This window comes from Heptranchias perlo, chromosome 26, assembly GCF_035084215.1.
Source record: "Heptranchias perlo isolate sHepPer1 chromosome 26, sHepPer1.hap1, whole genome shotgun sequence".
NCBI classification, from domain to species: Eukaryota; Metazoa; Chordata; class Chondrichthyes; order Hexanchiformes; family Hexanchidae; genus Heptranchias; species Heptranchias perlo.
In genome coordinates this window covers 35,789,027-35,853,331 of record NC_090350.1, presented here as the reverse complement: position 1 = coordinate 35,853,331, position 64,305 = coordinate 35,789,027, and the positions used below count along the sequence as shown (strand labels likewise).

Here is a 64,305-nt window from a genome sequence, read left to right as displayed (position 1 = left end):
GCTGAAGGCACGGACGCCAATGGCAGAGCAATCAAAATCGGGGTTTTGCAAGAGGCAAGAATTGGAGGAGCGCAGAGATCTTGGAGGGTTGTAGGGCTGGAGGAGGTTATAAAGATAGGGAGAGACGAGGCCATGGAGGGATTTGAAAAGAAGGATGACAATTTTAAAATAGAGATGATCTCGGACCGGATTAAAAGAAAAACTTGTAATTCTTGTATTAAAGAAATAAAACGTTTTGATTTTCTTTGGAAACTTCTACTGTGCTACCATCAGATTAAGTCAAAACAACAGAGAGCACATCTGACTGGGAGCAAGTTTGTTGTCATTAGTTGACTGATACAGGCAGAAGAGTAAGGGAAACCTGCCTTGGAAAATTCCTTCTTGTATCACTGAAGCTTGGTGATTTAACTGAACAATGATACTGGTTGTAGCCTGGTCGATCCCATCCAAGAGGACAGGTGCATTTGGTAGCAGGCCACAAGGTCAGAAGTGGGGCTGTTCACTGACTATTGCAATGTTCAGCTCCATTCGCAATTCCTCAGAATAAAGCAGTCCATGCCCGTATGCAGCAAGACCTGGACAACATCCAGGTTTGGGCTGATAAGTAGCAAGTAACATTCGCGCCAGACAAGTGCCAGGCAATGACAATCTCCAACAAGAGAGTGTCTAAGCACCTATTTTTGACATTCATTGGCATTACCTTCACCAAATCTCCCATCAACATCCTGGGGGTCACCATTGACAAAAAACACAATTGGACCTGCCATATAAATGCCATGGCTACTACAGCAGGTTAGAGGCTGGGTATTGTGAGGCGAGTGGCTCACCTCCTGACTCCCCACAGCCTCTCCACCACCTACAAGCACAATTCAGGAGTATGATGGAACACTCCACTTGCCTGGATGGGTGCAGCTGCAACAACAATCGAAGCTCAACACCATCCTGGACAAAGCAGTCCACTTGATCGACAGCCCATCCACCAACGGCGCACCGTGGCTGCAGTGTGTACTATCCACAGGATGCACTGCAGCAACTCACCAAGGCTTCTTTGACACCACCTCCCAAACCCACGACCTCTACCACCTAGAACGACAAAGACAGCAGGTGCATGGGAACACCATCCTCAACTCGAAGTCACAGACCATCCTGACTGGACACATATTGCCAAAAGGTCTTTGACCTGAAATGTTAACTGTTTCTTTCTCCACAGATGCAGCCTGACTTGCTGAGCTTCTCCAGCATTTTCTGTTTTTATCTTGTATATTGGCATTGCTTAATTTTCATTGAGTCAAAAATCCTGGAACTCCCGACCCAACAGTATTGAGGGATTACCTTCACCACATGGACTGCAGCAGTTCCAGAAGACTCTCCATCACCGTCCATAAACAAAATTGAGATAAATGGCTAGTTAATGTTTTTTTTAAAAAAAGTGGTGTTGATCAAGGGATAAATGTTGGCTAGGGCACCAGTAGAACTCCCATGCTCTTCTTGGAATAGCGCAGTGATCTTTTACGTCCATCTGACGAGGCAAACAAGCCTCAGTTTAGCATCTCATCCAAAATATGGCACCTCCGACAGTGCAGCACTGCCTTAGTACTGCACTGAAGTGTCAGACTAGATTGCGTGCTGAAATTTGGAGTTGGGCTTGAAACTACAACCTTCTGACTTGGGCGGGAGTGTTACCACTGAACCAAGGCTGACATCAAGCAGCAGAACAAGGGTGAATCAGGAAACCCAAAATCTGACTGACTTTATGGTATGTATCTGGAATAGAAATATCATGGTCATGTACAGGTGAATTCGAAATGCTATATAAATGCAAGTTCTTTCTTTCCTGCCTACTGACGTGCCATGAGCAGAGGCTGAAACAATTACAATGATGGCTATACCTTCAACCTACTAATGTGTCAAACTGCTTGTTCAGATCGCTTTATGCCTTTAAAAGGCATCGTTCCACTGAAAAAGCTTTTAAAGTGGCAGGCATCCAGTGATTCATCCAGCAAACAGACCATATTACATGGAACACAAAAGACAGTTACAAATTGAATTTCCAATATGTTGCCTCATACTTATGCATCTTCAAATTGAAGAACAACCTGCATTTGTATAGCACCTTTAATATCAAAAACCATCTCAAGGCACTTCACATAGGCATGAGACAAAAATGGACACCAAGTCAAAGGAGGAGCTATTAGGAGGGTGTCATCTTAGGAGGAGCTATTAGGAGGGTGACATCTTCATCAGAGGTGGGTTTTAAGGAGGGTCTTAATCAAGCAGAGGGAGCTGGAGAGGCTGAAAGGTTTAGGGAGGGAATTTCAGAGCATGGGGTGTGGAATGCTGAAGCATAGGTGCCAGTAGTGGGGTGAAGGGTGACAGGATGCATAAATGGCCAGTCAGAGGAACTGATTGTTCTAGGCAGGTTGTAGAGGTTACAGAGATAGGGAGCGGTAAGGCCCGGAAGGGATTTAAACACAAGGTTGAGAATTTTAAATTGGAGGCATTGGGAGACCAAGAGCCAATGTAGTTCAGCAAGACAGGGCAATAGGGGAGCAGGACTTGGTGCGGGATAGGATACAAGCAGCAGTTTTGAATGAGCTGAAGTTGATGGTGAGCACTGAAATGATCGAGTTGGATATGAGGTTGAAAGCTCAGCTTGGGGATGAATAACACTCCGAGGTTGCGAACAAACTGGTTCAATCTAGGACAGTGGCCAGGGAGGGAGATGGAATTGGTAACAAAGGTACAGAGTTGCTGTGGGAGCCGATGATGATAGCTTTGGTCTTCCCAATGTTTAACTGGAGGAAACTGCAGCTCATCCAAGACTGAATGTTGGACAAGCAGACTGACAACACAAAGGCAGTGGAGGATCAAGAGGTGGTGGAAAGGTAGAGCTGGATTCGAGAGAGTACATGTGGAATCTGACCCTATGTCTTTGGAAGACATCACCAATGCGCAGCATGCAGATGAGGAAGGTGAGGGGACCAAGGATAGATCCTTGGAGGATTCTAGAGATAATGGTGCGGAGGCAGAAAGAGGAGACATTGCTGGAGATGCTCTGACTACAATTAAATGAGTACGAGTGGAACCAAATGAGAACAGTTCCATTGAGCTGGAAAACAGAGAAGAAGCATTGGAGGATGGTGTGGCTGACCATGTCAGAGATGCAGAGGAAGGAAAATGCACCAGTCACAGGGAATGTAATTTGTGTCTTCAATTACAGCCATTTCAGTGCTGTGGCAGAAACGAAAACCTGATTGGAGACATTCAAACATTGAGTTGCGAGAAAAATGGGCAAAGATTTGGGGGCGACAAGACATTCAAGAAAGCAGCAAAGGCAGGTAAATGGATGGTCACAATCTTCGTGACAAAGTTCATAAGTGCCTTGCACTTGATGGAGGCAAGGGTGCAGTGGGCTCAGGAGAGGGGGTTCAAGGAGATGGTTGGTATTGGAGAAAAACCATTCTAGAGTACTGGGCAGTTTTGACAGAAGAGAATGAGGCCCAAAAGCATTTGATGCGGTCCAGTCAGATCGGACGACGAACAGCTAAACCAGTTGTGCCCCAGATATGCTCAAGCCCAAGGGGCGCAGACTTGAAGGAGTAAAGATGGGAGCCGTACTAGGGGGAATGACCGGATAGGACAGTAAAGCATCTGTATTCTTTTAGTGTTAAGTTAAACTTCCATATTGTAAGATGACTAATACAAGGCTGTCAATCAAATAAGGTGGCCTTGAACCAGCCAGTCAAAATAGTATTCTATAATTAAAAGATAAAGCACTTTAGTTAACATCTTTCTTACTCCAATAGTTAGGAAGATTACTACTGTTAGTTACTAAAATTATAGCCCATCTTATTGACTACACAGCGGCCCAATATAGTACAAAGCAGATAATAAATATATATATTTTTTAAACATACCAAACTTAACTCAATTTTACCCAATCATATTAACTTCCATGTTTTATATCAGGACAGTAGACTACAGGGACACTCAAAACGACAAGTCACAATGCAAGCTAAAAGATAGCAACTCACTCAGCAATTGTGTCTGTATAACCTGTGCCATTTTTTAGGTAAGGTACTGTAGAAAGAATACATAACAGCACATGGTAGTTTACAAAACAAAATGGTGCCATATTAACTCATCAGGCTTGAGTGAATTATGCCAGGTGCATTAAAGTGATTTATTTCCAAAATGTCATGATACCAAGTGTTTATATCGCACTCAAATTATTTTTACCATCTATAAAAAAGTGGTCTGTTTTTTAAATGAACATAAGTAAAATGGTCTTCACAATTAGGAGGGGGGCAGACTGTGGTCAGCTACTATTAAAGATGACAGGAGAAGACAAGAGGTGTCTGCAACCATTGCAATTTGGCCCAAATGAACTCAAACTGCTGAATGCAAACCGCTCATTTCAGGTGTAACATGAAGATATTCAAAGAGGGTTACACTCCCAACTTCTCATTTAATATTCAACATCCGCTTGATGTATCCTCAACTTTTGCTGCATTTAATTTGAAACGATATACGAACAATGGATCATCGAAGCAAAAATGTAAAATGCATGGAAAATACACTGGATTGGACAGATGGGGAATTAATTTTCAACAAACTCCATTTGCATTTGCATTAGGAATAAATATAGTTTATAAATATTTCAAACATAAACAGCAGTAGGCCCAGCCAACTATATTTTTTCTACGTCTCTTTATTCATTCAGAGATGAACTAATACACATTACCAGCAGCTCAGATATCCAAATTGCTCAAACCAGGTATTTTCTAGGGGTTGTGTTTGACTAAAAAAAAAGGAAAATAGCAAAGTCCACTTATAATATAGTAAAAATATGCCCAAAGAACAATCCGAGTGGAGCTGCTAACAACAGAAAATCGCTAATATAGTGATTCTGTCGCTGACAAAAGAAAAATAGAAAGGAGCAATTTCATTTTGGGGGACAGAGGAAGAGAAAGACTATGTAATATCAATATCAGCATATTATCTCCCTCCTCCAGTACATGAAATAGTGTTAATCTGGAAAGATTCACTGCTGTGTTTGAGGCTCTACCTGGGGCTGAGTGGCACTTTATCACCATGGGAACGTTCGGAATTGGTGTACAACCCGAGAACGGTGTTTATTAAAAAAACTACAGAAAATTACAATTAAAAAGACCCCCAACTGAAATGAAGGCCCATTTTAAAAAAAAGTAGATAGAACTGCTCCTTTACGCTTCATGTCAAATAAATCTCCAATGCATTTCTGCAGCCGAGCTTCCCAGTATTAACACACTGCTGGATCCGGGTTGGTCTGTAGACAATGCTGAAGTATGGATATTCAGGAACATTTTATCAGTAAAGTTTCCAAAGAATGTTTTTGCACAAAGCCTCCATAGTAATACCAGCAGAGGTTTCAGTGCATTTAACATGGAGCAGAAACTGGCTTGACCATAGTTCAGCGAAGGATGTTCTCTTCCTTCAAACATCCATTTCAAACATTTGATGCGTGGATAGAATTTTTGTTTTTTTAAAAAAAAAAGGGTGGTAATTTAACCCTCGAGTTCCTGCAACATGTGTGTGTGTTTTTTTTAAGTTAATGTCTGACATTAACAAGCGGATAGATCGCTCACATAGTTCGACTGCCCACAGTCCTTACTGGTTTGTCCTGGGTTAAAACAAGAATCACTATGAACAAAAGTAGTGGTCCATCCTCAAACGGGGTGCAAGTCGTCTGTTGCAGTTGCTCAGCTTCTTGTTCCTTTCCAGTTGCTCACAGGTAGTCCAATTGCAGAGCTTGATGCAATGACATCAGATCACCATGGTTCGATATTCTCCAAAACGGCATATTGTGCTGGAATTGAACAGTATACATATGAACAAATATAAGTAATAGGCGAACCCTAGTTAAACCTTGGCAAGACAATTACAGTAAACTTTATTGTAGTAAAAAGTACAAATAGAAAAGGTACATTTTTTGCTCACTATTCTGTATTTTACTATCTTTTTGCCCTTCCCTTAATTCATGTGAAAGTTGTGCATTTTGCCAATGTAAAACTGGAAATGGAACCTCTGCTTTGCATCCCTTACTGAGGCCCAGCAGATGGCGATCAACCTTCAGACATAGAGAATTACATGCAATGAAGATGCATTCATTACATTTGAATTCCTAAAATTACTCATTAGCTCCTGGTTTATAGAAGTGAGATTCAGAAGGGCTAATTGCAGACAAATTTCACAATAAATTAGATGCAACCGTACAACTTTCTCACAGCCAAAGTTTTCACATGCATTCTTTATAGGCAGTCCAAAAGAATTCAACCAACCAGACTACTCTACCAGGATTGGATTACAATGGTTGCATCAGTTTGTGTTGTAACATGAATTAAGGCAAGCTCATGAATGTTAATTAGATGCACACCACACGCTTTGAGAATTTCAGAGAAAGGATACGGTGGATTTTCATTTCAGTGATCACTGCTAGTCATGATCGTTTGGTTATAATGAAGTATTTGGCCTGACCAAAATCACCTCCACTGTGCATCTGAATGATTGTGTTCATTTACAATGATCAGCAGAGCTTGGTTTCACTGATGCGATTACAGGACTATACCTTTAATCAAAGCCCATTTCTCATGTTGAAACAATAAGACTACAATTAGTGTCAGCACTTCTAATCCACTTGTGGATGAAGGAAGCTGGCAGAGCACTTATTTTTCTTCAAGGAATTCTGCTGGAAAGGGTAATATGGCTCTGTTGTCTGGTAACCACTTTCATAGCACCCAGTGAAACCAGAACATTTCCCCAGCTTTATACAACATCATAGCCATAACCTTGACTGTTGGAGCACATTCTTGAATGCATCATCCGTTTTGGTGCATTCAACAATATGTATTTTAAGTTTAAAAAGACAACTCTAAATGTTTAGAGTACCAGCAGTTATCAGTAGGTGCCAATATTAAAGTACTCAAATCAAAAGTAGTGATCCTTCAGCATAATAATCTTGGACCTTCCCACAATCAGAACCAAAGTCCACTGTTCATATATTTTGCTACTTTGCATAGTTAGGCTAGACTATGCCTTCTGCCTTTGGGATATTGCGCACACAGATGCTTAATTGTAAACCACAAACATCGTTTTTAGCTCTTTGTGTGAAATAATTATTTTCTTTAACAAACCTTACACAGAGTAAGTGGGCCCATTTAATTATAGGCATCATGTTGATTGAAAACTCTAACAGATTCAAATTTATCTGTTGAAAGTGAAGGTGCTAGTAGCCCCAAAACAATATTCTATACAGTATATAACAAAGCAGCTTTTCAAGTGTTTGTAAGCAATGTTCTGAAATATAATTTTTGAATATGCCTCTACAGAAAACCACAGCAAGTTAGTAATCAATAGTGCACACAAAAGGCAAAAAGTTTTTGCAATCCATTCAATGCTACCTTCCAGTTTTAAAATATCCACTGCAGCAGGCACGGAATACATCGCAAATTCAGTGAAATCAACTTATATGCAACTGCTTGGGATGAGCACATGATTACATGAAAGCAGGACTGTTGTGTTTAACTTGACAACAGCTTTATTCCAAGAGGTTTCTTCTGTAGGTCTGGATTAAGACCCAAGATGCTGTTTAACACAACTGAAAGTGAAAATGTCTACAACAGGAAATTTATGCAATGATTCCTGAAGGATAGATCAGGGCAGGTTTTATTCATTCATATGTCCACTTTGCGACTGATGACTTTCTCTGAACCAGGAAGTGTACTTTTCCGCTTACTAATTTTTGTTTTATCATTCATCTCTGTCGTTTATGGGATCTTGCTGTGCGCAAATTAGTTGCTGCATATGCCTACAAAACTTCCAAAGTAACCTATTGGCTTTGAAGTGCCTTTGGGACGTCCAGAGGTCGTGAAGGGCACTATATAAATGCAAGTTTGTTCTTTTTGATTTGTTGATGGTCCAGAAAAGAAACCGATTTTTGATCCCTATTTTAAAAAAGCACTACAAGAAACACGACAACCTACCTTCTCATGTTGCAATGAATGCATCTTTGGCAATGTTGTGCCTCAGGGAACAGAATGTTTTAAAAAAAACTTTCGTTTGTGAAGCACTGTTAGCGTGTGTGCAAACTGACAGAAATTCGCCAATGAATAAAAAGCAAAGCACGCAGAGAACATAAAGGATCAGAAGAAAAACGTTTGGAAAGTGAAAAAGAAAAATGAAATGCAATGCAAGAAAAAGGTGCAGAGAAACTGAATCACAACTAGTTAGAATTATTGAGAAACTGAATAGAAGAAAACGTCACTCATAACACACAAAAGGCAAGAAAACTGGGGTGAATTGCTCCAAGGATCAAATTTCAGACTTGATTTACACAGACCAATAGGGGCATCATGTCAGCAGCAGTCAGCAACTTGCATCCAAGCATTACCGTTAAGCTCGAACTCATTGGAACTCAAGAAAGATGTGGTCGGCCGAAGGTAGGATACATATAAAGCAGATTTTGCCAGACTTCAAATGAACGGAGCAAATGAATGGCGGTGAATTTGGGACTTTCAAGCAATGTGTATTTAAAATGCACTTTTGCATATAAGTGGATTTGACTCTTAAAAACTGAACTGGTCCTGAAGAAAATAAGGAAAGCATAGTTTACCTTGGTTTGATCTATAAGGTTCAATCCTCATGCAAAAAGTTAGGAATAGTATGCAAACACCACCAAAACTTACTTTAAGACAAATCCAAAAATAAAAAATCTCAGACTTTCAACTGATTATGGCCAACATTTTGCTAAACATAACCCCAATCTATGTTCCTAGCACTTATCCCCTATTTGCATTATTACAATTATGTTTGCTACCTTTGTACCAAACCGTTGCCAAATGTGCACAATTTACTCTTTCACTGCAAAACATTCCAAGTCAAATTTACCCGTTTAGCTGCATACTCCTCATCCCGACCATCTCCAATGACTACATATGTAACTTTCTTCCCAAATCTGGACACAATACGTTCAAAACAGCTTTCTTTGCCTGAAAAACAAATAAGTCTTAGTGATTTTACAGCCCAGCGAAGATGGAGGCTTTGTTTACACAGACTTCATGAATTCTTTCCACCTGCCCTTCAAGGCAAACTGTTTAAAATACATTTTTCCTCCAACAAAATAGCTGATTTGCTGAAAACACTTACAGGAGCAATATGGAGCGTGGCAACATAGTTTAACATCTCAACCTCTAATATATAAAGTAAGGCACCATCTACCTGTCTAGTTGGGTGTTAAAAGACTCCCTGGCATCACTTGATGAGGAGCAGGGAATTTTCCAATGTCCTCGTTAACATTCCTCCTTCAAGTAACACCACCTTATTGCTGTCTGTAGGACATTGCTGGCAATGAGCGGCTACCTCGTTTACCCACCCCAGAAGTAATTCAATCTGTGAAAGTCAGATGTTTCAACAAGTATTTCTTTTCGATAATTGTTCTTCAAGTGTTCATATTAAACTTAAGGTGGTGGTTTTAAAGCTATCTCAGGAAAATGTGCCCTGCATCTGAATCTTCTATTCGGTTTTCAGTCTAAACTGGCATGTGGAACAGACTACACTGTGAAAGAAACTCCATGTCAGAATGCAACACAGGAACACAGAAGGATCGCATATTTTCAAACTTGTTTTAAACAAAGTTACTCTTAACCTCAAATTTAAATATAACAAAATGAACCTAAAAGACCTCTTCCTATTCTTAAGCATGGTAAATTTATCCAAATTTGGATGCAATCCATGTAATAAAGTTCTGAAAATGTTTTTCTAAAACAGAAAATTAATGGCCCGTGCTGGGAATAAGAATATAGCCAATTTTTCCAATCAATGCGAGCCTCAAGTACAAGTCAAATGCAGAATAATGCTTCATTTACATTACTAACATGTCTTAACTACTGCCCTCTTTGCTCTATGATTTTCATACTGAATTCATACCTGCTGAGGTGTAATTCAGTGTGAAAATCACAATAGTGTTACTAAACCTCACCACTTCAAAACCTGCCCATGGTTGTGGTCCAATGCTGGAGCAACATTGCCCCAACCACAACACTCCAGAATCCAATGTGCACCATATCAACGTGCACATTGGAGATACCCTATACCCAGTGGCACAGAGCCAATAATCAGTGCACCAGTAGATTTAATTTGCATTATCCCAGTACCATGGACTGTACACACTGGCCACTTTGGCTAGAGTACCGCAGTACACGCGGCACGTATGCGTCTGAGCTTTTGGAGGAAGGTCGTACAGCCTGAACCCATGAGAACACAACTGGCACGATGGCAGAATTGTTAAGTGACTCATTCATGCTGGCTCAGCTAGTACGAGGCATAGGAACAGGAAACCCTATTGCAATAGTGTTAAATTTCCATTTTCCATACCAGCCATCCTAGACAGTTTTGCGCATGAATTCATGCCCATTAGTGGCCATGTCAAGACTGGCCAAACTAATTCTATTCAGGTTTTTAGCAGCTGTCCAAAACTATCCAGCAGACTGGGCTAGATTCAAACTCATGGCCCAGATATGAACAGCATTCTAATTGACTGTGCTATCCAGTCCCCGCTGTTGAATTATTTGATATTAACCATCACCATGAAACTATATGCAAGTCTGAACAAAATACCATCTAAATGAACCTATACTTTCATCACCAGCAGTACCATCTTATTTAAATAAAGCTCTTCACAAAGATAGTTTGTGAATGGACTTGTTCCAATTCAATAAGAATTTTAACAAAATGACAGAAAAGGAGAAAATAAGACCTAACAGCAACTGACAAAAGCAAAAAAAACAATGTCAAAACTTATTCTAACACCATCTACAAGACCAGAATCGTCTGATAAAATCTGTAATACTTCAGAACATGATACCTGCTGTTAGGATAATCATACTATTATCTGACAGGTCAGTTGGTACAAAACAATTTATTCTAGAACATAATAAAAAAAAGTTATACAATCATGCTAGATCTTGAAAAAATAGGTTATATGAAAAACAAATACAGCAGTCACTAACTGTAGAGCAGATTACAGGACATTCTTTTCTCTCCACCCCGCACTATTGTCAGCCAAGTAGATGTACAGGTCTCTACCTCTATCTGCTGCAAAGATTTCCACGAGAACGGCTGAGTGCTACTCTCTCTCGCCCCCCGAGTGGAGAAGCGCCTGGCTTCTATTCAACATCACCCCCACGATAGCAGCGTCAAGATCTACAACTTTCCACCATACAGCACCACAAAAATGTTCGGCATATCGAGGCTACTTGGAAGCATTATCTTAATTTCTATCAGAATAAAGATATCATGAGACTACATCAATGCCACTTTATATTGAACAGGGTTACTTTGCAACAGTTAGTTTTAACAGTTGTGCGGCATTTAATTATCTAGTAGGAAATCAACCCAAGACAATAATTGAAAAATAAAACTGAAACCAAATCCCTTACCTATTTTTGTGGCACTGTAAATGTTTTCAATAGGAAAAATTTCACCTAGTCCATACAGCAATACTTTAGCCAGAGCTGGTACTAGTTGTGTTGTAGTAACCAGGATATTAACGCAATTTCTTCTGGAATAAAAAAAAGACTCTAACCAGTCTATTTAATTTTGTGAACATACATTAACCTCTTGGTTTTTTTGCGCTCCCTTTTACTTTTTTTGTGGTTATCAAGGTGAGGAAGTCGGTATTGGGGAAAGGGGCAATTTTTCACTTTGGCCAAACAACGTCAACGTCAGGCATCCTAGGTCAAGTATAACAAGACTGAAAGCAGAATAGAGCCATCCCCTGCCCCAATAATGTGACATGACCAGCCCTTAAGAACAGCGCTCTCCACTGCACAACTTGGAATTTCTCCACTTCTCACGTCAGCCATCCTTAAGCTCTCTCCAAGCAAGGTTAGTGATTAAATGTGAGCAGTTTTATACTGGGTGTGGTGGGGGGGGGTCCACTTCCTACTAGAAACTGGATTGAAAGCTTCAAATTCATTTTACGTACAACCCTACAACCAGACAGATGAGTTGAGTTTCATTTAAAATAATAGATGGACAATCGTGCGCAGCACAGGCCCGAATTGCCGATCTGCGCTTCTGGCAGGCAAGACTCCCCGAGGACGCAAAGTCACCAAATTATCCTTTTGGTTTATTCCTTAAGCGTGCTTCCACACAGAGACTATGCAAATCTGTTGGAACATAGTTTTTGTTAACAGTAAAGCGCTAGGCTTTGATCTGAACATATTCTGGTCTTCAAAGTTCAATAACTGAATTTGAATACCAGACCACTGTTCAGATGTAGAAGAAAGATAAAACAAACATTTCAACAAAATCCCAATTATTTTTTATGTACATTAATGCAGTTACCTTGACTGAATTAGCAATAGTGATTTCAATGCAGTTGCTAGCCAGGAGTCAGTCAAAACTTCCACATCAGCTCTTAACTGCTGTAAGGAATCCCTCTTGGCCGGATTGAGCAGCTCTGTTGAAATAATAAGTAACATTCATTCATTTTTTAAACTCCTTTACCAACGCTTGTTCCAGCCATTCTGAGTGGAAAAATAATTCTCAAGGTGGCTGCTCACAACTTTGTCATAAGAAGTTTACCTCCGACATTTGTACTGTATGTGTTGTACATTTCTTTTACACGTCGATATCGAAAGGCCAGCTTTCTCATCCAATCAACACCTCCCTGAACACCACCTCCCGAGGAAAGGCTCGAACCAGACACAGAGCCATGAAATCCATCGGTAGCAAAGTTGTAATTACTGAAACCAAAAAGTTAAAATATCTTAAAATTATTGTTCAAATACAAAGTGACTTTACTGGCTTATACTAGCTTGAACAAAAAACTGCTTATTTTTGCAATCAATTGATTATTGCATTTCTACAGCACTATTCCCCCACTTCTGCAAGTTTTATTTATCTTGCCTTGTTAGGTTCTTCTCCCACTCCTTGACCAAGAAGCCAACCCAGCATTTTTTCCTAGCCTCCTGCCGATGTCTCTCAGTCATCTGCACAAAAGAGCCCTGCAAATACACCTACACCCACCCTACAGTGGCACAATGGGTGGCATCAGGTGTGCGTCTTCATTGTGATCCTCAGGAAAGGGCATTATTGCACAAACCTGACAAGATTCACAAAGACTTGGCAGTAATGTTGCCAATATAATATGTGATGTGAGTTGATCAGAAATTAAATATAAGTAAAAACCATGACAAACCCTTAAACACCCTTGTGCATCCCCTTCATGCTCACGACATGTTTGCCTTACGCTTCCTACTGCACATATGTGATGCATATCCTGTGACTGTAGCACAGATAGTGGCAGGTTGAGTGAGGCTGGCTGTGAAAGAGATGCATGAGAGGGTGAGTATGAGATGGAGCCATGAGATTGTATGATGATTGGGTTGAGTGGTAGTGGCGGGACGAGTACTGGCGAGGTGAGTAAGTGCAGGTAAGATGAGGATGAGGTTTGAGTGGGTGTGAGGGGTGATGTGACAGAGTAGTGTTGGCAGTGCAGAAGGAGATGTGGGGTGGGGGCGGTGATGTGGCAGACGGAGTATAGGGGAATGAGTAAGTGTACTCACTTTGGCTGACCTACTTAGGTCATTGCAGCGCCTCCTGCACTGTATGCAGGTGGGCGATATGTTGATGGTGCAGGTGACCTCCTCTGCCACCTCGAGCCAGGCCTTCCTGGTGGCAGAGGCAGGCCGCTTCCTCCCGCCCGCCGGGGCGGGGGAAGATCTCTGTCCTCCCCCTCCTCCTCCTCCTCCTCCCCCCATCTAATGATACCTGGGGTGAGGCATCATTAAACCTAGGAGCAGCCTTCCCCCTGGGCTGCTCCATGCTGTATTTTTTCCTATTTCTTGCAGCATGTCAGTGGAGGACTGCCCCTTTAAATAGAGCTCCTCCAGCTGACAGACCTTACTGCGCATGCGCAGTTCGCCCGACGCGCAGATCAGCAGCGGGGAACCCGGAAGACCAGGTAAGTGGATCCAATTAGGCTGCGATCGCGCGCGGGGCAGACTGATTTCACCGGGAGCGTGGGCAGTAAAAAAAAAATTCCAGGATAAGGTTAATATTCAGGGAATTTTTAACTACTGTAAATCTATGGTGTGTCATTATTTCTATTCACTTATCCATTTACTGTTTATCATAAGAAAAAGCTTACCTCCAAGAGATTTAAAGTAGTTACAAGTTCTCTGAATATTAACCTTTACATGCTGCTGACTACAGTCTGTGTCTCTCTGGCCTGCCTATCTTTCTCTAATGGTTTCAGACAGAATACTCAATTTTTTTTTACAAGGTACCTAAATATGCAAACAATCTGCCAAATGTGTCCAAATCAACCATCTATACAAGGCTGGAATAACTTGTTTCAAATTGATAATCAAATACACTCCAGATGGTCAGTAATCACAGCAAATCTTTTTTTCCCTTTGCAGTGAGATTTTCTCTCCTGCTGAATCACTTTATTTCTGTTTGGCACCTTCTCCAGACAGCCCAGCTGAGACTGAACTCTGTTTTTAATGGGGCTGGAAATGAAACAAAACAGGATAGATCAAATGTCCTATTAGTTGTGTAAATGTATAACACAGCTGGTTGCATCAACATTTATGTACAAGCAAAATCAACAAACTGTACATAATTTGAAAAAAAATTAGGGAAATATAAAAAAAGTCTCAGACAGCTATCAATTCCATAGAATCACAGAAAATTACAGCACAGAAAGGAGGCCATTCGACCCATCGTGTCCGTGCCGGCCGAAAAAGAGCTATCCAGCTCTTGATCCGTAGCCCTGTAGGTTACAGCACTTCAAGTGCACATCCAAATACTTTTTAAATGAGTTGAGGGTTTCTGCCTCTACCAACCTTTCAGGCAGTGAGTTCCAGACCCCCACCACCCGCTGGGTGAAAAAATTCTCCTCAGCTCCCCTCTAATCCTTCTACCAAATTACTTTAAATCTATGCCCCCTGGTCACTGATCCCTCTGCTAAGGGAACTAGATCCTCCCTATCCATTCTATCTAGTCTCATCATAATTTTATATACCTCAATTAAATTTCCCCTCAGCCTCCAACGTTCCAAAGAAAACAACCCCAGCTTATCCAATCTTTTCTCAGAGCTGAAATTCTCCAGCCCCAGCAACATCCTCGTTAATCTCCTCTGTACTCTCTCTAGTGCAATCACATCTTTCCTGTAATGTGGTGACCAGAACTATACGCTGTACTCAAGCTGTGGCTTAACCAATGTTTTATACAGTTCTAGCATAACCTCCCTGCTCTTATATTCTATTTCTCGGCTAATAAAGGAAAGTATCCCGTATGCCTTTTTAACCACTTTATCTATCTGTCCAGCTACCTTCAGGGATCTGTGGACATGCACTCCAAGGTCCCTTTGTTCCTCTACACCTCTCAGTATCCTCCCATTTATTGTGTACTCCCTTGCCTTGTTTGCCCTCCCCAAATGCATTACCTCACACTTCTCCAGATTGAATTCCATTTGCCACTTTTCTGCCCACCTGACCAGTCCATTCATATCTTCCTAATTTCAACCACAACTTTGTGTCATAGCACATTACTGCTCGAGCAGGAACAAGCAAGTGCAAGACTTTAAACTGAAATATAAAATTAAAAATATATTACGTCAAGTCTTGTCCATTGTCATCAGCTGCAACATCCTCCACATGAACTTGATCACACTCCTGTTGAATAAGCAAAGTAAAAAGTATGAACTTGGAATTATGCTGATATCAAATTCAGGCATGGAAATCATATGGGTTTTGTGCCATTTAGTATTGACAACCCATGGAATTCTGTACTGTAGTGATCACTGGTTAGGCTTTCCTATCATGCACATTATTCTTCCCCAGTTCCTGTATTTACGTGCAGGCATAAATGAAGTTCCACATTTGCCTTCCAAGTACTGAACAGGAGTACAGAAACAGACTTAAAAAAGCCAGATTACTAAGTGACGACTGTTCAAAGTTAAATTACTAGTGTTATAATGTATAAAGATAGCCAAACCATCCTAGCCTTGCACAAGTAAAACCAAAAGATTAAAAACACAAAGGCACCTTTCCTTTGAGGCTCAGATACTAGATCAGAGATGTCCAAACTCTGCTACACAATACAGACTACCCAAGGTAAAATTTATTTGGATACAGAAATATTAAATTTAAGTTTGGTTTAATTTTTAATAGGGTTTTCAGTTGTCAACAAATTTTTTTTATTGAAACCATTTTGAAACATTGGAATATTTGGATACCTTATATAAGCAACGGGTAAATTGACTAGCAAGATATCACTGCATTAGCACCTCAGTGCAGCTGGATTAAATTTAAGCCTTAGCAAAGAACAGTTAAACATTTAAGAAATCTATTGTTTTTCTCTGCTAAGGTTCTCCCACCCTGGAGCCACACACTACACTCTGATCAATGTGACCAACATCTAGAAGATCGGTACTAAAAACAGAAAATGCTGGAGAAGCTCAGCAAGTCAGGCAGCATCTGTGGAGAAAGAAACAGAGTTAACGTTTCAGGTCGAAGACCTTTCGTCAGAACTGGAAGATGTTAAGAGTTAAAGTTTTTGAGCAAGTACAGAGCCAGGGAAAGAGGGGGAGGGAAGGAAAGAACAAAAGGGAAGGTCTCTGATAGGGTGGAGGGCACGAGTAATTAAATGACAAAAGGGGGGGATGGTGCAAGTCAAGGAAGATGCAAGATCAGTTCCTTGTGCACACTCCAGTGACTGATAGCAGTCTGGGGGTGACTCGATATTCAGTGTTCCTTTGCTTTCTGCCCCAATAATCAAGAGAACAGATTTAAAAACCAGCACAAATCCACAATCTAGCACGCTGTAGCGGAGGATATTAGTTCAAAATAGACTTGCAATCTTTTTTTGAAATAAAATTAACATTTTATTTCCTTTACGCACTTCATTCATCAAATGATTCCAAACTCTAAAGGTTAGAATTTCAAGAAGCATTTGACTTCAAAGTTTATGTGGGGAGACTTGTATATAAATCTTTTTGGCACTCTAATATTTTGCCGCTAACTGATATTCATTACCTCCAAGTCATTGAAGAATAAGTGTGTATCAGCAAGATCAAAAATCATCTCCTCCATTCGCAGCCCTAATGTTAATGCTGATGTTGGGTCCTGCAAGGTAACCATAATCAGTCAATAGAGGCACCACACACAGTATAAACCGTGTATTTAATCGAGAGACAATATCAACAAAAAAAAACAATTAAATTTGTATGTGTCATTTAGAGGTGGGGGAACAGTTGGGACACTATAATTAGCTCCTATGCCTCTGGACTTTAATGGGAGGGCTGAGGAGGGAGGGAGAGAAAGAAATGTCAAGGTTCCTGTTCACTGTCCAGTGACTCCTGCTGGAAGAGGCACATATGGGTATCATGCAAGGACAGGAATAGGCTTAGCTACAATGCCCCGTTATCAAAAAACATACTGACATTCAGTGTCTAGGCTTACATATAGAAAATAGTAATGTCCTACTGGGAAAGCTGGGACCCATCAACCACTCCCCAACACAAGTCAATGCTTCAGGAGAGAAAGGGAGACAATTAGAGAGGCATTTATTTTTAAAAAGAACATACGTGTGTAATGATAAAGCACTAACATACAGTGAAACTGGAAACTATCAGGTATATGTCATGAGACCACAGAGTTAAATACACATTGTTTGCATGTTTAGGTCCTTTGTATCAGGCATGTGAGATGCAATGCTACCAATTATAATCTGAGACTGTGTGTCTCCTGCTTACCGTCATTTTAATTTTAACAGGTTTGAAGTGCTAGGGGTCTGTCTTTACCTGGCCATGTAGAAAGTTGCCAGCTAGCGCAGTAACAAGCTAGTCTTACAGTTAACACCAGCTCAGCTGTACTGTTTAAAATTGGAGACTAAATTGAAGTGTGGTGAGTAAATTTCACAATAATTCTGTAAATTTCTATTTTGAAGATTCAGAGAAATATAATGAAAATTATGAAATAAGCAGATCTCCTGTGACCACTCATCACAGTAGGTTGGAAGATTTATAGTTTGGAGGTTTTATTATTCAGGAGCATTGTAAACACAAAGTATTATTTGGCTGCAGAAGTGCACCTGTATGTAACTTGATGTGTCCCTTTAAGAGCACAAGGTGTAATTACTGTGGCTTCCTCAGGTTAATTGGAGGCTGAGTGCCCTTAACAGGTCCTCAGATCAATTAGCAGTCTGACTAGCTCTCTTTCTAAAAAAGAAAAAAGTTTCACTCAAAGTCAATCAACGCATTTTCTGTTAATGGGGTTTCTCGCCTGCATTTTGGAAAAGATTGCTTTTCTTTTTTTTTGAAAAAGTGACAAATTTTGCTGCGTGACACCTGAAGTACAACAGACTTGTCAAAACTAATTTATTGCAAATGTGTTTTAGTGTTGATCCACCTTTAATACTTAGCTATTAAACCAGTTTTACATTTAAGCTTTTTAGTCATTTCCTACCTTTCCAAATTTTTGTGCATACGACCCGGTAAGTAGTGAATGAAAGATGATAATGGTTTCATCCAAGTCCCACACAAACACACGCTGTGAAAGAACACAGGGATAAAATATAATTTTTTTATTGTAGAATCTTTTGACTTTTTTTTAAAGCAAACTCATGAAGGATAAGTTGCCACCCCAAATCTTCTGAAACTGTGCGTGAAATAGCTATCCCAGCATGTGTTTCTTTAACTTCTTTGATTCCAAATAGCATGGTTTGATGGTACTATTTCTAACAATTTTATACCAAGACGACAAACAGCAAATCCAAGACACAGAGCAGGATGGTAGCGAGCATCCACTGTTGGCTCAGTCAACAGCACTCGTACTTCCGAGGTTGTAGATTCAAGCCCTACTCCAGGACTTGAGCACAGTTAGGTTAGGGAAAGCTACATCGTCAGAGGTGCCATCCTTCTGATGAAAGGTAAAACTTCCTGTTCTTGTGGGTCGGGTGCACATTGAAAATCCACAGCACTAGTCGAAGAGGAAAAAGGAGTACTTCATGTCATAGAATCATACAGTACAGGAGACCGCCCTTCGGCCCATTGTGCCTGAGCTGAATCTTTGAAAAAGCTATCCAATTAGTTCCACTCCCCGCTCTTTCCTCATTGCCCTGTAAATTTTTCCTTTTCAAGTATATATCCAATTCCTTTTTGGAAGTTACTATTGAATCTGCTTCCATCACCCTTTCAGTCAGTGCATTCCAGACCAGTCCAGTCCTGGCCAACATTCCTCAACAAACCCCAACAAGATCAGAAACTGTTATTTACAAGATATTGCTGTACAAAAAAATGGATATCACATTTGTCTACATAGCCAGTCATTTCACTGTGTTTGAGACACATGATGTGGTGGTATATAAATCTTTCTTTTTAAACTGTCTTGATACTGAAGACAAACTTAATACTTTTCCCTCCTATTTCTGTAAATTGTCTCCACTTGCATCTCTTCTCTTAAAAGCCAAGTCCTGCTGTATTTTCCCAGGTATCCTAATGGCCATTCTTCATGTGCAAACCTAAATAATTATGATTAGTGTGCTTGTCAATTGGCAGCAGGGGGAACGAACCGTGGTTAAATTTTCCTCCTTTCTATCCTGAAGATGCTGAGGACAATTGCAGCATCCTCATTTTAAAAAAAAACTTACTCTGCTTAGCTGTAAAACACTTACCCACATCTCCTCAGAACAGAATATTTGTTTCAAATAGTTTATGTTGCGATTAAGAATGAGCTTGCATTTAGTTTGCACCCTATATGCCCCTCTAGATGTCCCCAAGCACTTCATAGCCAATGAATTACTTTCGAAGTGCAGCCACTTGTTTAGTAGGCAAACATGGCAATGTCCCACAAACTGCAACACAAGAACCTGTTTTGCTGGTGTTAATGCAGGGATGAATGTTGACTCTTCGCCAAAAAATGATTGTGGAATTTTTTACACCCAACTGAAAGTCTTCGGTTATAACATCTCATCCAAAAAACAGTAGCTCTGACAGCGCAGCACCAAGTGCCAACCTAAGTCACGGATTAAAGTCCTGAAGTGCGACAAGAACCTGCAACCTTCTGACTCAGAATGGAGAAGGCTACTACGTGCATTCAGTACTGCTTTTCACAACACAAAATTGCTCTGTGCATTAATGGTTCAGATTTCATTAATTTGTATTTAGTTTTTGAATAGATGACATTTTGCTACAAGTTACACTGACCATGGATTTAAAATAAGCAATACTTACTTTTGCCTTGTAAGGGTTCTCAGATCAGTACAAGATGTATCATATTTCTCACCTGGATTTGTTGTTCACTATGCACTAATTTCTCTAACCTTAAAAAGAGTTCTGAGAAAAACAAACATCTTGCTCATCTCTAATGAGAGTGCGGAAAACAAGTTTCGCTCCATCAGTCAAGTTCCTTATTAATTTGAATTTTAAGCACTAACCATATTAGCCTTAAATTAGCTCCATTTCATCCACACCGCGTGAAATAGAAAATGAAAACCACTAATGCCCTGAAGTGTAGTAGTGAAACTCTACAATCACAGCTTCAAATCTGATTTGAGGATAATGTACCCATGTTACATGAATGGGGAAAAAACATTCCAAAACACCATGAAAAAGCACCTTTTAAGTTTAAGCGCACGGTAGGTCTTTTTAAACTCGAAGTATTGATGGAATATGTCACCTCTGCATTTTCTAGCAGCAGCTGCCATATTCTCAATATCTTCCTTAAATCAGGTTTTGTTCTTAAAAAAAACTATATGGTGTGTGACAGGATAGTCTGGCTGATGTTTTCCAAATTGGTGTCTCGAAAGAAATCAGGTCAATAAATTAAGATTTCGCCACTGGAAAGCATTTTGAAAACTACAGACTGTTCAGACTGGGTACGGACATCCAATTACTGATTTTTAATTAACAGTAACTCTGGGTATGCACATTTCAATTGGAAATGTCAAGCAACAGACAGCAATATCCCTAAAACAATTAGATTGCCATTACTGCCCCACCCCTCCACCACAAAAGTTTGGTCAAAACCTAAATGTACCTCCAGTTCGTTGTCAGGTGGTGGCGAGGAACAACTCTTCTTTCCTTTCCCCCTGGATTTCCCACCTGCATTTTTACGAGATTGCTCCTCAAGTTCCTTTACTATTGTGGGTGACAGATTTTGAACTGCACTAGAATCTCCTAATACGAAAGAAAATTAAGCCAGTACTTTTGAGTGTAATTTTAACACATGCAATTCCTTTTAAAAAAAATGACATTTTTACATTTGTTACTGCTGCAAAAACCCAGGTGCTGGCTTTTAAAGCTTTTCTGCTCTTTTAAACCAGATTTAGTTGATTCTCTTTTTAAAATTTATTTTTGTTACAATCATATTTTTCTTTGACAATCCTCAGTTGCCATGTGTAGATCTGTTGATCTTAAATAAAAAACTTTTTTTCAAATGCTACGAAAGCACTTCCTGCCAACAGCTTCACTTTCCACTTGTAGTACTGACTCTTTTCAACAGATCGAGCCACATAAATCCTGCTCCATTTTGTGCCGGATACTGGTTGTTTGCAGGCTCCACAGTCCATTCATCAGCTGTCTTCTAACCCAATAGAATAATGTAACTGATCATCAAGATTATGACAATGAAGAAGAAACTGAGACCATTCACCATCACAGAAAAAGTTCAGCTTTTAGTTTGGACTGAAATCAGACAATGAATATCCTGTTTTCTAGGTTTTTCTCCACTTTTGGTACATTTTTTTCATCTATTATAGGATTTACAGTAGGTAAAAACAAAAAATGATCCAAATTGTTCCTTTGGCTGCAAAACCGCCAGAGCCTCAAAATAACGTTTACCACCACCTACGAGGAGCAGCCACTCCCATGAATTAACAATACTGTGTCTAAACAAAAAGCTGTGTTACCCGATTTGGCCCTCTCCCAAGTCACTATTAGCGTTCGCAGCAAGTTGCAGTTTTCATACAAGCGCCCCTTAAGTCAAAACATACAATTTCAGAATGTACAGTGAACGCGAGTTGCCTCAGATAACCACCCAGCCTTTTATGGTAAAGTTGTTACTAGACAGTACATAGGATTCCACGACATCCATCTTCTGAACTGAAGTGACAAATTCAGCCACACAAGACACTTACCGTAATGGGCTAATTTACTAAATCAGATTTCATTACAAATAAAATTACTTGCCGAAGCAAACAATATAGGTGAGGTATTAAACAACACAATACAGTACTATAAGCCTGGAGACAGTTTGCAAGGAGTTAACCTGTCTGACAAGTTTATAATTTTTTTTAAAAAATGTAACAGACCCTGACATGGAATGCTACTTAGAAAGAAGTATGCTATCTTGCTCCTCAGCGAGAAGAGCTGGGGAATTATGGAGGTGCCAGTTTAGATTACTATATCCCTATCCATCATGGCAAGGTAGCCAAATTGTGTGCTAAAGAAGTTTAACATTAATGATTCCTTTGAAAAACAGGCATTTGCTTTGAAATTCAGCCTGTCAAATTGGATGAACAATGATACAACTTTTAAATGTAAAACCATGAAAATGACTACATTGGGAATAGATGAGAATCGTAAATATGCACTGACTGGTTCGACATGCAGCTACGTTCCCACACCAGCCGCCATTTCAAAAACTTTAGTTGCTTTTAAAGTTATGGACAGAGAGGAAAAGGGGGAGGAGGGAAACACTGAGCTCAATAGTACAATACCCAGTTTGCTATTGAACAGTCGATGAATCAAATATTCTCTTGCCGGTTTGTGAAATATTGCATATACTGGAGTGACTTCACAGGCTGGAAGATAGTGAAAAGATAGTTGTCACTGATTCCACTCTGCACGGAGTGTTTCCCCAATCTCATCCACTGCCGAAGAGGTGGGGGGGGGGGGGGGGGGGGGAGAAAGAGAGATCAGGAAAAAGATAGAACAAATACATGCAAACATAAAACAAAATTAGGGAAAAATATTGCACATGGAAGGAGATAAGATCACATAGGTCCAAGGTGCCTCTATTGAGCAAATGCACCACATATCCAAGGACCATTAAAGTCAGATTTACTGCCAATTCAAAAACCAGAGTAAATCAATGGGGGGAAAAAAACAAACCCAAAAAACCCAGGTAAATTCAGAGAAAAAAAAAAATCAGGAAAAAGTAAATTTTTATTTTGAACATTGCTAAAACTCAAAAAAACAAGCAAGGGACAGTCAGGTGACAACCCACAATTATTTACACAGTTAACCGATACCACTTTATGGGACTCAATATCAGACTCATTTAATCCTTGGATAGTTTTTTTTCCTAAATTAAAAGTAAAATTGAAGAACCTATATTTATTAATTGTGGTACTAGTCACTTGCCTGCCACTATGATGGTGGGAAATTAAAAATTGTTGGGAGATTACGCAGAGGGGGTCGGTTGCAATTTTGCTTTTAGTAAATAATTCCTTGGTGTGTGTGACCCAAGTCAGCCTTTGATTGATGACCTTTGTCTACAGGGGACTTTAAGTGTGGTAACTATATCAGTGCACTGCTGTCCTCGCTCCAAACCCAAGTAAGAATGAAAGACTGACATTTGCTTTAGGCATCCACTTAATTAGAACTTTACTTCAAAAGGAGGACACGACTACAGGGGAAGGGGAGAGGCCAGTTCCAATGTAAATGAAGTGCTCCCCTAGCCCCCGGATAGCATTTTTCTTTGGAAGGGCAAACAGTGTTAAATATTTACCGTAATTACCTAATCATCAGTCTCTGAGGCTCAACATACTCCTTCCCACATCGCAAAAAAAAGTTGCTAAAATCTTTGCAAAGCCAGTATCCCTTTAAGAGTTTTATACAGTAGCACATTATGCACAAAGCAATATCGTTGCATGACAGTACTGTAGATTTTAAAGGACCAGCTTAGAAACAGAACTGTACTAAAACACATTACCTGATTGGAAACCCTGGCCTGTTGGACTGGACACCTGTGCTTGCATTTTTTGCATCTGGAAGGTGGCAGTCGTTGAGGTGCTGCTGGCAGGCAGAGAGTTTGGAGTCACTGTGGTTCCATAATTTGAATTGGGAAAATACGGCACATATTGGTTTTGTCCAAGAGATGCGTAGGAAGAATAATCCTACATTTTAAAAAACGGATGGGGCAAAAAATAATCAATTTTTTTTCAAGACTATGCATTTAAAAAAAAAGTGGTTTCAAAATATAATGTAACAGAAAAAAAAAACACACTACCTGATTAGAACTGCTGGGAGTTGCAGCACTGGTGACAACAGTTGCTGCAGCAGTACTACCAGAATAAACACCAGTTCTTGGGAAACTTGTGCCTGTCAAAATAAATATTTAAAAAGTTAAAGCATTTTCAAAAAAATATATATAAATATATACACATGCATGTGCATATATCTGTTGTAAACCCTAAGATTTAAAAATCATAAATTGAAAGAAAAATACAGAACTGTGAAATATCTTAATTAGTAACAAGGTAAATACTGCTAATATAATTATTGCTAAACATGGATAGACATCTCACAAAATCCATACCTATTGTACATAACCCTTCATTTCATGCAAAGTGTATGCTATACTTTTACCTTGAACTGGATAGGTATAGTGTGCTGGGCTGGTTTGGTTTGAGCTAAACCCTGTACTGTAACTGAGGTATCCAGGCTGACTGGGTGATCCATCTTCTGTTTTCACACCAGGCCACAATGCACCTAAGATAAAAATAACAATTATCCATTAACGGCATTTATACATGACAAGATTACCAAAACCAAAAACAAAATATGGGAACGGAAGCGTTTGATGGAAACCAAATCTCCCTCAGATGCAATATACGTTAAGGGGGCTATTCTGCAAAACATTACGGAAATGGCTTCAGATTTCAGTCTAGTGGATCCCACAGTAACTATTTCAGTACTACCACAAGATTAATTAAAATGATTGATTTTTTTTTAAAAACACAATTCACAGTCAAGAGCAGTTGTGAAGATCTGAAATTCAGAAGAGTCCAAACGTGCAAAATTTTGAACAGCCATCACCCTTTATTACTCCTTCAGGAAAGTACTATTAGGGAAGTAGTGAACAAGGATAAACTGGGTAATTGGTGCATTAGCATAGAATCCTTTCACTTTTGGGGCCTGGGCTTAAATCCAGTCCAGTCTGAAGGGATGCAAGTTTCTTCTCTCTCTCTCTCTCTCTCTCTCTGCCAACAGTATAGACTGAAACCAAATGACTGAACAGTCTCAACCCAGCTCCTAACTGGTGTGGTTTCCCAGCAAAAATAAAACTGTTCCTAAGTTGGCATTCTCTGTCAGGCAAGCCACAAGAATAACTGGTGTGGGAAATTGGAAAAAAAAACACACTGGTGTTAATAGTAGGTTGTAAAGTTCACTGTTGGGCACAAACATGATGGGCCAAATGGCCTCCTTCTGTACTGTAAACTTATTTAGAGGGAGGTTTGTTCTCCATCTGGGCATCCTGCATCTAACTTACGAGAGGTTGACCCAGAAATCACTCACCCAGATGAATGCAAAAATGTTTTAAAATAGTGGACTACCACATATCTCACCATGATCAATCATCTGCTTCATCTAAATAATCATCCGACTAGAGTGCCTGATTTTTAATGAAAAACATCCCCAAACAGTGCATAGAAACTAATCAACTGTTCATTTAATCCAAACAAATTCTAGCATTGCTAAGACGCAAGCTACAACTCTATGCAAAAATCCCAAATGTTCACTCATCTAAAAAGGATCTTTAACCTTTTAAACTTGGTTTCATATGAGGCCAATATTCACAGCATCGTAGAATGATACAGCACAGGAGGAGGCCTTTCGGTCCATCGTGCCTGTGCCGGCTCTTCGAGAGAAAGCTGTCCAATTAGTCACACTCCCCTGTCCTTTCCCCACAGCCCTGCAAATTTTTCCCCTTCAGTATTTATCCAATTCCCTTTTAAAAGTTATTATTGAATCTGCTTCCACCACCCTTTCAGGCAGTGCATTCCAGATCACAACAACTCGCTGCGTAAAAACAATTCTCATCTCGCCTCTGGTTCTCTTGCCAATTACCTCAAATCTGTGACCTCTGGTTGCTGACCCTTATGCTACTGGAAACAATTAATCCTTATTTACTCTAACAAAACTCATCATGATTTGAACATCTGTTAAACTCTAAGGAGACAAACCACTTTCAAGGAAAGCAAATGAACCAAGTGTCTTAGAAAATGCTTTGATCCATTTCATGTACATAAAGAGGGATGCAAGATCAGCTTACCAAAGGGAGGTAGTCCATAAGGCTGACTTGGTTGAGGATATGCAGTGTAAGAAGCTGGCTGTTGCACTGCTGGATATCGTGTCTGTCCCGTATAAGAAGCTTGTACTATTGGTGGAGAAAAAAGGTGTGGATATGGCCTAAAAAAATTTAAAAACTGATTAGTCTGAAGTAAATTTAAAAGGTTCTAAAACTGTACTTATTAAAAAAAAACTCAAATTATTTGATTTCCATAACAAATTGATGAGCTGCAATAATTGCTGGTTAAACAGTGCAGAGAGAACACTGGATCATTTCCACTGACTTGATAACTAATCCTTTTAAAAAAAAAGAGCAATTGGACTAATATGAACTTGTTTCTTCATTGTTGAGAAATAAAGTATATGAAATGGTTCACAAGTACAGTGTTTACACAATGTGTTGCGCAAAATACTATAACCAATGCCAGCATAAGGTATTTTAATAAAATGCTTTGGTATTAAAATCCTCCCTTCGGTACTTAAGGGTTCAACTAATTTGCAAGGACTTGTAATGTGATGAACATGAACCATCAAAAAAAAATCCCCCCCAATAATGTACTGTAGATGTAGAAAGTACACAATCTATATGCTTTCAGAATTCTAACAAACAAGTTATTGGGAAAGTCCATAGAAAATGTAAGAGGACACAATTAAAGCCATAGGAGCAAAACCCCCAACCCCCAAAATGCAATAAAATAGGTACGCAAACGGGTACGGTAGCATAGTGGTTACGTTACTGGGACTAGTAATCCAGAGGCCTGGACTAATATTCCAGAGTCATGAGTTCAAATTCTGCCACGGCAGCTGGGGAATTTAAATTTAATTAATTAAATAAAAATCTGAAATTTAAAAAAATCATCAGTAATGTGTGGCCATGAAGCCTATCTGGTTCACTAATGTCCTTTAGGGAAGGAAACCTGCCGTCCTTACCCGGTCTGGCCTATATGTGACTCCAGACCCACAACAATGTAGTTGATTCTTAATCACCCTCTGAAATGGCCTAGCAAGCCACTCAGTTGTTCAAGATGGCAGCTCACCACCACCTTCTCAAGGGTAATTAGGGACGGGCAATAAATGCTGGACCTGCCAGCACGCCCACATTCCATGAACGAATAAAAAAAAGTACACACGTAAAGGAGGCAAAACCAAGTGACATACAAAATACTGTTTGTGTAATTCATTTTAAAATAAAATCATTTTGTAAATATATTAGTCGTAAAAATGAAAGTGACGAGAATATTCAGTTTTATAAAGTTCAATTAATTATTTTTCCACTCATGGAGAAACTTGACCAGCCATTAAGGTACTGCTTTGTGGGAAAGATGCTGCCTAATTTCCTGTTCTCTACTGTGGCAAATCTACTGAGGCAAATCTACTGAACCAATACTCAATCACTACTGAATCCTTGCAGATGGACCTGGGGCTCTTTTTAAAAAATGAACTGTATGATTATAGAGTCTGCCCACTCCTCACTTTCAGGCACTTTAGGCTTAATCAATGTATACCTCTGGGCAAATTGTTCACTACTGGATAGGGTTCATGTACCAGGGGACATGAAAGTTATAAATAAAAAGGCAAATCAGATTTTAAAAATTCATCCAAAGAGCAATAGACTTATGGAATAAGTTACCAGGGAAGGTCACTGAGAGACAGAATAAATGGATTCAAGAGACAGGGATTGAGGGATAAGGCAAGAAGGTGGGTAGGATGGTTTGATCTATGAAAAACACAGGCTTGTTGTGTCTAATGGCCTTCTCTTTTTCCTAAAAATTCTTATATGCTCTAAGCGCCCATGGCCTAAAAGTATTAGATGGTCAAATTGAGAAACCCTTACTAACTTCAAGCCAACGCCACTCATTTAAGTTGAAACTTACTTTGTAGGAAACATTAGCGAGTTATCTTGATTTGGCACCCGTGGACTATAACCCGTGCAGGCTATAACTGCAAAAAGAAACATGGCAGGAAATATTCATTTCAATTATCTGGCATCAACATTAGAAAGATGAAATGTCATTGCTACATTATCCTACTTTGCCCGAAGTAAAGTTGTTAATCTACAAAGTATTTGCTTTTGTCAGGCAAGACCACCAGGATTTATCAAACCTTTTAAGTACAGCATGAAATTCATTCAATTGTAGGTACTTCATCTCAAACATGAATAGAAGGTACTTCAATTGTAGGTACTTCATCTCAAACATGAACAGAAATTGATAGCCAAGTTCCGCACCCATGAGGGCGGCCTCAACCGGAATCTTGGGTTCATGTCACGCTACACGTAACCCCACCAGCGAACAAATGTTCTCTGTTTTTAATATAACGGGTCATTTGCTGTCTTCCTTCCGGATGTGTCTATGTCTCTGCCTCTCTCTTTTTTTGGGGGGGGTTTGTATATTCGGTGGCCTTGTAGGTGACACCTCTCTGTCTGCTCACTGTGATTGCCTTGGCAACGGGCAGTAATCACCAGGCATTGTTCTGTGATTTATAAATGCGTAGGATTCGAAGATTTCATTTCCACAACATTCACCTGAGGAAGGAGGAAGCCTCCGAAAGCTTGTGAAATTTAAAATAAATTTGTTGGACTATAACTTGGTGTTGTAAAATTGTTTACAATTGTTAACCCCAGTCCATCACCGGCATCTCCACATCATGAATAGAAGCAGCTGTGAACGGTCAAAAGCTGTCCCTTTCTTTTAAGCAACAAAAAAACTTTTTTTTTTGAAGTGACTGAACTACCGAATCACGTTGTCCAATTTTTCTGTGATTATTACGATGCCGCACATCCATATCACGCCATAACAAATTCCCCGTTGATACAAGTTTGTTCATAAATGCTTGGAACCCTGATGTTTTTTGGGCCCAAGGCGGAGCAATTTATGCACAAGGCTGCCATTTCACTGGCATTGTGGCGAGGAAGGCTTGTACTTAGCTTGGATTAAATTTAAACATCTTAGATATATACTTGAAAAGAAGAAATTTGCAGGGTTATGGGGAAAGAACAGGGAAGTGGGACTAATTGGATAGCTCTTTCAAAGAGCGGGCACAGGCATAATAGGCCGAATAGCCTCCTTCTGTGCTGTAAGATTCTATGAATTAATATTTTTAATATAAGCCATCTGAAAATGGTGCACAAAAACCATAATAAAATTTTTTTTTTAAATCACCCCTCAGCCCTCTGTTCCAATGGAAAAAGCCCCAATTTTTCCATAACCATTCAAGTGAATCGACACACAACCTCTCCATGACTCCAATATCCCTCCTATAATGGAGAACCCAGAACTGCATGCAATGTCTTCTACAAATTCACCATTGCTCTCTATATTTTGTATTCAATGTCTGGAATTCCATTTCGTTTTTTTAATCCACATTCTGACTAAGATCACCTATGTGTCTGCACCAATATTTCTGTGTTTGTCCTCTCTTCAGCATCTGTTTCGGGTGTAATTCCCTTCAGTGTTGCTCTTCCCAAAATGTAGTACTTCACATTCCTCTGCACTGAATAGCATCTGCCACCTATCTGCCCATCTGTCTGTTTCCTCCTGCATTCTTCTTCAGTTTGCCAAGTCTCCAAATTTGGTATTATCAGCAAATTCCAATTAAAATATTTTAAAATGTTATCTTCAAACCACGTTTTTTTTTAAACCTCTTCAAATCTCCGTTGGTGGGTATTTATTAGATACACAAATGACCTTTCCAGGTAACCTGTTCTAAACAGTCCAATTCGATCTTTGCTCTCTGCCTTTCGTCTTTACCCCATATGGTCAGTTCCTTTAAAAGCTCCAGCTTGACAGCTAAGATAAGTTGGTTCTATCATTCAGTAACCATGATCATCCCTCCCCATCAGAGATATTGCTGTTCCTAATGCCCTTGCAATGAGATATTACAGCAAATCAATAATTATGAAAATCAATTTCCTGGCCACTGCTAATAGTCTTAGATTATGTGTTATTATTGCAAGTGCCATCCACAGTAATCTATCTTGTTTACAAGTTACATTTAGAAAAAAGAAAAAATACATTTAGTAAGAATTAAATTCTGAACTCTAGATATATTGCCAATTAACATTTTCCCACATGTAGACATTTTTCAACAAGACAACGTCTGTTTATTGTGTGGCTAAAACAAGCTGTTTTAGAGTACGTCAGGGACAATGCTATAAGCAGATTAACACATTCCTTGTTTTCACAATTTTCGTCGTCATATAGTTTTTGCTGATTTTGTAATAGGCTGTTTAAACTTATATTTAGCTGCTGTCTGCCATTCCTTAGACTGTATAGCAACAGCTTTGTTGTGTAACCTTGAAAGAGACCAATTGAAAGTGCAGCAGGGTGTTATAACTACTTGCAAAGCCCTCTAATCCTTAGACCTAATTTGAACAGCAAGTGAGCAAGAAGTCTCGTGTATGTCAAGACTTATCAGGGCAATGATTAAATCAGTGGAAGGAAAAGGCTGGAAATTAATTCCTATGACCTCGTTGTCAAGGCTAGAACACATTGAACAATTTGTCCAGCAAGTTGTTTAGATGGACTAAATGGTAGATTATTTTTTTTTTTTCTGAATGTTCCATTGCTTGGGAGGAACCCCAGCTCTGGTTATATGTAAATGGTTTGTGCCTGCAGTAGTATTCGACAAAACACTGAGGATGTCAAAATGCATGGCATGCTGCCCCTCGAGGTTTCCAGAGTGGAATGTAACCCACCATGACCTCAGCCCAGAGCTGATGAAATACCCTCTCCTCCTTGTCTCACTCCTGATCCAGGCCCCATTATCATCCTGCTGGTGGTTCCCAATGGGATCATTTGTAAAGCCCAAAGTATGGAACTCGTTCTCTCTCCTCGGGTATGACCCAAATTGACAGGCACCCACACCAGCAAAGTGACAGGACTCGAACAACAGTGAAGGAAGAGAAACTCTGGAGCAAGCTCCCTCCAAAGAGCTCCTTTCCTCCTTCAGTTGTGATCCATGTCCCTAGGGACAGACTTAAATACAAGGCAAGGCACATTACAGGAGGTGACACTTGGCCAGCTGTGATATCTCCTGTGAAACTTATCTAATGATGGCCATGTCTCTCACCACCAGCTATTGTGCTGCCTCTCTTGGGCTTTACAGCCATCAGTCAAGGTCAGGTTCCAACTACCTTTCTAGCTCCTACCAAAATGTCTCTCTAGCTATATATGATTTTCCCTAAAGGTTTTCCTATGTAACTCCATGCTACCTTGGTGTCCACTTCCATGCATCTACTGGCTGCCGTTCTAGAGCTTCCCTACACTTCAGTCTCCCAGTTGCCACTCCAACTCCTTTTCATCTCCTGCCCTCCATTAAGTGACACTTTTCCCTCCCTCATAAGAACATAAGAAATAGGAGCAGGCCCCATTCAGCAAGATCATGGCTGATCTTCTACCTCAATGCCATTTTCCTGCACTATCCCCTTGAAGCCTTTAATATCTAGAAATCTATCGAACTCTGTCTTGAATGTACTCAATGACTGAGCCTCCACAGCCCTCTGGGGTAGAGAATTCCAAAGATTCACCACCCTCTGAGTGAAGAAATTTCTCCTCATCTCAGTCCTAAATGGCCTACCCCTTATTCAGAGACCGTGACCCCTGGTGCTAGACTCCCCAGCCAGGGGAAACATCCTCCCTGTATCTACCCGATCGAGCCCATCTCCTACTTTAGACAAAAATGATGGAAACGCACAGCACGTCAGTCAGCATCTAAAGAGAAAAGACAGGTTATTGATGTTTCAAGCATGTAAAATACCACAACCTGTCTTTTCACAAATGCTGCCAGACGTGTTATATATTTCCAGAATTTCTATTTTATTTCAGAATTCCAGCATTTGCAGTATTTTTCTTTTTTCCCCTACCTTCCTTTTCTCTCTAGGATTCCCAAATGCACCGTGACCATCCAACCCCTCGGCCACCTCTCCTCTCCCCTCCCATTCCCTATCGATCCCCAACAATCTGGTTTTCATCCTATCCCCAGACTGAGGTCACCCTGTTCAAACTCACTAATGATATCCTGTGTAACTACAACTGCGGTGAGTTAGCCCCTCATGCTTGCTGCGGCCTTCTATATAAAATCGACCGTGCTATCCTCTTCCATTGCCTTTCCTCCATGGCCCATTCCATAGTCTTTCCTCCATGGCTCATTCCATAGCACCATCTTCACATGGTTCCATTCCTACCAGCACATTTCCTGTAATGGCTTCTCTTCCAGGGCTCACACAGTCACCAGTGTGCCCCAAGCTTCCATCTGCAACCCCTTATTACTCACCTATATGCTGCTACTCAATGGCATTATCTACAGACATAGGATCAGTTTCCACATGTATGCCAACAATACCCAGCTTCACCTCCATCACCACCCTTAATTCCACACTACTGTGTCCAACTGCTTGTCCTAAATCAAGTCATGGATGAGCTAGAATTTGGCAAGACTGAAACCATCCTGTGCAGCTCTCAACAGGAAGTTTGCACAATAGCAACCCCCCACCCCACTCCCCGCCATCCCCCTCGTCCCTTTAGATGAGTCTGAAGAAAAGCAATCTTAGTATCCTGTTTGATCCTGAACCAAGCTTTGAAACCTACAACCAGTCCATTACCAATACCATCCTGTCGCTATCACTACCTCATCACCATTGACGCTAAAACCCATGCTTTTGTCACCTGAAAACTTGACTCCTCACCAGCCTCCTGCTTCTATCGTACATAACTCCAACTCATCCAGAATTCCACCACCTGCATCCTATCCTGCACTAATTCCTCCTCACCTATCACCCTTATCTTCACCAACCACCACTAGCTTCCCATCTCCTGACAAAATTTCAAAATCTGTTGGCAAATTCTTCTACAACCTGACTCCATCCTACTTCGACAATCTGCACCAGCCCTACGTCCCAACTTGAACTCTCCACTCTGATCTACCGTATATAACACCCACCCCCACACCTTTGGTGACAGAATTTTCATCCAGCTTATCCTGCATTCTACAATTCTCTTACCCAAACCCCACAACCTTCCCCATTTTCAAAAACCTCCTTAAAACTTACCTCTTCAACCAAACATTCACCCATCTCCCTCCAACTATTCTCCCTACTCCTGCTTCATCCATTCCAATTTCTGAAGCACCTTGGTGTGTCCTTGCTCTACAAAGTCAAGTTGTTGCTGTCGTTTGTGTAACCGTAAGCTGATGGGCTTGTGTTAGGCAGGATACCTGCAAGATGTGCATATGACCAAGTACTTATAAAATCCTAAAGGGATGGGATCAAAGGTTATAGAGCAGGGACAAAGGTTACACAGCACCTTCTAAAGAAATTCCACTTTAATCAATGGACAGGAAAATTGGTCTCCCTTTATATAATTTAAAGATTAAAGTGCAATTCATGCAGGATGTCTCCTTTTTAAATTATACTTGGATTGGAATTTCTACACAGAAGAAATTAACAGATTCCTCCAATGGTTTTAAAAAATATTCAATGACTCATTGAGCTACAGACACCAGCGATGTCCCAGGTTCAATCTAACTAGTGTATTCAAAGTTAGTTGAATGGAGCCAGTGTAGTATTAAGTCAGTTATTCAGCTTTCCTGGGTTTAAGGTGGGGAGGAGGGGGGGTTGCGGAAAAAGGAGTTTCCCAGCAAGGGTTCAGACTCCTGACCAGCATCCACAAACCCCTGTTACACATGCGACTGCTAGCCAGGATCAAGATCAAATCCAGCTCTGAAGCCCCTATATTTGAATACGCATGGTCAAGACTCGCACATTAATATGGCACCCGGGCAAAGTACCACAGGTAACTGTGCACAGAGTTATACCCCAGCAAGGTGTCAGCGCATTTGGGAATGGATTGGGGGGGGGGGGGACGATAAGAAAATACACTCCCCATTGAAATGGCTTTGGAAATAGCCAGTCTTGATTTCAAGGATCCACTAAAGATTGAGATTAATTATCTCTTCTAGGACTAATCCACAACCAGAGTTTTAACTTCTCTTGCAAACTACACATTTTTAAATAAAGTATCTACAATGCAGTTACATGCACTGATAAGTTCTTACCTGATCCTGGATATGCATCAACAGATCTGTTCCCTGTTGGAGTTTCAGATTCACTGCTTTGAACCACTTCATTTTTAACTACATAAGGAACAAATATTAATAAAGGCACAGATTACTCATCTTGTCACATAATAGCCATTGTTCTCAAAGATATACTCCACATAGTGGGAAGACAATAATGGACTGCATACAAAAGAAGGCAGGCAGGAAAAGGTTCAACACAAATACGAGGAAAAGTTGAAATCCAGCAGAATGGGAGAGCTATAAAAGGCAACAAAGTAAAAAGGGGAATATGAAATAAAACTTGCAAGGGATAACAAAGTTAAGAGGAAAAGTTTTTATAAGTATATTAAAGAGAGTGGTAATGAGGAAAGTTGGCCCATTGATGGTCAATGAGGAAATGGAAGACTTGTTGAATGAATACTTTGAATCAGTTTTCACAATCCAAATTTACACAAAGAATGAACACTTGGCCGGCTCCCAACAACTATTAAACAGTATTCTAGCACCAATCCATGACACGGAACAGAAAATGGGAAAACGGGACGAGAAATGTTGGGAGATATTAGCCAGCATGAGGCCCAAATCAGAGGGGCTCAATATATGAAAAAATTAAGCTGTGAATTTATAATTTGCAGACTTTGTAAAAATTAATGTGTGGTTCAGCCATACAGACCAGAAGAGCCAAGTTCAATTATTGGTATGAGCCGTGAAAACTGGTTGGAGCCAGAGTAGCACTCGGTGCACTCAATGCTTGGGTTACAAGATACAGGGGATGGGAAAAAAGGTATCAGTCAGAGTTCCCACTCCCAGTGACCACTATCAGAACTGGATGGATGGATACTGGGCTTCACAGCAATGCCTCCAGCAGTCAAATACGCGCCCAACACTCAGTAGCCATGAGTTCAACTCACCTTCTGCTTCACTCAGCACAGTTAAATTACTAGCCAGACTGCTGGTCTCAGACTTTTGCGTATCATTTCTGTTAGTTTGACTCTGCAGTCTGATTAAGTTCTGCAGTTCCCCAGTCCTGGGGAAATGGGAAAGAAAGAGAATTTAAAAAAAAATTAAACCCTCTTATGGACTTTCATTATTCAACCCTAACACTTCAAATAACAGTGTGTATGTGAGGTTTAGTTGAAGAACCTGCTCCCTGTCAACTTTTTCTTCTTATAAAGAACAATTTTTGGTCTGTTCTATCTGATCTTCTCCCCTAGCATTCATGTGCGTCTTTAAATCAGAAGCAGGGTAATCTAGCTGACAGAATTCAATCAACCTCTCCTAGACTAGTTTTCACTAGGCAGGGTCGCATGGATGTGTGTGAAATTTTACCATTTTTGTTTAAATGAAATCTAGGTGAAAATTGGAATAAAATAAAATGAATATTGGCATTTCATCTGGAATGTGTAATGCTAAAAAAAAGCTCTGCAGTTTGCTGATGGTGGGCTGGGAAAAGGAAAGATAATTCCTGTAAGTCAATACAGGTCTTGAAACCATTAGGACAGAGGTTTGTTTGATTTTTCATGAGCCACCTGCCCACAACATTTCTATTTTAATATGCTTACACTAAAAAAGGTCTTTTCTTTCATTAAAAAGTTGTTTGGCAGATTTTGCCCATTTTGGCTGCATCGCACTGTCATCATGCACATCACTCCACAGATCCTCACTACATTTGCGTAAGTTAAGTCTGCCCAAGACTGGCTTCTTAAAAAAAGACACACGCACAAATTAATACTGTATCAATATTGGAGACTAGCAGTTTATGCAACCAAAACCACTTGGATCACTCGAGTTTTGCATATACCACAATTGTATGAAAAAGGTCTTTGTTAAACCTCCTCTTCTCAATGCCTAACAGCACACAAGGCAACTCATTTCTTCCACTACTTTATATCCACCTGATGGTGCTGTAGGTCGTTTCTGTGACAAAGTCCCTTTATTTATGTGGACAGGTCGTTTGCATGATTCACAGCTCCCTACCAGGATGAGAAAGGGATGGGAGGTCACCACTCCACGCCCATCGGACGCAAGTACCCCGCTGGTTATCAACCCAGCATTCAGAGTCCGGAACTCTGGTTTCTGCTCATCGTGACTGTCTGGAGTGGGGCTTAAACCCATAACCTTCTGACTCAGAGGTGGGAATTTTACCACTGAGCCAAGGCTCACTCCTTTGGTAAACCTAGCACAAAAAAAACTGGCAGTTATTTTAAATCTGACTTCCACGTACACCTGAATAAAGATTGCTGTTTGTGGATTCATTCAGCAGCTTTCAATTACTGGCGCTCACTTGAGAAGGGTGAAGGCAAACTTGCTGGCTGCAATTTTTCTTCCAGCAGCATTATGATAAATCAAGCACACATGCATTCAAGATTTCAAATACACAAATGCCGACAAACCTTAAACCTTGCTCATCTGTGGTATTCAAATCATGGCGTGATTTCTTCACCTGCAAAAGAAAACATCTTAACCCAACTACTTAAAAAAAAAACAGGTATTCAAGATTTAAATGAAGTATCTAAGGAACCTTAAAAGGGGGAGATATTTCACATTACAGCTCACTCATTCATGTAACTAATACATCTCACCATATATCTCTGTCGCATACAATTGGAGTATGGTTAGAAACATTCACAAGTCTTGAGCAAGGAGCGAGCGAGCGCGACAGACCGAGAGAGGAAGCGACAGACAGGGGGAAAACTAAAATTTCATGAAACTGCCTGCTCAATAGTAGCGTGCACGATTGGACCATGGTTAAATAAAATGCAAATTGTCTTACTGCAATCCTAGGTTTGACAAATCACAGTAAAAATCCAGTCAAATAAAGGCTTTAGTCAGAATTAAGCAAGAAGTGACACTTACAGGTCGCTCCTGTGAGTCCTGTTGATCTTCCATTGAAGTTGGTCTGTGATTCTCACCCCTTTGCAGATACAGGACAGCGATGCTTGTTCGTCTTCAAAAGCTATAATGTCTGTCAAAAAGTTTTTACAGCCTTATATACTCATCACAAAAGGTCATCTGATATGAAATATTCCCAAACTGCTCATTTATTATTTCAAACTTAGTGGCATGTGAGGTCTTATCTACAGCAAAGCCCATCATTAACTGTACAGAGTAAAAATACTGAAGTGCGGCTTTATGGTTAAGCCTGGACAGATCAATTAGCTGGATATAAAGCATGACATGTTCCATAACCAAGCACACCATGTGAAATAATCAGGACATCAGACACGTGTAACTGCTATTTGAGGAATGCACTTAATTTTTTTCCCCCAGATAGATTCATAGAATCATACAGCACAGGAGGCCATTCGGCCCATCGTGCCTGTGCTGGCTCTTTCAAAGAGCTATCCAATTTTGTTCCACACCCCATCTTTTTCCCCATAACCCTGCAAATTAGTCCTTAAGTACATGTTCAATAGCCTTTTGAAAGTTCCTCTGGAATTTTCTTCCACCACCCTTTCAGGTAGTGAAAAAAATTCTTCTAATTTCCCCTCTTGTTCTTTTGCAATTATTTTAAATCTACGGCCTCTGGTTACCAACCCACTTACCAAAAGAAACAGTTTCTCCCCATCTACTCTTGAAAATTGAGGATTTTTCGAATATCTCTATTAGGTCTCCTTAACCTTCTCTGCTCTAAGGAAAACAATCCCAGATTTTCTAATTGATCTGTCAAAATGGCATGGGTTGCTCCAGTGTCATCAATAAAGGGGTCACATTTATACCTACACCCCCCCCCCACCTTTTAAGGGGTTTAAACTTTTTTAAAAATCCCAACTTCTCCAATCTCTCTTCATTCCTGGTACCATTCTAGTAAACCTCCTCTGCATCCTCTCCAAGGTCTTGACATCCTTCTTAAAGTGTGGTGCCCAGAATTACACACAATACTCCAACTAAAGCCTAACCAGTGATTTGTTATGGTTTAGCATGACTTCCTTCTTTTTGTATTCAAGCCCCTATTTACAAAGCCAAGTATCCCATACGCTTTTTTAACCACCATATCAACTTGCCCTGCCACTTTCAAAGATTTGTGGCTATGTACCCCCAGGTACCTCTGCTCTTGCATCTCCCCCAAAATAGTACCATTTGGATTATACTGCCTCTCCATGTTGTCCCTTCCCAAGTGCATCACTTCACATTTATCCACATTAAAATGCATCTGCCATCTATCTGCCCATTTCACCAGGCTACGCAAATCCTACTGAAGTCTGTTACTATCCTCCTCGCAATTTACTACGTTGCCAATTTTTGTATCATCCGCAAACTTCGAAATTGTACGCCTTATCATATGTTCACATGATTTGTCACTGTTCACCTGATCAATAAGCAATCTGATTATCATCCCAATAATTAAAAAAGCGATAGGAAAACTACTCCTCTGAATACATGTGAGCTGCGAATAAGGTGGACAAAAGACACCTAAAAAAGCGAATCTGCATTTTCAGGATTAAAAAAACATTCAAAGCAGGAATTTTTCTCAAAAAGCAAAATCATCAACTTCCACCATCATTACTAGACAAAACTTCTTTTACAAAGCAGTTTGATTAACATTATGCAGCATTAAGCCTCTGGCGACTACATAGTGTGACTGACTACTGTACGTCCTTTTATAGAATTCAAAATACCCAACTTGTCCTCTGTCACAGCTACAAAACTGATCCATACAATTAAAAGTCTTGCACCTTGCATCATGCCTTCATTGAGCAAAAAAAAAAATCATATTTAAAAATAACCATCTGCTGGAATGAGGTTTGCTCCCCAGTCAGTGAGGAGGGTCACCGTTGATGCTAAGTTTTGACACTGCAGCTGCAATCAATCAGACCCAGACCATGGCGAATGACCACCTCCCTGGTCAAGGAGACACTGCGAAAAACTTTCCTGGTGCAATGCTACATCAACAACTTCAGCAAGAACTATAAATCTACCCTGGGAACCGAGATTGGACATGCAGAAGTTTTATTTTTCTCAGTGGGTGATTGTTCCGTGGAACGGTATTGCAGAGGCGGTAGTCAGGATTGGCTACTTGCAGTCCTTTAAAAAGATGTTAAGAAACATTTATGGAAAACTACAAGATCATGGAAGAAGAATGGTAAGATTTGGATAATAATCAATGGGATGGAGCCTCCTGGACATGTCTGATCACTTTTCAGAAGTCAAAGAGGAGTTTTTGACAGAGGTTTCCTGAGTGCACTATGGGTTTCTGCTTTTTTTGCCTTTCCTAGGACGTGGGGGGTTGCAAGTGCAAGGAAGAGTGGGTATATGGGGATGAGTCCAATAAGATCTGGGGCAAGCATGTTTGCTGCTGATGGCCTTTTATCATCCCCGAGTACACAAGTGGGGATAAACACAGAGAAAAGAGGAAAAAAATCATGTAAATAAATGAGATTAGAAGGTTTTGAGGATGAGGGAAGAACAAAAAAAAAATTGCATTGCAGGCAAATACAGTACTGCAAATCCACAGTGGAAGATGGGACAAAAACATATAAATTGGTTAATTTCAAACCTCTACGCAGCGATTCCCCAAACACTGACACACCCAGAGAACCTTCATCCTAACTTCTGGAAAACAATGCCAACTATCCAAATGAAAAAAGTATCATAATTGCAGAAATTTTTTTTAAATTATTTTTGTTGATGTATTCTAATATGCTAAAAAAAACATTTACAGGAAACGTCAGAAATCTGTTGACAGAAATCTGACGACATCATGGGGCCCTGGAATTCCCCTTGCAGGCCTCTGTTTGAAAACCTATGATGTAAATAATAGAAGAGTTACTTGTACCTTAAGGAAGTTTTGTCGAAGCAGTAAGCAACAGTATTGCATATATTAAATATGGAGGCCCTCTATTGTTCAGAATGCAAAGTATAATATTTTACCCTTGTGCCATACATTATATCGCTTCATTCTATTTCTTATATTACAGTGACGGTCAAGTTTAGTCTGCTGCAGGACCACAACAAGCGTAAGAACCCGCATTCCAGGTCATTGACTACCCACGAGCAATGCCATGGGAGATCTATTAGTACAGTAAAAATTTGTCTACCAAGAATCTGTAAAGCAAAGAATTACAATTGGCTCAAATAACTATCTATTGAGTTATCCATGCAGACAGGTTAAGTGACTGTTGATTGCCAAGCTGCAGAAAAAGATTGAATAAAAAGATCTAATTTTATACAGTCTTACATTGAGTCTACAGCGCAGAAACAGGCCATTTGGCCCAACTGGTCTACGCCGGCATTTATGCTCCGCACAAGACCCCTAGTTCATCTATCCCTAGTCATTCCATGAATATTTAGAGCCAATTTGGATGAGATTTTTTCATGTCACTGGGTGGCACTGATGTTTACCTTGGTGCTGTAGGGAAATGTTACAGGTGGTTTTGATGCTGAGCTTGGACATTGCTGCCAAAGTTAATAAAGCTCAGGGCAAGGTGAATGATCACCTATTCAAAATGCTGGTCATTGGAGACTGGTAGGTGGGAAAAACCTCCATATCGTGCTACACTGACGACAAACAAGGACTACATATCCACCATGGTGGGGTTGGTGGGAAGGAAACTTTTATAATTAGGTAAATAAATTAGCTATACACACTGTAACCAAATAATACAAACAGGGGTGAAAATATCAAAACGGTTTCCCCACCACTGATCAGTACCCTGTTGTAAAGCCACGTTTATGGAGGCCAGAAGCTTTATTAGTTGCGATGCCCTCTACAGCTAAATAGTCTGCTGACTCCTACTGTTTAGGCTCACAAAAAATGTCCACTTTGATGAAGTAACAGATGGCCGAGAATGCCCACAGAACATGAATTGCGTTCTTCAGGACGGCAGAGAAGAATGAAATAGGATAAGGAAGAAAAACAAGATGTCAGTCCCACACCACAAAGGGGGGAGGTGGGGGGCGGAGAAAAGAGAGGTGTCCGACTAAACAAACTAATAATTTGATTTATCGTTGTACCTTCTAAAAGTTATTTTGTTAGATTTTTCCCCCAAAACCAAAAGGAGAGTTACTAGTTTGTCATCAAGATAACTACCAAATGCAAGTTTGAGCTCTCAAGTTGAGCAGCAGATACCAGGAGCTCCTCAGAAATGGCATGGGGAGCAAAGCAACTCAAAATGTGAATCGCTGCAATCCTCCTGTCAAGACAATGGGCACACACCAAACCCCATATTAGAAATGATCATTCCAAGCAAACTGCACTATTGTCTCACTGGCCCATATTGTTTAGGATTCATTACTCAGCAGGGCTCATGGTAGGGTGAACGCAAACCCTCTCAAAATAGTGACATACAAATGAATTATGAACTGATTCATCATGACAGTTTTCAAATTCATTAAAAACACTTTTACGACAGTAATTACATTTGTTACTTGAGTTAACATAAAACATTTTGCATGTTTCACACACACATTTACTTCTCTGTACACAGATGCTGCTTTTCAAGGTTTGACTGTTGACTCACCATTTACAAAGATCTGGCCTTGCCACATTTAATGCTGCCAAGAAAATCAGCAATACACCAAAAGAGCAGTAAGATTAGCACATTTTGGCGACCTAGCTTTATATAATCAAAAATGTAGGAGTAGATACCGCCGTACACACACACACACACACACACACACACACAGTAAACTGGTGATTTGCCTGCAAGTGGCTAACTGCAAAAACCTGGCAACTGGCAGTATCCAGGCACTCAAGGACTTAACGGAATTGCGTTAAAGTTACTATAGGGATCGTCTTCTGCTTTGTTGGCAGAAAAGCCGAGTATAAACAGATTCATCACGATTATTTTCAAAAAGATCTATGGAAGGAGCACTGAACATTAATACTTTTTACAATTCTAGAATACTTAAATTAATTTAGAACGTTCAGTGTACATTAGAAACTTTTGCTTCTCTGTATACAGCAAAATGCCATTAAAAGCTCTACATTATCAACTGGTTTGTAACTGCTTGATTGTTTACCTCTGTTTGGCTTCAACCTGTTTAAGTACAGAGAGAAACCCAGAAATACTCAGGAATATGCCAGAAGTAGCTACATCCCAACTTTTTTGAATGCAAATACAGCTCCCCTGACAATTTGGTGAATTTCTCTCATGAATACCTGAGGCAGTGAACTAAGAAGGTCTGAATTTTGATCTCTGGTTTATGCAGAATTAACTGGAGATCATTCTGGACAGCAGTAGGGTCACTACAACTGGCCTCAACACCACTAGGCTCAGGTGAGCTAAACTCAGCTAGACTTTGTACTGTGATCAATATTCAGCTGCAAGTATGGAAAGGAGTGGGTTTAGCCGTGATATTTCTAGTGGCTGACTGGACTGCTTACAGTTACTGTCTGGATGTAAATAATTTGTCACTTTGTCAAAGTACAGGAGAACCACCGATGACTGTGGAAATGCACTTCAGCAAGCATCTTAGAGGGAGAAGAGGCAGAAACAGCATCTTTTCAGCCATAGAAAGAACAAACACATACCAATACAGAATTAGAATTCCTAACATAAGGCACTATCTAATGCCTTCACTGTGCTTTTTTCCTTCCATACAGGATATTGCAAGCCCACCACCATTTCAGTGCCAGGAACTGTTTTAGGAAACCACACAATTTCTAAACTATTTTCAAAAGTAAAGTAAACCCACCTCATAAACCTTTACGAGCAGCCACTACATGTAGACTATAAATCAAAGAACACAAGTAACCTGCAGTCTGTGATCACAAAAATTACCTGGGCATTATGGATCCAAAGAAAACAGCAAAATGCCAAATCAATCAATCATAGTACTTCCAACATTAATATTTAAATACTTCAGACCACAAGATATTGGAACAGAATCAATTTCACAACCACAGATCCAGAAATAAAACTCGGACTGATATTTTCATCCCTAGCCCAGCGATACCGAGGCTAACTGAAGCACCACATTAGCCACCCCAGCTGAGGTCAGGTAGCTCAGCATACATAGAACATCAAATCATGCAGATAGTTATGGTTCAATACCACAACAGACAGTGCATTTATCTATTAAGATGCTGAGGACAGGAGTGCTTTATTTTTTTCCTAAACTGTCCACTCCTTAAAATGCATGCCTCCTTAATATTTTTCTAATAAAAAAATCTGAGCTGTAATTTGTTTTTTGTTTTGTTTATTCTGATTAACATACATCAGACTGTCACTAAATGTGCACTGGTAAATCGTGCCAAAAAATATCAGCAAAATGTTGGAAGTTCTTAAAAAAAATCTTAAGAATCAATTATGAACAAATTAGAATGCCTGTGAAGACCAGTTTTTACATAATTAACTAGTTATATCAAAACTGTTGGACCTCTGACAGGCAGCTTGAATTATGATTTCAATAAGTGATTTTATTTTGCAATAACCACCAATCTCAATGTATATTCTAAATCATATAAATGAGCAGTACGTTAGGAAAGCCTGCTTTGAGCGAAGTTACCTCAAACGCCTTAATATAACAAGTTCATTATGGTGACCCCCAGGATGTTGATGGAGGATTCGGTGATGGTAAGGCCGTTGAATGTCAAGGGGAGGTGGTTAGATCTCCCTTGTTGGAGATGGTCATTGCCTGGCGTGAATGTTACTTGCCATTTATCAGTCCAAGCCTGAATGTTGTCCAGGTCTTGCTGCACGCGGACAAGTACTGTTTCATTATCTGAGGGATTGCGAATGGAACTGAACACTCCGCAATCATCAGCAAACATCCCCACTTCTGACCTTATGATGGAGGGAAGGTCGTTGATGAAGCAGCTGAAGATGGTTGGGCATAGGACACTGCCCTGAGGAACTCCTGCGGTGATGTCTTGGGGCTGAGATGATTGGCCTCCAACAACCACAACCATCTTCCTTTGTGCTAGGTATGACTCCAGCCAATAAAGAGTTTTCCCCCGATTCCCAATTACTTCAATTTTACTAGGGCTCCTTGATGCCACATTCAGTCAAATGCTGGCTTGATGTCAAGGGCAGTCACTCTCACCTCACCTCTGGAATTCAGCTCTTTTGTCCATGTTTGGACCAAGTCTGTAATGAGGTCTGGAGTCAATTGGTCCTGGCGGAACCCTCAGTGAGCAGGTTATTGGTGAATAAGTGCCGCTTGATAGCTCTGTCAACGACACCTTCCATCAATTTGCTGATTGAGTGTAGACTGATGAGGCAGTAATTGGCCAGATTGGATTTATCCTGCTTTTTGCGGACAGGACATATCTGGGCAATTTTCCACTCTGTCGGGTAGATACCAGTGTTGTAGCTGCACTGAAATAGCTTTGCTGGAGGCGTGGCTAGTGCTGGAGCACAAGTCTGCAGCACTACAGCTGGGATGTTGTCGGGGCCCATAGCCTTTGCTGTATCCAGTGCACTCAGCCATTTCTAGATATCACATGGAGTGAATCGAATTGGCTGAAGACTGGCTTCTGTGATGGTGGGGATATCAGGTGGAGGCCAAGATGGATCATCCACTTTTAGTGCGAATTCACCCTAAGGGACCATTGTCAAATCCTTCTATGATTCAGGATTCCCAGTTGATGTCGAGGATGATAGCATTCCCAAGGTAGCAAATAATGTGTCAGAACTAGTGGACAAAGCTGTTAAAGCACAAGTAAGTCAGTGTCAGCAGATCTGTGCAGACTTTGACTGAAGACATGCCAGTTACGGATGACTGTCAACTAGAAAATTAGAAAAATAACCTTGTGGGATACCATCAAGAGAAGCAAAGCAACATCTGAGGCAATAAGTATAAATTGAACTGTAAAAATAAATGTGTGCCAGTTTACTGTGCAGATTGTGCTTGTATGTTTCAAGCACAAAAAATTAATGAGGGAGCAGGTGAAGCTGTAAAGTTGACAACTGTTGTGAAACTTCCAACTCCATTCGCTAACAGACAAATGGGTCGACACCGACTAGTGACCACAAGTGTGAGAGAACCATTGCTAGGACATTCTTAGAATCATTGAAATTTACGGCACAGAAGGAGGCCATTCGGCCCATCGTGCCTGTGCCAGCCGAAGAACAGCCATCAAGCCTAATCCCACTTTCCAACTCTTGGTCTGTAGCCTTGTAGGTTACGGCACTTCAAGTGCATATCCAAGTACTTTTTAAAATGGTGATGAGGGTTTCTGCCTCTACCACCCTTTCAGGCAGTGATTACCAGACCCCCACCCCCCAACCACCCCCGGGTGAAAAAATTTCTCAACTCCCCTCTAATCCTTCTACCAATCATTTCAAATCTATGCCCCCTGGTTTTTGACCTCTCTGCTAAGGGAAACAGGTCCTTCCTATCCACTATCCAGGCCCCTCATAATTTTAAACACCTCAATTAAATCTCCCTCAGCCTCCTCTGTTCCAAAGAAAACCACCCCAGCCTATCCAATCTTTCTTCATAGCTAAAATTCACCAGTCCTGGCAACATTCTCGTAAATCTCCTCTGCACCCTCTCTAGTGCAATTACATCCTTCCTGTAATGTGGTGACCAGAACTGTACGCAGTACTCTAGCTGTGGCCGAACTGGTGTTTTATACAGTTCTAGCATAACCTCCCTGCTCTTATATTCTATGCCTCAGCTAATAAAGGAAAGTATCCCGGATGGTTTCTTAATCACCTTATCTACCTGTCCTGCTACCTTCAGGGATCTGTGGACATGCACTCCATGGTCCCTTTGTTCCTCTTCACCTCTCAGTATCCTCCCATTTATTGTGTACTCCCTTGCCTTGTTTGCCCTCCCCAAAGGCATCACCTCACACTTCTCTGGATTGAATTCCATTTGCCACTTTTCTGCCCACCTGACCAGTATATTGATATCTTCCTGCAGTCTAAAGCTTTCTTCCTCACTATCAACCACACTGTCAACTTTTGACACATCTGCAAACTTCTTAATCATGCCCCCTACATTTAAGTCCAAATCATTGGCATATACTACAAAAAGCAATGGACCTAGTACAGAGATCTGCGGAACCACACTGGAAACAGCCTTCCTGTCACAAAAACACCCGTCGACCATTACCCTTTGCTTCCTGCTACTGAGCCAATTCTGGATCCAACTTGCCATTTTCCCTTGGACCCCATAGGCTTTTACTTCTCACCAGCCTGCCATGTGGAACCTTATCAAAAGCCTTGCTAAAATCCATGTAGACTACATCAAACGCGCTACCCTCATCTGCCCTCCGTGTTACCTCCTCAAAAATTCACTCAGGTTAGTCAGGCACGACCTTCCCTTAATAAACCCATGCTGACTATCCTTATTAATCCGTACCTTTCTAAAGCTAAAATAATAATACGTTAGTAATCAAAAAGAGTTTAAAATATTTTTATTCTACCTTGGTTTTTGTATTGATTCTTCCATGTCATTAAGCTACTGTACATGTACAATCAAATTCCAGACACAAAACAGACTTGGCAAAAATTGTTTTGCTTGATTAGGATGTCTAAGCTCCACCACAAAAAATAGTAATTTCCAAACCATTATATCATCGACCAGTTAATTCATACAGCAATTTAAATAAAACATAGGAACATGCTGAGTTAGCTGATCTCAATCAAGGTAGTAGGGGTACAATTGGCTACAGGTCCCCGAGCTCGGGGCATAGGAAAAAGGACCATAGTTCCTGCCACTGATTGCTATCCAGAAACTCCTTCTGGAAATGAACGTAATCAACCGGTGAAATATTAAAATGTTATGCAAGGAATCAGTCTCAAAAAATGTTACTGGCTTTCTTCATTAAAAGCTATGAATCTTCAGCTCTCCCTCATGCCCACCCAGTATGCTGTTCCACATTTTGTTAATGGGAGATCCACTCTCTTCCTTTTCCCCCACACCCATACTGAGGACAGAGCCATTTAGCCCACTAGCTTTACTACCAGTGCTTGAATTTACACAGTTAGGCATACAAAACAGTGTCAATCAGCAGTAATAAATGCATAGGGCAAGATCCTATTTTTTTTTCCAGTTTATTAATATATAGTAACATGACAGTAAATCTCAGGGCAGGAAAACAATGGAGACTAATTCTGTATGACTAAGCAATATTATCACAAGTGGGAATAGTATAACAGAACTACTGCATCTTATTTATTTCTATATAAACTTACATAAGCTAAGAATGACAGTACAAGAGTAAAATACCACACAACACAGAGAATCAAGCACTTCTGACTGGGTTGCAAAGTGAAGAAATTCCATTGTATTATCCTGATGAAATCTCTCAGTTCCAACCACCAAAGAGCACGCTACACTGCAGTATACCAGGATCAGAAGTTTTGGTGACCCAAGATTTTCAACCATTCAACAGACCCAGGTACCTTATAAACAATCAAAGACACCATGTATTAAACTTCAAAGCACCACTTATCAGAGAGGTCTATTTGACATACCTCAAGTAAAGTTTGAAAGTTAAGTGATCATCTATAAAGGCTTAATACTAATATATTATCCTATAGGTCGAAGTGTAGAATAGCCTTTACTGGAAATCTTTCTAAAACCAGTTAACAAGAAGGTAAGTAGATAAGTGAAAATATTTGTCTTTGACATGCTAAGTTGCAGCTTTGCAATTCTCTTTTCCACTTATTAAAAAACCAATACCGCAGATTATCTGGTAGTTCAAATTAGTGTGGTGTTGGAAAACTGCCACAATTACCTTCATATGTCACTGTACTTTCAAAAACAATTCATTTGTGAAGCACTTTACTATATTTTCATGTAATGAGGAGCTGTAAAACTAAGTACTATTTATAAAAACAAGTAGTTAAAGGGCTCCTCTACAGCCCAGAAGCCCATTCAATTAATGGATAAACTGTTCCACTTCAGTGATGGCAGCCAAGTCAGATTTTCACACAACGGATAGGCTGCTTCCAAGCACAGATAGAAAGATTTTTTTTTAAATCAATAAATAATGTCAATGGACTCTCTGATGGTTTATCCCAAGAGTAACTAAGCCACACAGACTAGGAGGGTTTTAGGTACAATCCTATGTGCATGTTAAATCAGTTAATCATCATACTGGGCAGCAGTAGTGATGCTAAAATCAACCTCAGTGCCCCAAGTTGGAGGAAGGGGCCAGAAAATAAAATAAATCTACTCGATTGTTAACCAGCAACCCAAATTGAAAGTGCACGTGTGTGGGCAGTGGATGTGGACACGACCTGGCTTGGCTGTGATGCGTCCCGTGGTCAAATCGCACCTCTACATTTACTAACAAGACTCACACGTGAACAATGGCCACTTGGGCAAGCTCCTGGAAGACACAGCACCCATGGAACTATACCCAACAAGGACTCGTGCCTTCGTGAGAGGAAAAACTGGTGAGTTTACAAAGATCACTCTGGAAAATGACCAACTAAAATCAGTCAACTTGTGGCAGACCTCAACCTAACTAAAATAATTGTAAACAATTTTACAACACCAAGTTATAGTCCAACAATTTTATTTTTAATTCCACAAGCTTTCGGAGGCTTCCTCCTTCCTCAGGTGGTGTGGAAATGACATTTTCGAATCCTTCGCATTTTAAAATCACAGAACAATGCCTGGTGATTACTGCCTGTTGCCAAGCCATATACAAATGGGGGTTTGTATATTCGGTGGCCTTTTTAGGTGACACCTTTCTGTCTGCTCACTGTGATTGCCTTGGCAACGGGCAGTAATCACCAGGCATTGTTCTGTGATTTTAAAATGCGAAGGATTCGAAAATGTCATTTCCACACCACCTGAGGAAGGAGGAAGCCTCCGAAAGCTTGTGGAATTAAAAATAAAATTGTTGGACTATAACTTGGTGTTGTAAAATTGTTTACAATTGTCAACCCCAGTCCATCACCGGCATCTCCACATCATAACTAAAATAAGGTAGAGAAAGCCTGAATCAATAGGAAACCAAATGCTAAAATGTATTTTTGTAAATTAGTTTATTTGTTGAACAACTGACAAAATGTTTTGGCTGAGAAACTGTAAATTGAGAAAGCAAGGTTTATTCATCATGATCACAAGATATTTATGGATGGGGAAAGCCAGTCAGCCCATTTGATTCCTCCATCCTGAGAGATCCTAACACCTCAACCGCACGCCATTGTAGAGTCCAACTGTTTCTTAAATAATTCCAGGGTTTTTGCCGCCACTACTCTATCTGGAAATTAATTCCATATGTTGATCTTTGTGTGAAGAATTTCCTGATATCGGTCCTAAAAGTACCCTTCTCTAGTTTGAACCCACCTCGTCTAGTTGTACTCCTACAGCTTAACATAAAGCAATATCCTAGGGCAACTTTTCCTATACCCTTAACAATCTCATATACTTTTGTAAGATCACCTCTCAGACACCTCCATTCCAGACTGAAAAGCCCAAGTTTCTCCAGTCGTTTCTCGTAACTCAGACCCCCAACACTGGCGGTCTGAGTTACGAGAAAGGGGGTGGGGGGGTTGCGTTAGGACACCTCTGGATTTGATGTCTTTCCATAATGGGGCTCCCAAAACTGCAGACAGCGCTCTAACTGTGGTCCATCCAATGTTTTGGACAAATTTAATTATTTCCTTACTTTTGTGCTGTAAGCCCCTATTTATAAAACTCAAAATGTTGCTGGCCTTTTTATGGTTTTATGTCTTTTCATGGAGTGTTACAATCCTAAAAATGCATATTTCACACTTATCTCTATTAAAGTGCATTTTCCATCTGTTTGCCCATTCTGCTAACCTGTATGTTCCTGAAACCTTTTGCAGGTTTCCTCACTGTTTGCCAAGCTTACTTTTGTGTCACCAGCAAATTTCAAGATTATGTTCCCTAGGCCCAAGTCTTCAACATATACCTAGAATAAACATCCAGCACTGATCCTTGAAGTATACCACTTCAAAATGCTTCTCCAATCAAGCCTCCTGTGAGACAGCTGATCAAAAACCTTCCAAAAATCCATATACACATCTTCTGCATTTTAGAATCATAGTATCATAGAATGGTTACAGTACAGTAGGCCACCATTCGGCCTGTCAAGCCCATGCCGGCTCTCTGGAAGAGCAATCCAGCTAGTCCCGTTCCCCTGCCCTTTCCCCGTAGCCCTGCAAATTTTTTCCCCCTTCAAGTACTTATCCAATTCCCTTTTGAAAGCCACGATTGAATCTGCCTCCACCACCCTTTCAGGCAGTGCATTCCAGATCATAACCACTCGCTGCGTAAAATAGTTTTTCCTCATGTCATCTTTGGTTCTTTTGCCAATCACCTTAAATCTGTGATCTCTGGTTCTCGACCCTTCCACCAATGGGAACAGTTTCTCTCTATCTACTCTGTCTAGACCCATGATTTTCTTTATCACTTTTTCAAAAGAAAGAAGTCTCAAATTTGTCAAACACGAATTGCCTTTAAAAAAATATTGGCCATGCTTGATCAACCTACGAATTACTAAATGCTCACTTATTTTATCCAAATTATGGATTCTAAGTTTGTCCACAATTCATGATAGACTAACCAGTCTACAGTTACCTGGTTTCTCCTTCTCTCCCTCCTTGAACAAAGGTGCTACATTGGCTACACTCCAGTCCTACGGCACAATCTGCACGCTGAAGGAGGAGGAAGAATTGTGGCCGGAGACACTACAATCTCGTTATGACTTCTTTCAACAGTCTAGGGTACACTGACGTCAGGGATTGCTGACTTATCCTCCTTGAGTTCTGCTAATTTTTTCAGAACCAATTCCTTTTCTGAGTATTATCTATGAGAAATTGTTTTGTATTCTCTAGTGCACCTATATTCTCACTTTTTGTTAAAACAGATGCAAAACATGTATTCAGTTTAGTTTTAATCTATTCATCCATGGAACTCTATTCTTTGATGTACCCTCTTTTAGTCTTGTAGGAATTTATTTTGTACTCATATGAAGATTTCCCACTGCTAATCTGTTGGCTAACTTTTCTGCCCAGTTAACGAGTCAAATCCCTTCTTATCGGGCTGAATTTTGCCTTTTTCTCCAGTCCGGCATCCTTACCTTGGAGTCTTCAATATAGTTTTCTGTTTTTACACTGAACGTAACTATATTGTGTTTCCCAAATGTTCTCCTGCTCAGCAGTTGTTTGCCTCACCTCATTCAAGAAATACTTTTCTCCTTGTTGGACTAAATCTGTAAGGGATCACTGATCTACAAAGCAAATCTGTATGCATCCTAAAAAGCATTCTGCACTTTAATCACATGCATTACCTTTAATTCCACTCTATCTTGGGATAGTTAAAATCACCCAATATTATTGTCCTGTCGTTCTTGCATAGCTCTTCGAACTGTCTGCGGATCTCGACCTCTATCTCATCTTCGCTGTTTGATGACCTGTAATGCACAACAGTTATACCATTTCCCTTCCTATTTCTTAATTCTGTCCACATGGATTCTATCTTAACACAACCCTGTCTGAGATCCTCACGTTCTAGTGCAGTGATAGAATCAGCACAGGAGGCCATTCGGCCCATCATGCTTCCACCCACCCCCGTTTTCGCTTGTGCGATAACCAGTGTAGCAAATACACATATAATCAACAAAACTTTTATATAAATGGGTAAAATCAGCCCTGGATGGGCTGAACAAAAAGGGCTGCTGAATTACACCTCATGGTTGTAACAAAAGTACAAAAAACAATAGGAACTTGCATAACTTGGCGCCAGATAGGCTGAAGACCGTCATAATCTGGCTACGTTAAAGACATTGGGGAAAAAAGGACTGTCAATTTCAATCGTGTGGTGTTAAAGAGATATTTTCCCCAAATTAAAGAATAAAGTCACATTGCGCCTTTTATCCCTACACCAGGAATATTAACCTCCCACCAATTTTTTCAATACTACTTTATCGATAGTTATCCTATTTAATTGCTCCACCTCCAAAACTCTCATTCCCACTACCACATTCTGTGAAAACTGAAACAAAGTACTTAATATCTCTGCCATCCCTTCATGCTCCATAAGATTTAATTTCTAATTAGCCTTACCCTTTCTTCAGGTATTCTTTTACTTTTTATTTAAGTCTTTATAAAATCCTAATAGAGAACTTGTCACCTTTTAACTTTCTTAATGTTCTACTGATTAGGAACTTGAATGAAATTCACTACGAATGCTTAGACACTGCCAAACTTAGGTAACCAGTCAACCACATCCAAGAATACGTTCACCTCTCTACGGATGCCACCAGCATTAAAAAAGGCAATGCCAGGCTGTGAGTCCAATGCGAGGCCACAAGGATTTAGCCACCTTCTGCCACTAGCATGTATAATTGCACTGTCACAGCTTCATTGCCAAGATCTTCAGCAAGATTCTACCACTATTTAAAAGCATGAACCTGGTTATAGCCATGATTCTGCTGTTTGCCTCCCAAGAAGCACATAAGAACTAGGAGGAGGCCATACAGCCCGTCGAGCCTGCTATGCCTTTCAATAAGATCATGGCTGATCTTCGACCTCAACTCCACTTTCCTGCCCGATCCCCATATCCCTTGATTCCCCTAGAGTCCAAAAGTCTATATCTCAGCCTTGAACATATTCAACGACTCAGCATCCACGGCCCTCCGGGGTAGAGAATTCCAAAGATTCCCAACCCACAGTGAAGAAATTCCTTCTCAACTCAGTCTTAAATGCCCGACCCCTTATCCTGAGACTATGCCCCCCAGTTCGAGACTCTCCAGCCAGGGGAAACAACCTGTCAGCATCTACCCTGTCAAGCCCTCTCGGAATCTTGTATGCTTCAATGAGATTGCTTCTCATTCTTCTAAACTCCAGAGTATGGGCCCATTCTACTCAATCTCCCCTCATAGGTCAACCCTCTCATCCCAGGAATCAATCTAGTGAATCTTCGTTGCACCGCCTCTAAGGCCAACATGCCATTTGCCTTCCTAACTGCTTGCTGTACCTGCATGCTAACTTTGTTTCTTGTACGAGGACACCCAAATCTCTCTGAACACCAACATTTAATAGTTTTGCACCATTTAAAAATATTCTGTTTTCCTATTCTTCCTACCAAAGTGAATAACCTCACTTTTCCCCACATTATACTCCATCTGCCACCTTTTTGCCCACTCACCTAACTGTCTGCCTAGGGATATAGACTGTGTCCTCCTCACAGCTTACTTTCCCACCTAGCTTTGTATCGTCAGCAAACTTGGATACATTACACTCGGTTATTTCATCTAAGTCATTAATATAGAATGTAAATAGCTGAGGCCCAAAGACCAATCCTTGCGGCTCTCCACTAATTACAACCTGCCAACCTGAAAATGACCAGTTTATCCCCACTCGGTTTTCTGTCTGTTAACCAATCATCTATGTATGCTAATATATTACCCCCAACCCCTTATCTTGTGTAACAACCTTTTATGTGGCACCTTATCGAATGCCTTTTGAAAATCCAAATATACTACATCCATTGGTTCCCCTTTATCTACCCTGCTAGTTACATCCTCAAAGAACTCTAATAAATTTGTCAAACACGATTTCCCTTTCATAAAACCGTGTTGACTCTGCCTCATCATATTATGATTTTCTAAGTGCCCTGTTACCACTTCCTTAATAATGGATTCCAGCATTTTCCCGACAACTGATGTCAGGCTAACTGGCCTGTAGTTCCCTGTTTTCTCTCTCCCTCCTTTCTTGAATAGCGGGGTTACATTTGCTACCTTCCAATCCGCTGGGACTGTTCTAGAATCTCGGGAGTTTTGGAAGATCACAACACCAGTGCCACCTTTCACAGATCCACCAACTCCTTCGGATAATAACATCCTCACTGGATGTCACTACTGCACACCAGGCTGCTGCTATCCTCCCTTTAGATACTAATTGGCTTTCCAAACACAGCGCATCCATCATTAAGTCTATAGCCCTAACATTGCAAAAACATTATTTAGCAAAGCCAGTATTTTTGTTGAGGCCTAGCAATAGAGTAAAAGGCCATCCAAGAGGTTGAAAATATGATTAGGTCATAAGACATGCAGCAACTTGTGGAAAGGTTAAAGGTAAGGCAAAGACGTAGTTGTCCGTACTCCTTGAATAGCTCTATATTATGCACAGTGGATATTTCCAGGACAACAAATGTTAACACAAACCTGGCGGAGGAACATGATAGGATGTCTGTATGTATCCTCTGAACATACATCAATTTAATTCCAAGAAAGAATCTTACCAGCTGCAAGTGTGGCAGCGTGCCACTCAAACACATAATGGAGAACAATGTTAGCCCATTGCCAAAATATCTTGGACAAATTTCAACTGAAGCACACAGCTGAAAAATACTGGTCTGTTTACAGTCCATGCTCTTGAAAGTCCATAAAAGATGGGCTGTAACAATAAATTCAATTTGGAAGATGCTGTCTTTAGCTGTCATATTGTTCTCAAACTGTTCGACAGCATGATATTTACAGCTGCTAAATGCCACCACACCTTAAATAAATAGATGTTAAAAGGCTGACTTTTACATGATTACTGTACGAACAGGACCAATGAGCTACCACTTAAGTATACAATGTTTATGGATACACTAGGCACACATTTGTCATCAACAGCATGATTTAATAAACCCCACAGGTTATGAACAATCAGCCTGATGAATGGAAATATATGCCAACAAACACGACCCTGACCTCCCAGTGGCTCATCACTTTAACTCTCCCTCCCATTCCACTCTGATCTTTCCATCTTTGGCTATCTACATTGTTTCAACTAAGCACAAGTTTCAAGAACAGTATCTCACCCCTCTCCTGGGCATTTTACAGCCCTCTGCACCAAACATCAACTTTAGCAACTTCAGACCTGAGCTATACAACAGGAGGCGCTGGTAACGTGGGGCCGATTTGTCATTGTTGGGGGAGGGGAGGTGGGTATGGACCACATGTCGGAACACAGAGGTAGCGGGTCTGCACTTGTGGTGCTGGCTTGTTTATTCTCTTTTTGGTACTGACAGACCCACAGTTGTTTTTAGCATTTTCTGTCCTTCTGCGTTTGCAGATTCTCCCCCTCTAATTTCCCCCTTTTTCCTGTTTACGTGGGCCTCTTTATTTGCTCGTTCTTTTCATGTATTTCTGTTGCCACACTAGCTTAAGTAGTTTGTGGGACACTCAACCTTTAATTTCCTCTCCAGGATTGGAAAATCTGTCGCTTCTCCACCTTCCTTTTTACCTTACTAAAATACTTGCCTGCCTTTTAGTTTTCAGTTCTAATAAAGAGCACACACCCAAAATGTTAACCTGTTTTCTTTACAGATGCTGACTGGCCCATTGTTTATTTTCAGCATTTTCTGTTTTTATTTCTATCAATAGAACTTTTGATTTGATTGATCAGTGAGACAGGAAACAGTGCAACACATCAGGAAGTAAATTTACATCAACAGTCCTTTTGACAATTACAGTGCAAGATTTACTTAATTGGAGTAAACCACTCTTTCAAAGTTGGTAACAAATGACCAGTAAAGATGCATTGTTAAAGATGCATTAAGCAAAAAATAATCTAATAGAATGCCTAACTCAAATAGCAAATTCTTAAGAGATGAACTGCAAATACTGGACATCTGGTACAAAAATAGGAATTCTAGAAATAAACAGCAGGTGCCTCAACATCTGAAAATAAAAAAGATAGGACAACGTTTAAACTGTAGACCCTAACAATTTACCATTCATCTTAAAGCCAGCACCAGAGATGAAACTTAAAAAAAATATCGTACATGTTTTGTCCCAGTGTTTTAACATAAAATATTCCCAATTAACACAATGTATTAAAATCAACAATCTGACTTACCAACAGTTGGGGGGGGGGGGGAAAACTGTACACAAGATCTGAACACTTCAGAAAACAAAACTTGTGCCCTAAATATATAAAGTGTTTTTTTTAAAAAAAACTGCTCTTTCGGCGTTACAATTAGCAATCCCACGTTGCAGTACTCACATTAAAAATGAACGAGAACAAGGGGACTTCATACCTAAAGTTTGTTAAGCCTCAATGTTGATGGACAGCAGGAGTTAACTTCATCCCCACTCACTGTACACAAGGACACTATTGAGCAGGAAGCGCCGCTTGCGAGCTAACGCGCACGCGCAGCCCTGGCGCGTCGCACTGGCGTGCGCGGATACTCACTATTTGGCAGGGCACACTCGGGGCCTGCGCCCTTGCCGCCCCATTCCAGCCCGGTCCACCCAGAACACACACACACACACACACACCTGCACTGGCGGCCAGCTGTTTAAATATCTCATGGAAGGAGCCACACGGGAAACGTTCGGCTACAACAGGGATTGGGTCGGGCGGGAGTGAATCCACAGGCTCGGTATGCCCCTTGATTCCGGCCTCATCCCGCCTCTTTGCTTCAATCGCTGCCAGAGTCAACGGCCGCCATTGCAGCGTCGCGCTGCACCCTGGGATTTCCGGTTGCCCCTCCTCCCCGGGGGGGGGGGAGAGGGGGAGGGAAGCACGTGGTTCCAGCAGCTCCTGTTCCCGCCAGGAACTGTTGCAATTTTCTTTAATAAAACTATAAGGAGATATTGGGTTGCCCCCCCCGCCCTCCAATGTCATCAAAGAAAAAAAAATCTAACAAAAGCACCCCCTTTTTAGAGGGGCACGACTAATAAAACCCAAATCATTAAAAGACAAAGGAAACTTGTAAAATAAATAAATAATAATGTTATTACTACTATCATCCACTACTACCATCTCCAGGGCCACCTGGGCACCGACAAAGCTGTGAAAGAGAGGCAGGAAGCCAGAGCGACCGTCTCCACGGGCCACCTTGGCCATGCCCAGAAGCAGATCCACAAAGAGGTCCTCTGACTTGCCCAACCCCTCCGTACCGGGTGACCAAAGATCAGGAGTGTGGGACTGAAGTGGGGCCAGGAGATGAGGAGCAGCCCCTCCAAGTAATGAAACCCAGGGGGAGTTGCACTTTTACAGGCAGAGGGGCAAAGATAGGACTGACTAGAGAAGGAAATGAGTGTTAGGAGTCGGTGGAGATTTATATTTGATCAAAAAGAGTGAGGCAGATAGCAAACACATGAAGTGTGAACTGCATGTCAATAGGTTGCACTTTTAAACCAAAATGAGTGATTTGTCACACTTAACCAATTAGATTTTTACTTCTATTTTTTTTCTCTTCTCCTCTTGAAGTCACTGGAGTTCCATGGGTGCTGGCAGTTATCCAGCACATCAACTAAGTGACCATTTGTGAGAATAGACAATGAACAATAGACAAATAGATAAAGAGGAGGTACTTTAAAGATTGGCAGTACTTAAAGTAGAAACGTCACCCAGTCCAGATGGGATGCATCTCAGGTTACTGAGAGAAGTAAGGGTGGAAATTGCGGAGGCTCTGGCCACAATCTTCCAATCCTCCTTAGATATGGGGATGGTGCGGGAGGACTGGAGGATTGCAAATGTTACACCCCTGTTCAAAAAAGGGGAGCAAGATAAACCTGGCAGTTACAGGCCAGTCAGCCTAACGTCAGCGGTGGGGAAACTTTTAGAGACAATAATCTGGGACAAAATAAGTTGGCGCTTGGAAAAGCATGGGCGAATAAATAAAAGTCAGCATAGATTTGTTAAAGGAAAATCGTGTTTGACTAACTTGATTGGGTTCTTTGACGAAGTAACGGAGAGGATTGACGAAGGTAATGTGGTTGATGTGTATATGGACTTTCAAAAGTACCACATAATGGACTTGTTAGCAAAATTAAAGCCCAAGGAATTAAAGGCTCAGTGGTAGCACGGATACAAAATTGGCTAGGGGACAGAAAGCAGAGAGTAGTGGTGAACGGTTGTTTTTCAGACTGGAGGAAAGTATACAGTGGTGTTCCCCAGGGGTCAGTATTAGGACTACTGCTCTTTTTGATATATATTAATGATCTGGACTTGGGTATAGAGGGTATAATTTCAAAATTTGCAGATGACACAGAACTTGGAAATGTAGTAAACAATGTGGAGGATAGTAACAGACCTCAGGAAGGTAGGACGAATGAGGAGAGGCATTATAAACTAAATGGTACAATTTTAAAGGGGATGCAGGAACAGAGATACCTGGGGGTACGCATACACAAATCTTTGAAGGTAGCAGGACAAGTTGAGAAGGCTGTTAAAAAAAGTATATGGGATCCTGGACTTTATTAATAGAGGCATAGAGTATAAAAGCAAGGAAGTTATGCTACACCTTTATAAAATGCTGGTTAGGCCTCAGCTGCAGTATTGTGTTCAATTCTGGAACCACACTTTAGGAAGGATGTCAAGGCCTTAGAGAGGGAGCAGAAGAGATTTACTAGAATGGTGCCAGGGATGAGGGACTTCAGTTATGTGGAGAGACTGGAGAAGGTTAAGGGGAGATTTGATAGAAGTGTTCAAAATCATGAACGGTTTTGACAGAGTGAACAAGGAGAAACTGTTTCCAGTGGCAGAAGGGTCGGTAACCAGAGGACACAGATTTAAGGCAAATGGCGATATGAGGAAACATTTTTTACGCAGCGAGTTGTAATGATCTGGAATGCACTGCCTGAAAGGGTAGTGGAAGCAGATTCAATAGTAACTTTGAAAAGGGAATTGGATAAATATTTGAAGGGAAAAAAAGAGCAGGGGAATGGGAGTAATTGGATAGCTCTTTCAAACAGCCGGCACAGGCATGATGGGCCGAATGACCTCCTTCTGTACTGTACCTACTGTGATACTATGAACACTTCCTTGTTTTCACCTTGTATCCAGTACAATTTTCAGCACTGTTCGCTGAATAGCATCAGGATTAGAAACCCTGCCTGACTTAACCCTTCTAACCCAGAGACACAAAAGTCCTACCACTTCCTTGGCTGAGATGAACTAACTCAGCATTGACTGGGGATTGAAGTTGAGATCTTTGTGGTCTGTATAATTCTTTCCAACACTGGGCATTATCTTTTCTGAGCCATTTTATGGAGTCATTTCATTTCTAATCCAGAATGAGTAATCGGGGACTGTTCATCAATGTAATTTGACAGATCCCTTTGTAAAATAAGTAACACTTGATTTGTTGAGCAAACTATCCTGAAAATTTCTGAAGTGTAAATCAGACACCAAAATTCTGTATTTTTAAAATAAAAGCTTTTACTTCTTCACAGAAAGAATTTTGGGATTTCTGGTTTAGGGTTGTGCTTTAAAGCAAAGTGTATTCACATGTTTTTTTTTAAAAAGCACTGAAACGAAATGTGGTTAAAATGCAAATGAGCTAGGCACTGAAGCGGTTTCCCCAAAGACCGAGGACAGTAAACATTTTGTCGGCCTCTCTTGGTAATGTGTCAGCATGTCCCTGGTCCTGGGTGTTTGGTAGGATACCCTTGGCAGGATACGTCTGGCATAGGCCCTCACTTCTTTGTGTACATAGGGAGATAAAAACAGGGACAACGAGATTCTCTGACAGTCAGGTTTTTTAACAGAAAAGTAGTAGGGCAGATTCAGAGGATTAGAATGCAGAAGGGTAGTTAGAAATTAATTTGTTTGTCAAGCAAATGAGCCAACTGATTTGGAGCAGGCTTTGCATGTTCATTATTTTATATCATTGCACAAACACAAGCTTTACTGATTGAATTAAGTGAGTCTGATCACAATTGCAACTGTATATGTTCACTTGCTTTCTGTGAAATAAAGCAGTTTAACAATTCATATATAGCCTCATTTTACCAAAAGTTTTCTCACTCCACCTTCGAAAAGATTGGAAAGCCACATGTGGGAGCATATGTGAAAGAAAGAAAAAAAGAACTTGCATTTATATAGCGCCTTTCATGACCTCAGGATGCCCCAAAGCACTTTACAACCAATGAAGCACTTTTGAAGTATAGACCATATTAAAAAGAAAGAAACTCTTGCATTTATATAGCGCCTTTCACAACCTCAGGATGTCCTAAAGCGCTTTGCAGCCAATGAAGTAATTTTGAAGTGTAGACACTGTTGTAACGTAGAAAATGAGGCAGCCAATTTGTGCACAGCAAGGTCCCACAAACAATAATGTGATAATGACTAGATAAACTGTTTTAGTGATGTTGGTTGAGGGATAATATTGACCAGGTAACTGGGGAGAACTCCCCTGCTCTTCTTCGAATAGTGCCAAGAATCTTTTACATCCACCTGAGAGAGCAGACGGGGCCTCGGTTTAATGTCTCATCCGAAAGACGGCACCTCTGACAGTGTAGTGCTCCCTCAGTACAGCACTGATGTGTCAACCTGGATTTTGTGCTCAAATCTCTGGAGTGGGACTTTTACATTCACCTTAGAGGACAATTATTGAACTATTATTTTATAAATTGTTGCAATATTATTTTGACAATTACAACTAAAGAAGAGTGGCTCCCTGATGGAGAAGGTATCAGAGGGTAACTGGCACCCATGGACTCCAGCAAACAGCCAACACTTACCGGGAGCGGGGGTTGGAAATTGGGTGAGAGAAAAAAAATGAGAAGCTAAGAGGGAAACTATGTCCAATGGTTCTGAAGTTGTAGGAGAGAATGGTTATGTGCTATTCAGAGAGAAAAGCAAAGTTTTGAATGCTTGGTGAATGAGATACGGATAAACAAAAATTATTATTGTTGCACTAGTCAAGTTCATTAAATCAATAAATTAAACTCCACAGAGGCAACAATATGTTTGTATTTGCATCAGCATGTTTCTTAGACAGTTTATTATAATTTGGTATCTGATATACTGTAACACATTGGATAATTACATTTGGATGCTGCAAGGGGATAGAACTAAATTGCTTTTCTGTTCTTCTTTGAATCTCCATGTGAAATGCAAAATTCCTCAAAGAAGAGGACTGATGTGTAAGCTACTTGCCGGCTTCTACCAATGCTGCCTGCAACTAGCTTCTAGGAACTGTGCAGGAATGAGAGCATAAAGAACATAGAATCATAGAATCATAGAAGTTACAACATGGAAACAGGCCCTTCGGCCCAACATGTCCATGTCGCCCAGTTTATACCACTAAGCTAGTCCCAATTGCCTGCACTTGGCCCATATCCCTCGATACCCATCTTCCCCATGTAACTGTCCAAATGCTTTTTAAAAGACAAAATTGTACCCGCCTCTACTACTGCCTCTGGCAGCTCGTTCCAGACACTCACCACCCTTTGAGTGAAAAAATTGCCCCTCTGGATCCTTTTGTATCTCTCCCCTCTCACCTTAAATCTGTGCCCCCTCGTTATAGACTCCCCTACCTTTGGGAAAAGATTTTGACTATCGACCTTATCTATGCCCCTCATTATTTTATAGACTTCTATAAGATCACCCCTTAACCTCCTACTCTCCAGGGAATAAAGTCCCAGTCTGTCTAACCTCTCCCTGTAAGTCAAACCATCAAGTCCCGGTAGCATCCTAGTAAATCTTTTCTGCACTCTTTCTAGTTTAATAATATCCTTTCTATAATAGGGTGACCAGAACTGTACACAGTACTCCAAGTGTGGCCTCACCAATGCCCTGTACAACTTCAACAAGACATCCCAACTCCTGCATTCAATGTTCTGACCAATGAAACCAAGCATGCTGAATGCCTTCTTCACCACCAACATATCACTCATAAGGGAAGAAAGGACTTAAGGAACTAGAGACCATTTGACTAATCGTTCCAATTTCTTCCACAATGTACAGTTTGCTCTCTGACGGGCTGAAGCCGATTTATTTTATTTCCTGTTTCTTCCACCAGTCAAACAAAATGTCAGAATATCTGTCCAACCGCACAACCTACATTATTCATCCCCGATCAATTGATTTTCATAGTCCCAGCGGCTCAGGAACCATCATGTCCCACAGAGTACTTGATCATCAATACTGGTTCTGTTTTCTATCTTTTATTGACGGACCTGGGTGAAAGGCCAAAGCTGATGCACTGTCAAGGCTAAAAAAAAAAGTAAGTGAGAAGATGAGGTAAACTAAGAAGTAGTGATTTGACCATGCACAAGCTTGGGTTTTAAAAGCCTAAAAAGTGTAGGAGGAAGAGAAGAATGAGGGAGCCAAAGGATTCCACAGGTTTGAGGTCGTGTTAAAGAATGAGTTAGAGTAGGAGACTATGCAAAGTTTCTTGATTTCAACACGGGGAGCAGAATGAGCATGTAGAGTTGTTCATAACCTTCAATCCAGTTCTTATTTAGATAATTATCCAACTCTTTTTTTGATGTAGTTAATCCACACAGCATGAACTGTTTTTTGCTGAATGTCTTTCCCACATCTACTACTCTGGGGAAAATCCTCTATTTTTCTTTGAAGCTTGTTCATCTGGTACTTGTGTCCTCTTGTTCTGAAAACAGATGCTGCTTACAGATTCCATGTGCTGTTCATTATTTGCTTTTGGTGTTGATTGTTTTTGTGTTCTTTAAAGGATTATTCTGGTCATAAACCTTAAAATTTAAACCCTTTTTTGAATTGAAGCAGATGAGCTGAGTTAGGGGCAGAGGTGGGCGAGGCTGCGGAGGTGGAAGTAGGCGGACTTTGTGATGGAGAGGATATGTGGTGGGAAACTCAGCTCAGGATCAAATAGGATGTCAAGGTTGTGAACAGTCGGTTGCAAACAGTCTGATTCAGCCTGAGACAATGGCCAGGGAGGGGAATGGAATCAATGGCAAGTGCATGGAGTTTGTGGTGGAGGCTGAAGACAATGGCTTTGGTTTTATCAATTCTTAGTTGGATTAAATTGCAGCTCATCCAAGACTGGATGTCAGACAGACAACATAGAGCAGAGGAGGGACCTAGACAGTGGTGGAGAGGTACAGCTGGATGTTGTCAGCATACACATGGAAGCTGACGCCACATCTGTGTTGGTGTTGTAAAAGGACAGCATGTAACTAAGGAAGAAGTGAGGGGCCAAGGATAGATCCTTTGGGAACTCTTAAGGTCAGTGCAGCAGTGGGAGAGAAGCCATTGCTGGAGATGATCTGGCTACAATCCGATAGGTGAGAGCTAGACAACAGAGGAGAGGCATTGGAGGATGATGGTGTGGTTAGTTGAGTCATAGAATCATAGAATCATAGAAGTTACAACATGGAAACAGGCCCTTCGGCCCAACATGTCCATGTCGCCCAGTTTATACCACTAAGCTAGTCCCAATTGCCTGCACTTGGCCCATATCCCTCGATACCCATCTTCCCCATGTAACTGTCCAAATGCTTTTTAAAAGACAAAATTGTACCCGCCTCTACTACTGCCTCTGGCAGCTCGTTCCAGACACTCACCACCCTTTGAGTGAAAAAATTGCCCCTCTGGATCCTTTTGTATCTCTCCCCTCTCACCTTAAATCTGTGCCCCCTCGTTATAGACTCCCCTACCTTTGGGAAAAGATTTTGACTATCGACCTTATCTATGCCCCTCATTATTTTATAGACTTCTATAAGATCACCCCTTAACCTCCTACTCTCCAGGGAATAAAGTCCCAGTCTGTCTAACCTCTCCCTGTAAGTCAAACCATCAAGTCCCGGTAGCATCCTAGTAAATCTTTTCTGCACTCTTTCTAGTTTAATAATATCCTTTCTATAATAGGGTGACCAGAACTGTACACAGTACTCCAAGTGTGGCCTCACCAATGCCCTGTACAACTTCAACAAGACATCCCAACTCCTGCATTCAATGTTCTGACCAATGAAACCAAGCATGCTGAATGCCTTCTTCACCACCCTATCCACCTGTGACTCCACTTTCAAGGAGCTATGAATCTGTACTCCTAGATCTCTTTGTTCTATAACTCTCCCCAACGCCCTACCATTAACGGAGTAGGTCCTGGCCCGATTCGATCTACCAAAATGCATCACCTCACATTTATCTAAATTAAACTCCATCTGCCATTCATCGGCCCACTGGCCCAATTTATCAAGATCCCGTTGCAATCCTAGATAACCTTCTTCACTGTCCACAATGCCACCAATCTTGGTGTCATCTGCAAACTTACTAACCATGCCTCCTAAATTCTCATCCAAATCATTAATATAAATA

General features: G+C 40.7%; 1 protein-coding gene across 7 annotated transcripts; it reads right to left on the bottom strand.

Moving 5' to 3' along the window:
* Nucleotides 1–3,813: 3,813 nt before the first annotated feature.
* LOC137342685 (eyes absent homolog 3-like) lies at nt 3,814–56,764 on the bottom strand. 7 transcript variants are annotated; one of them, XM_068006778.1, is made up of 20 exons: nt 56,553–56,763; nt 51,570–51,692; nt 37,256–37,364; nt 36,793–36,842; nt 35,311–35,426; nt 34,397–34,474; nt 28,219–28,285; nt 26,328–26,464; nt 24,641–24,763; nt 24,282–24,373; nt 23,985–24,168; nt 21,087–21,226; nt 18,516–18,599; nt 17,085–17,174; nt 15,664–15,722; nt 12,625–12,785; nt 12,385–12,499; nt 11,475–11,596; nt 8,926–9,026; nt 3,822–5,848 (listed from the first exon to the last, which is right to left on the bottom strand). In XM_068006778.1, exons 3-20 carry the CDS (start codon nt 37,286–37,288, stop codon nt 5,768–5,770), a joined length of 1,833 nt encoding a protein of 610 aa, XP_067862879.1. In that variant the 5' UTR covers nt 37,289–37,364; nt 51,570–51,692; nt 56,553–56,763; the 3' UTR covers nt 3,822–5,767. The 7 variants fall into 7 exon arrangements, 6 of the variants coding, with proteins under 6 accessions (XP_067862883.1, XP_067862882.1, XP_067862879.1 ...); XM_068006781.1 differs by lacking the exon at nt 51,570–51,692 and having other exon boundaries at nt 3,820–5,848; nt 11,475–11,593; XM_068006776.1 differs by lacking the exon at nt 51,570–51,692.
* Between the last annotated feature and the right edge of the window lie 7,541 nt (nt 56,765–64,305).

Excerpts from the sequence above, each read along its gene's own strand:
- LOC137342685 (XM_068006778.1), bottom strand. The coding sequence starts at position 37,288 with ATGGAAGATCAACAGGACTCACAGGAGCGACCT. Across the intron at positions 26,465-28,218 it reads TCGCTAATGTTTCCTACAAA|GCCATATCCACACCTTTTTT; the intron begins GTAAGTTTCAAC and ends AAATTTTTTTAG. Across the intron at positions 12,500-12,624 it reads ATACAGTACAAATGTCGGAG|AGCTGCTCAATCCGGCCAAG; the intron begins GTAAACTTCTTA and ends TTATTTCAACAG.